This window comes from Neolamprologus multifasciatus, chromosome 14, assembly GCF_963576455.1.
Source record: "Neolamprologus multifasciatus chromosome 14, fNeoMul1.2, whole genome shotgun sequence".
NCBI classification, from domain to species: Eukaryota; Metazoa; Chordata; class Actinopteri; order Cichliformes; family Cichlidae; genus Neolamprologus; species Neolamprologus multifasciatus.
Genome location: NC_140452.1, coordinates 25306554 through 25378642, shown reverse-complemented (window position 1 = coordinate 25378642; position 72089 = coordinate 25306554). Strand labels below are relative to the sequence as shown.

Here is a 72089-nt window from a genome sequence, read left to right as displayed (position 1 = left end):
CTTCAGCAATTTGGCTTCTTAAATATTTTTGTAGCAAAAAGTTTTCCATCTCTATTTGTTAATCTGAAGCAGCTGCTATGGTTGTTGTGATGACTGGATTCATAACATGTGAAAATATTGTACTTATTACTAAAATAGGTCAAACCATTCCAGGTCTTACTTCTAGGTTGTTGTGAATATAAACAACTACATGAATAAGAGGAGGCTATTCTATTTCATTAGCTTGATGATAATAATAAGCAACATGACCTTGATGTGATACTAAAATGAGAAGCCCTTCATTTGTTTTGTTGACACATGTGAGGTAGCTTTGTGACTTTGTGCCGCTTCCACTGAATATATTTTAGGACAATTCGACGTCACCTCCTGCACGTCAGATGTGGTTCAGTAGCACGCGGCTGGTGAGGTTGTGAGGCAGCAGATGAGATTGCTGATGCTGGCAGGACATCGCGCAGCCCGTTGTTTGACTTAGCTCCAGCATAAATTAATGCAAATGTAGGTGTCCACAGAAGGGGCTGCATGGGCATCACACAGCTGGTTCAGCTTTGCTACCTGACCAGGTCCAGACAGTATTCTTTATTTTTCTAAATTGTGGGGAAAAAATACTCTGTTACTCTGTGTCATAGTCAGAAGGTTCAATAAAAAAAGGGAAAAAGAAAAGAATTTCTGGCAATTACTATAGGGTTACTATATTAGTTATAGTGTTTTTATATTGCTTAACAAACCTTAATTCTAAGCGTGTTCGTTTTTTCCACTCTGTTTCTCTGAAGTATTTGTGTTTACATCTGAACTCCTCTTTTCCAGTCAAGGCTGCAATTAGGTCAGTTAGGTCATGGCACCAAACAAACAAAAACATGAGCCTTGCAAAACAGCAAAACACTCTGGACAGCAATTTACCGCCAGCATCATAGTAATTGGGTTAGACACTCACATAGGCCTAGGCCCACAGATCACGCCTTGTTACTCCAGAGTCCCTTTTCTGATTGGATTCCTGCCCTTTTACATTTAGTGAGAGGCATCATTGAAGATAAGGAGAACATCAGTGGTTTCCCTTTACAGTCTCACTTTAGCTTTAACTCACGGGTCACACAATGGTACCCTGCTTCTTTGCGACCTATCTACACTACTATTTAGGGAAAGTGGGGACTCCAGCCTTTTAACACCCACATAAGTGTGGAAATGGCAGGATAGCTCACAGGTTAAGTGGCCTTGTGAACCACTACCATTACAGATAATCATTTATTAAATGTCCATTTGCTGTCTAACTTTTTCTGTAATCAACAAAAGGAAAAAGCAGCACAAAAGTGAACTGGTTCACACCATTAACCCTCACTTGGATGACTGACAGAGGCCAGATATAACTTTATTTTATCTCAGCACTGTGGCCCTCGAGATTTTTTCCAGCTGATCTCTTCTCACAAAGCTCCCTGTTATTCACTCTTTGCCAGTCTCATGTGTATCAAAATGCACAGACAAGGAGCTGCTAAGAGTCCTTTGTGGGAAAACAGTTCCATCATTGGATCCTCACCTCTCTCCATCTGTCCCACAGCCAGCCTCTGAGGGATGGCTGAATGAGTGTTTGAGACAATGTGTCCACGATCTTCAGGATTTAGTCAGGATGGGGATTTGGGACACACAGAATGTAGACTTGTCAACAAAGGTGCCACCCATCATCGTTTTACACGAAATATAATATGATAGGTGCACGGCCTCATATTGGGTGGTTTTCCCTTAGTGGGTGCTCTTTGGGGTGAGTGTCCAGACGGTTACTAACTCTTGTCTGCCACCAGCTCTACCAAGGGGTATGCTTTGTGAGATAGTCCATCAAGAAAACAAAAAAGAAGAAGAGCAAGTTTAAAAAAGGCTATAGGTGAAAGTCTGCAGATGCTCGTTGTTACAGCAATAAGCATGTTGCATTTTCATATCATTAAAGACGACATGAAACACTACACATATAAAGGCAAATTTACAGCAAACTAACATACATGTAACTGCATTTAAGAAATAAGTGCTTAAAAATGACGGCCCTGGTCGTGCTAGGATGAAACTTAGATAACTACACGACACCACAAACATAACTATGTAATAAACTGTTTGGATGTGCTTGGGCAAAGGATATATTTTATTGCATAAAATAGCACTGCTCACATCAGCTGGTTGTGTTGCTGGGTACAGCCGCCACGGAAGAAAGGGGAATTTCTGACTCCAGCTTGTCGGTTCAGATAAACAACCTGTCACCTGACTCAACCAGGCTCTCCTCCACATTGTCCTCAAGTGCTTTACAAACCCGAACATTACAGTTAACAGGTGGATTTTTCTGTTTGAGTTCAGCTAGCCAAACACCGTAGAGCTGGTTACTGCTAAAGAGTTAAAATACATATCCTTGCTTTCTCAACATAAATCTCATTGTTGCAGCTAGGGGCAGCACAAAAGTGATTTTTAGTTCTAGTGTCCTTATTTTCCTCTGAGTTATCGATTCTATCACTAATTAGCTAGCATAAACTAATGCAAGTCGATTATCCGCAACCAACCAACCAACCACATGACGTCACGGTCCGTACTGACAGAAGATGGTCCTAAACATGTTTTTAAAACTTTGAGAACTTATTTCTTAAATCCAGCTTCACAGACAGTGTTACATATTTGTCAGGTTTTGAGGGCAGGGCTCCATGATGTAAATTAGGCTTTATATTGTATGTGTAGCATTTCATCTCCTCTTTAAGTCTAATCTAACTCTAGTAACTGACAACCTGTCTCTTTTGGATTGTCCGACCATGAATTATTTAATGGACACAGGAGTTCCCTTGAGCCTTGGCGCAGGCATATCCTGTTTTTTTAAACATCTAGTTCTTGGAGTCATACATAATCAAATGGCAGTGGTGACAAAAATCTGTGGAATTTCACGAGTGAGGTATGAACAGAAAGACAGTATCATTTGTTTTTTTTATGCCCCCTGACTTCCTATGCTCTGTGTCTGTGTGTATGTATTTATGTGTCTGGCCCATTAAACGGGCACTTACAGAACCAGTGGTGTCCATAAGGCCTGTGAATGAGCTCTCTATCTTGAATGTTGATTTGCTGGAACTGGATAGCATGCAGTTGTCACTTATTACACAGAAATCCACCCAGTAGAGCATGTCTGGCTGGCTCCAGAAGATCAACTTGTCATTTCTCTCAAAATGGAGAATGTGAAGATAAGACGGGAAAAGGGGTTTGGAGGAATAAGTGGAAGAGGAAGAAAATAGAATATTCCATGCCTTATTCAGCTGTACAGTAGCTGGACTATATCCCTCCAAACAAAAGGAGTAATGTGTCCAATGCTAAGCCAGAGGTATGAAAATAAACTCAGAAGTATTGCATGAGAGTAGAGACTTTGTAAAAAGAAGAGGACCGTATTTCCTGGACTACAAGGCACACCTGAATATTAGCAGCACAAGCTAAAATTAAGGAAAAATCCAGTTTTGTTCATACATTAGCCGCACTTGACTAAAAGCTGCAGGTGTTTTAATGTTTAATTACCATATGTAGGAGAATATGCACAAAGGGGATTGTCAGGAAAGAGATGGCTGTTTGGGAACACATCCCTTTTATTGGTATTTTGAAAAACAATTTACCGGTACATATTTGCTTAACTTTTTACGTATATGTACAAGTACTGGTAATTACAAGTACGAAACATGTACTGTGCAGTTTAATTGAGTAACAAATGTACTGTATAACAATAACCTACAGCACACCAGAAAAATAGATTCGGCCAACCTTTTGGGCTAAGGTGCAGTAACACGGCTTTAACAAGAACAAAAGTCAGTCATTTATCGCCATCTTTGTCTTCTTCCTGTACACTAAAACCACCAAAGTCCTCTTCTTCATGTTGCCCAAAACAAGCAATGCTTTTTTTGGCGAAATAATCCTCCAGGTGGCTTCTCATAGCACTCTTGCAGCCACTCCTTCATTACGCTTTCCATCATCCACCCTTTCTTGTTGACTTTAACAGAGATGCTGCTCGGGATCTCTTCTCTTGGCATAGTCATCCGCTTAAAAATCACCATTGGCTGAAGTTTTAACCCAGATGCTGTGCAGCCCGGAACACAAGTGAAATTTGTTCCCTCATGGCCAGTGGTTCTCACCGTGATGGATGATTCACCTTGCTTGTTAACAATCCTAGTGAGGGGCAGGTCAAACGTCAAAGGCACTACATCCATATTTATGATCTCGTCCGGTCCGATGGAATATTCGTTTATCTTTCTTAGCCTAAATTTGCGGAAGTTTGTTAATTTTTCCGTGTAGTCAGGAGGGAGTTGCTGACACACAGTCGTCCGCGCCCCGATGGGCAGTCTTTTTCGTTTCATAAATCTGAAAGCCACTGAAAGTCGGATCTGCACAGTTGAAACACCTCGCCCGTTTGCTCTCTGTGTGTTCACCCAGTCTTCAATAAAATCTTCAAGTTTGGGTCATCTGCTTTTATTTCCTCTGAAAGCTTTTTTCGTCTTTCTGGACTGAGCCAGTTCTTCACGGTGGCGTCTCCAACGTATCACCATTGATTCTTTTATACCAGGGGTACATACAGCAGCTCTATTTCCCTCGCTGAGAGCCAAATCGACTGCCTTTAATTTAAAAGCTGCATCATATGCATTTCTTTTGTTTGCCATAATGAGGGTTTGTGAATGAAAGCTTCCTTTGCTTCTGTAATACTCGTCTTGCTCTTGCTAATCTAGTTTCTTTTTCGTGCTAATTCGTACGGCACTACTTTGCCTGGCGGACGGACATGTGACCAACATACCACTCTTTTTCCCCGTTACTGTGTGTCCGATCACATGCCCTTCTGCCAGGTAAAGTAGTGCCGTACAACAGCAGAACAAACCAAAACAAATCCTCTTACGATATCACAAAAATCATGAAAAATCCATAGAAAAGCTGCACCTGACTAAAAGCCGCAGGGTTCAAAGCTTGTGCAAAAAGTAGGGGCTTATAGTCCGAAAATGACAGTAAATGACAACAAAGACTGAATGCAGCATATGATCTAACCTATAGCAGGTCCAACCTCAGATGAACAAAACCACATCATATTACACAGTTTCATTACCGATTTTGTAAAAACTAGGCCAAAATGTAGAAGCCGTGAGTGAAAAACCATGTAAACCCCATGATTCAATAACCTTTAGCAGAAGTAACTTGAAGTAATTGTTTTCTCTATGACTTTTTTAAGGTTCTCAAATAGTTGTGGAAGCCCATTGTTCTCTACAACATTGCTTCAGTTCATTGAGTTCAGCTCTTTCAAAGTCCCCCTGTAGTATTTCAGGTAGAGGTCTGGACTTTGACTGTGCCATTGTTTCCTTTTACATTCTGTTGTAGATTTGCTGATGTGCAGATCTGTTGCATGATCCAAAATTGGACCAAGCTTTATCTGTGAGACACATAGGCTCACATACTCACAGACTCCAGAATACTCTGGTAAATAGACATGGTTGGCTTAAGAACTTCAAGGTGCCCAGCTCCTGTGGCTGTAAAACAAGCCCAAATCATTATCCGTCTACCACCATACTTGACAGTGGGTAAGAGGTGTATGTGCTGATATGCTGAGTTAGGTTTTTGCTAAATGTAGCACTGTGCTTCATGGCTAAACATCTGCACTTTGGTCTTGTGTCTTATGGTTTATTCAGCTAACATGTTCTTTTTAGAGAGGTTTTCTCCCAGAAACACTTACTTGCACAGTCTTTTTCTCATTTTACTATCATGAACTTTAACATTTCACAACTTTAACTAAGGGCTGCAGAGTCTGAGATTTAGCTATTGGGTGTTTTGCAGTTTCTCAGAGCACTGCAGCATCATGGCTCAGTGTATCATGTCATGTTTTATAGGTCATCGAAAGTTGTATTTAAACAACCTGCTAAGGATGAGAGTGTTTTTAATGTCTTAATACATAAAATCTTAGAATTAAAAGAGGGTATACTTTCTTTTTACAATGACTGTGCATATCTGTTTTAATCAGAAGGGACAACAATGGATATTATTGCTGATAGTTCTGTTAGGGCTTAGAAACAGATATGTGGATAAAAAGAACACCAAAACCGAGTCATATGTCATAGTCATCATCTGCAGACCTTGCCCTAAGGTGGAAGCTTAGGAAATAACAATGCTGAATAATGTTCTGACTCAGCACTGAAACCTAACGTAAAGGGCAAATGCCATATTACAACTGTGAATTACTTGTTACTCAGTTGATCAGGCTACGAACTAATGGTATTACAAGGGGATTATTAAGAGACAGATTCATTTTTTATACTGCAATAACCCAAGGCATAATTACATCATTTTAAGGTCACCAATGAAAATCAGTTTTTTTTCTACCTTGCTAACATTTCCATATTTTGTTCCATGTTGTATGCTGGAAGGCATATCAGGAGTGAAACAAGCAGCCGTTGCGGCTGAGCAGTTTTTTGGAACTCTAGTGGACCACCGTTTCAAAAAGAGTCAGTGTTTTATAAAAGAACTGAATCAAATAACAAAGCATTATGAAAATTAATTTCCATTATCTTTATCGTCCATAATTTATGGTCATTATTTGATTCTAAAATCTGAAAAAAAAAATTCTAAATACTTTTAAGATTTGACATCACGTACATGTTCATATTATTGTCAGCTTCAGTTTATCTGGCATCAAGTCATTTAAGATAGTACACTGAAAGAGGATTATGTCGAATTTCAGCTAGTACACTCCCTCACACCCAGAGAATAAAGATAGTCAATACACACAATTAGTATTGTACTGCATGTTGACAAAATAAATCTACTATTGTAGCTAAAAGATAATGTCACCATACCAAATCCAATGAATCCAGTCTAACTAATTTTACCTTCTTCCTTTTCTCTGACTTTTCATGGGTGCAGTACAGGTATGTACAGTGAATGTAAATTTGCTTTTCAGCAAGGTAAGTTCAGGGCTTACCCTGACATATGCACATGGCTCACTTCATACTTGGGTACATCACAAGGGTAACTCATGCTGCATAGGTATTGCTAAAGTTAAGAGATCATCATGTGCAAAGTCACATCAGTCCAAATGCATTAAGTATAAGTAAGATGCTTCATAGTTTTAAAGATTGTCTCAAGAAAGGCTACTCCTTTACCCCCACTGGCTGTCAGCAGTTTGAGAGCAGTATTATTGTTTGTTAAGGCCTTAAAATTTCAATACAATCCTATAACAAAGCACTAAAACTGTGTTGACGATATATAAAATTTGCAAGCAAGCCTCCGTACTGCTTTTAATTATTTTTGTTTTTAAGTTTGTGCTTTACTTGCTGTCAGATCATTTCATACAACCAGAGTTGCTGCTTAAAAATTAAAGATTAAAATAGCCTCATATGCTACTGGACTATCTGCAACAATGAACACAATGCAACAGTTAGAATTATAGTTAATTATAAATCTGAACCTTAGCAATATGCTAGCAATACTGGCTATCAACCTACACTGTCCACATTTTTCCCAGCTTTACTTCCTGGCTTTAAAACACTTCATTAGTGTGGTGTTTTTACATTCAAAGCACTTAAAAACCACAAGCATTGTTGTAATTACTCTTTACATTCTTAGTTTACACTTTGCTGTGTTGTGTGCAGAAGCTGAATTACTTTTAGTTAGCCTGCAATTATAGCACCTGGACTTACTATTATTAACTTTAAGCAGCTTTCTTTAACATGAAAAGCAAAAAATGTCTCTTTTGTAAACAACTGCTGTTTGAATGGTCATGTTGCATTAAATCCGTCTTTTGCATCACTGACACAAGACAGATGCCAATTATCAGTGCCGGAGTAGACAAACGAGAAAGCGTGGCGGCGGAAACTGGAGACAGAGCGAGTCAATGGACAGAAACTGAGGTTTTGGACTTGATTAGCATATGGGGAGACAATTCTATTCAAGCTAAACGGCTCCGTGTCCATATATACCTCTGCACGGAGGTAGCAGCCACTGCTCCAAACAAGGCTACTGTTAAAGCATGGGCTCTCTTTTTTTCTCAGTGTCCTTCTTTCTCGAATTCATTTGTCAAAATTCTGTCGGTTACAACTGTGCAGAAATTAATAGACCGCTGCAAAAACGTCTACTATCTCTGTAGCCGCCATTTTTACTTCCGTAAACAGAGCGCCTTGTGTGTGACGTCTTCTTTTGCGCATGCGGGCCACTTTGAGGGACTTGAACGGTTCACACTAGAGCACGTTTACTGTCACATTTTATTTGTAGTGTGAACAACCAGACAAAAAATATCAGATTTGATCAAAAAATCTGAATTGAGCATTGAGACCTGCAGTGTGAACGTAGCCAAAGTGTGGTTTAATTCTAGATTGTTCACAATTCCTCCAACACTCCTGGTTTGAGCAAATGCTATACACAATGATCAAAATGATCCGTTTGCAAACGGATTGATTTATCCGTGGAGGTGCTGTCCTCCCTCTGCAGCATCACCATTTTCCCCACTTGCATCAATCATGCTTATGTCCCATAATGCAATCAAAAGCTTAATGGCAAACACAGCCCAGTGGCACAATGCTGATGCAAGACATTTTTCTTGCTGGCATAAGTGGACACATAAATAAACGAGTTAGGGTAATCAGGGAATAGAGATGGTTGTAGCTCGGGGAACATGTGTGCTTGTGTGCGCGTCAGTGCATCTGTCTGCAACATCAGGCAATTATTGATCGCATACACAGTTGCAAGATCGTGTCAGGCAACCTGCTGGCCAGTTTGACAGGCGTCCTTGTCGGCCTAATTCCTCTTGTGCTGCTTGTTTTTCCTTCTTTTCTTTTCCCTCACAAGGGTGCAGTACCCTAGAGAGATGTTCGTGTGACAGGTGTCCCAGCTGATAGGGAAAGCGCAAAGACAAAGCTAAAATGGGAAGTCACCTGCTTCTGTGACTCCTTCTGTAATATGCTGCCAGTGAGCAATGTAATAAAGTCTTAAGCAAATAAACAAACATTATACTTGTTCATTCATTAAGTGACTAAACTGTGGTCAACAGCTGTTTGTGAGGAATCCTAAAAATAGCTAGATGAGCAGCAATTTGCCACAGTGAAGGTGAAGTAATCACTATTCAGAACGCAAAGGCTCTTTATTATAGGGATACACTGGAATGATGCAAGGCAGCCTTGCGTGAAATTGAAGAACTGACAGAATGTTTTCATCTCCTTTTTTATTTGTCAGCTTTGCACAGTTCGATAAAAACTTGAGGCAGTCACTCGCTCAAGTCGAGTGACACTGTGTTGTTGTTTTCCTTTTTCTCTCATGCTCAACTCATTCCTTATCATCACACTGAATGGGGCAGCTGATTGAAGAATACTTTAGCGACACCTAAAAACTCTTGTGTCTGCTTTTGGATGGTTGAATCCCTGTGACTGAGTGAGAGAGACCTTCCTTTGACATGCTACAATAATATGTCCACAAGAATGGGTGATAAGGGGGTTTTGGGAAGGGACTGTCAGCAAAAATGAATATCAGCAGGACACAACACTGGCAACGGTTCAGTGGTTCACAACATTCTGGCAGTTATTCGCAGTGACAACTTTTCAAACACTGCTTTGCCTGATTTTCTCTGTAAAATAATGCATTTGTCTAGAAAGAAAGAAAGAAATAAAACATCTACCTGGGTTATGAAGACTGAGTGCATCCCAGTCTTGTATCAAAAGTATTGTTCTGGTTGTTAGATTCATTTGATTGTCAGTGTCCCAAATCATAGTGTCTACACATATAAAATACATATTGAGATACCATTTACGAAATGCTTTAATATTTGTATTAATCTGTGAAAAGTGCTTCAACCTCTGATACTGTTACTTCGGGGTGGCTGTAGCTCAGAAGGTAGAGCAGGTCATTTGTTAATAGGAAGGTTGGAGTGATTAGTTTCTCCATGCAGTCTGCATGCCAGAGTAGTCTTTACGGTGGCCCCGAGAGGCCAAACGGACAGCAATAAGAAAAACACTGCAAATGCACACAAAACACAACAGAAATAGGAAAAACGATAACGGAAATAGGAAAAAAGAAAGCAGAAATAGGAAAAAATAGATTTCCAAAAGCTCAAGGGAAGTGTTTCTGGGGAGACAATAACCCGACGGACCAGTTGCAGGAACCAAAATATGCTAAGAATTGCGCTGGGAGACTCTTAAAAGAAGTTGAGGATCTATTGGTTTTGTGAAAAAAGAAAAGATGAGAGGTAAGTGTGTTAGCCTAACTATTAGCCTAAAAATCCGTCATCAGTTTTATATGAATCATAATAAAACACACCTACCATGTTTTGGGTTCCTGCAACTGGTTTGTCGGGTTATCGTCTCCCCAGAAACACTTCCCTTGTGTTTTTTCCTATTTCTGTTGTCGTTTTTCCCACTTCTTTGTGTGCTTTAGCAGCATTTTTTTATTGCTGGTGTTTTCTTAAGTTGCAGTCCGTTTGGCCTCTCAGGGCCACCGTAATTCTTTGGCAAGATGCTGAATGCCAAGTTGCTCTCCAATGTGTTTATTGTTAGTGTGAACATTAGATAGAAAGCATTTAGATATAGAAAAAATTGCTTGTATATATCAGGCATGTTGTATAAACCTATGATACAAAGCTTCTAGCGCCTAAACATTCTGATTGGATACCCTTTTAAGAAAAATGACTCTCTGATGATCACTAAAGTTTTGTTTAGTGTTCACTTTCAAGAATCAAGTGCAAGTCTCTATTCTGTTGGGTATGTGTGAAGTTCAGTGACTTAATTATTAAGGTTTGGCTACTTTGTTCACAAACTTGCAGGAAAGTTCCTTTCCCAGTCTGCAACAGGCCTTTAATGTCATCAAGAGAGTGGTTTTGGCAGTGATGCACAGGAGGTGTTATTGATTTGACAGACTCCAGCCTGTAGCATGTGTTTGAAGTCCTTTCTAGTGACCTGCAGTGTTTACTCTCTGTACTGTAAGGGCATTTTACTGACAAAATAAATTCTTTATTTGGCAAAAAAAAAAGAACACCTGTCTTTTAGGGATTCAGGCATTCTCCTTGGATTCAGAGTTTTGCTAAACAACTCCAAAAGTAAAAATAACGTGTTAAAGAATTACTTAGGAATAACTAAAAGAGTAACTTTAGTTTTAGTGATTTATAGTTTTGTAACTATTTCAAGCTGATTTGTCTGTGTTCATGTTATGATCTGCTGACCTGTGCTATTACTCAAATTTTTAGTGCTCTTTGTGGAATTATCCAGTTTATTCAACAAAAAGCAGATGTTATGATAGCTATTATGGCTGAGTTTTAATCCCTAGACCAGGAGTGGGGAACTCCAGGCCTCAGGCCTGTGTCCTGAAACTTTTCCATGTGTCCCTGTTGCAACACACCTGAATAAAATTAGTAGGTTAGCAAGAGTATAGAATTTGACTGCATTCTGAACTGGCAACCCCTAACCCTACTCAAGTAAATTTAAGTAAATGTAAGTGTTTGGAAGAATTTACTTCTAAAAGTACTTTCATTGCACCATGTTCATTCACTCATGAGCTGCTGTAACATGAATCAAATGGCTGAATTGCCAGTTCAGCATGCAGGCAAGTTCTATAGAGTCTTGCTAATGACCTACTAATTGTATTCAGGTGTGTTGCAAAAGGGGCACATGAAAACATTTCAGGACACCAGCCCTCGAGGACTAGAGTTTGAGACCCCTGGTCTAGGTGCTCAAGGTTTTCTCTCCCTCTTTTGCTCCCTGTCTCATCTCTTTCCTTACCTTTGCACTGAGGTGGAGGTGGGCAATTCCCTCCTTGGGCTCTGCCTGCTGGTGGACATTTTCTGCTGTACAGCTGACACACCTATTCCTCATCAGGCATTTCAGATTAAGTCAGAAGTCGGAGTTTCATCTGGATTCTTCCAACTTGGAAAGTCCCAGCAGCCCCATCAACCCCGAGTTAAGATAGCAGCAGTGAATGTAACAAGTAGTAAAACTATAAAACTTTTCATCTGTCCTCATACTTCTGTGTATTTTTGAATTGCTAAATAGGCCACAAACAGAACACTGATCAGGCTCTATCCATAAATGTGCTGCATCAGTGTTCTTGGGTGCAAAACTCAAGTGTAATGCTAGTGACATCTGAATGGCTCCACCTTGCTAAAAAGCAAAACAAATCCTGTTCTACCTCACTCAGGAGTGATGTCAATCCCAAGTTGTGACCTCTGACTTCCGATGCAACTGGAACATGGCTTTAAAAACCAGTTCAGCCTTTGAGAGTTAGGACTCTCCTGTTGTTGTGGTGGTTTTGATATTCAGCCTCTCTAATACCAGCTGAAGTTCCTCACAAGAAACCTTTGATGATGCCACTTCTCTGTGCTTCTTATTAACCTTGCTTGTAAGCTGAAGGGCCTTCTCCCTGTGGAAATTGTTTAGCTGCAATCCTGAGCTGGTCCATTCCAGCAAAGGAGAAAGTTGTGTTTTCATTTATCTGCAAAGGCACCTGCTTGCTCACCCAACACCATCTTCTTATCTCCTGGGAAACTCTGGCCAGCTGCTTTCTCAGCTGCCAGTTTCACCTGGAAGTCCAAGTAAGAATCCAATTCAATCCAAATTTCTAAGTCTTCAGTATTTCACTGGCAACGAGGATTAACCTACTTCTCCTCTCTTACAGAAGTCTCCTCCTGCTCTGTGAACTGAACCTCTCCTGTGGCTCTCTGTTGCAAATTCTGGTTGTTTAATCCCAAACTCCTGAAAAATAAATCTTTTAAAATGACACACTGTGTATGTTGGGTCATGCTTGCACTTGAGTCATGAGTCCACAGCTTTAATTATCTTCATTGATTATGCCAGAAGTTCAGTGAGTGAATCAAATTAGCAGCATCACAGTAAATTTAAATTGTCTACTACACTTCATGTGATCTAACATTGGCCGTGAACACCACAGCTTGCTCTGCACCGGTCGAGTGCGTCACTGTAAACTTCATCACAGTACCGCAAAGTAACCAGTTCAACCTGCATTAAACTGTACAAACAACCATAGCACAGAATTTTCATGCAAATTAAAATTTCTGCTTTATAAAATTTGACTTGCTAAACACTCCTTACCTTTGAAAGTACTCTATTATCTTCCTTTCCTTTCTTTTTTCCCCCCAATCTCTGAAAGATTGCGCTAATTTATGACACATTAGTGCAGATTTTTTCCTCTTCCTGGGACATACAGCAACTGTATATTAGACACAAATTGTGCAGAAACAGTCTGTGTGTTTGGTGGTGTTTGTTGAGCTCTTTTAACATTCAATCAGGTCCCACACCTCCAGACACACAAACAGCTTCTTCCCCTGGGCCATTTGGACTATCAACAAACACTATCCCCCCCATACCCCACCCCTGCCCACACACATCACCAATCTGAGCCACAGTCTGAATAACCCTCATCACTTAGGCCACTTGCATACGGACTATATTGACTTAGGCCTTTGCACTATTTCTAAGCACTTTGTTCTCCATTGTTTTCCTTTCCTTTCCGCCAAACAATACAAAACAAATGAATATTGACACATTCAAACTATACCAACACAGCAGGTCATCATCTTAATACTGAGCTAGTGGTAGAAACACAGCCCACCAAAAATTAACACATTTGACATAACAGGCTTTAAATTGACCATCAGGTTTAAATACTTATTTAATGGTGCGAGAACACAATTCAAAATGGTAGCCCCAGCTAAAACAATCAAAACAGACCATGAACCAGCTGCATAATGGGCCATCGTATTCAGACTTCTCCCTAAACCTGGTTCTGGGAAACTAAGCTAAAAGTAACCAAAACCGAAAACAGTACTGCTGGTAACTCACACTTGGCCTGTACTTAATAAACAAAGCTATAGCAGCAATAATGGAATAAGGCCTTTGCTGATGGAGATGAGGTAGGAGGCGAGAACAACGAAGAGGCCAGTTGCGGGCTCATGTGCCACCTCCTCTGGATTTATATTCCTGCAGTGATTCTTTTTCAACCCTTCAGCACTTGGAATGAATCAGAGGAGAGAGACAAAAAGGCAGAGAGAGCAGGTTAATAAGGATGGCAACAAAGCACCACAAAACTATGAGTGCACTAATGTCCTGAGGTAACGCATACCAGACTGGTTTCCCTTTTTGTTGGTTCTGTGGGATCAATGAGAGCAAAATGATTTCTTAAACTTTTTCAAATAAAAGCAACAAAACAGGAAATATTTTAAGCCAAAAAACAAACAATCAGTGCTGAACTTCATTAGATTTGTAGAAAAAGTCAATGTTTTTTGTCTAAGATGAGTAGAACTATACATATTTTAGTTGTTCTACCATTTGTGATTTGTACATGGGGGTATCATTAAGTCCTGTTTTTGAATGCTTAATTTCTCCCTCAAAGTTCATGGTGTCATACAGGATTAACAGTGCGCATAGGCGAGTTTAGACTCTTTTTGGGGGGTCTCAGGCACCCCTAAATTTAATCACAGCACCACTAAAAAAATTATAAAAACAGTAGTAGTGATAATGTATTTTAGTATAATTTTCAGACATTGTGTTCTATTGTTATACTTTGCCAACTCCTCTACTGGAGACAGGAGAGAATGAAAACTGTCCAGTGTTATTGATGTAATGATGTTACAGTGTGCTGACACAGAGACGTTGCTGCTTCAGCAGCGTGGTTTGTCATTAAACGACTAAATAAGTTGCTGTGGTAAAAAGAAGATGAAGAGATAATTTCACAACACAAATCAGTGATACAGATTGAAAGCACACTTTAACTGGAATATAGAAAAAGTTATCACCGTGCTGATAATGCAGGACAATGTTGTTACTTATAAAGTGTCCGCTTATTTTTATTTGTTCTCTAAATAACGTCAGAAGCGTTAGCTAATGTAGCCTAAATCACTAGAGATTAGTGATGTGTCGGTAGCCAACGAAATGGCTCTTAGAGCCGGGTCTTTGACGTGAACGACACGAGCCGGCTCCTTATCACGAGCCTTGGGTTTTTTTCTTTCTTTCTCTCACCCTCTCTCTCTCTCTCTCTCTCACTTTTTTTCGCTTCACTCAGCATGTGAGCCTTGTGCTTTACGCTGGGATGACGGGGGAGGGGCGGTAGTTACACTCAGACTCACAAGAACAGAGCAGGAGGGAGAGACAGAGAAAGAGAGCCAGGGACAACGATGTCACATTAGAAAGGTATAGTAATCATCCACAACTATTTTCAGTTGCAGATGATAAAGGATTCAGAAAGTTTATTCATGCAGGTCCATATGACAGAGAATATGCATCTTCTTTTTGTTTTCATATTTTAGTTTATATTTAATTGTGTTGTGGTTTGCAGTGTTTTGTGTTGTTTCATTTTAAATTTGTAAAAGGAAAAAGCTGAAAATTTAAATAGTTAAAAGTTGAAATGTGAATAATTGGTTTTTGTATTATATGATTTATTTATTACATTTTATGTGAAGTGAATAAATACATGTCTATTTATGGTGGCCCCTAGAGACCAAGCACGTACAAACCCCGAAGCACGTAAAAGCTCCAAAACACGTACAAAAGACAACAGAAGTGCTCCAGAATGCTAGGGGCAGTGTTGAGCTTTTGTTACCTAGTGGCTACACAAGCCAGCAAGTACCAAGTATTCCTGTTCTCCGGGTACTCCGGCTTCCTCCCACAGTCAAAACACATGCAGTGGGGTTAGGTCAAATGGTGATACCCCAATAAGGGTAAGCAGAAGAGCATGGATGGATGGATAATTTTAGATCCATTTCATGAAATCTTTGTATGCTTTCCAGTAGCACACCTAAAAATGTCAGTGAACGTTCTAAAGAACATACTTATTGATATGAATAGTAGCATTTGACAGGATTCATATCACTCTAAACATTATAGTATGTACTGAACTGAAATAAGGTTTGCAAATGTGAAAAGAGTTGACAACAAGTAGCATATTCGAGTAATATTAATTGCAACTTACTGTACGGATGAATTTATGACTGGGAGCTGAGCCTCCTTAAAACCTAGATTAACCCCTACAGTGTGCCTATACCTCAGATCCCTATAGTTACAACTGACCTGTCGTAAAATATTCTTGAGTTAGCTGTTACTGAGGCATGTCATTTGGAATACGTCCATATTTACTATCATTTGGTGAATTTTCTTTTCATTTATTTATAATTTATGCTGTAATTTTCCCATATGCATCATGCATTGTATGGCCTTTTTTTTTGAAAACATAACCTCTTAAAAAACCTTCTGAACTTTTTCATATAATTAACTATTTTGCATGCACTATTTTATCAGTCCTACCATAATGGTCCACGCATTACCTTCATAATATGAATATAATGCCTGTTATATTCACAGTAGACATTTTGAAGGGTAAATCGCTCATGATTAGGATAATGTAGAGTCATTAAGTACTTCAGTATAAAAATAGGAGCAGATTTCTTATTTCATTCTCTGCCTTAACTTCTTCTTTTAGCCTTTTTTTTTTCTTTCAAACTTTCCCCATCTCTCTCCTTCCACTTTGACATATCCCACCAGGCCTCCTGTCCCTACAACGCACTTTCCACAATGCATTTGACCAGCTTTCAAAAAGCATGTTCTTTCCCCCAGCAGTCTTTTCTCCTGTATCTTGCCCTATATTCCACCTTCCATTAAAACACAGATCCCCAAGGCGTATCATTAGATATTTTAGACGTTCTCTCACTTTTATATATATAAATAAACTAGTTTATGACTAACAAGAACAAAACAGGGCATTTTGTTTTCAGCGGGACATGGAAACTAATAATGTAAATAGCAGTGATGCAGAAGAGTAATGGATTAGTCCAATATAATATTTTCTTTATGTTATTAGCCTATATGTCCCTCGAGTCAGGTTTGGCATTGAGGGATCAGAACTCCTGAGCCTCTGTCTTTGGCTGCTAGCCAAACCACAATGTCCTGGATCCTTGTGTTCTTACTGCAGTTGGCTGGCTGGGCTCACTCTTAGAGATACAACGAGAAGTTAAGTCATTTAGAAGAGGCTCAGAGTCGAGGTGCTGCTCCTCTGAATCAAAAACAACCAGTTGGGAAAGTACTACTATCTGTTTAGGATTTCTCCCAGGAATTTGGGATGCTTAGTTGTGGTGCTACTTTGCAACCTGGAACTGGGTAAGCTGTTGAGTTGGATGGATGGTTTATAAGACAGGATAGAATATTCACGTTTATTTTGCAGGCCCATTAAAACAGCAAAACATTTATTCTCCCAGCAGGGTGGTGATGCGCTGTCGATAAGTGCATTCTTACAGTTATGTGAAACTTATATCGCATTCAACAGAAATTGATCCTATCTGTATGTGGGCCTGGATTTTGAGCTGTCTGCTTTCATCAACACAAACAAAGGTGGCAGCTGGGTAGACAGTTGTTATTTTTGGCTGTCATCGTTTTTTTGGGAGCAAGCATGAAGCATGAAAATGGGTGGGGGAGTCAAAATTCTACCATTTTTTTTTTTTTTTTTTGTTGAATCTTTAAAGCAGTGAAGGGGTCCACAGAAAAGACGCCAAAATATATATTCATGTCACAAATGTAACAAACCCACATTAGAATATACACTTGAAAAAAAATGTTACCAAAAAAAAGGTGTTGTTTGGTAATATTTTAGTAGAGTAGCACAAATAGGCAAGGCACTGTTCAATGTATTACCACTCTCACAGCTGCTAAAAAAAATATACGTTTTTTTTTATGGCCTAATTTGCTTCTTTAACATCTGTATAAAAAGATGCAGTCAATGCTCATAAATTTCTGCATAATATGTAAAAGTGAAACTCTTGACATTTGTGTGTATGTGTGTTTTGGGGCTTTTTAGTTTAAATGAAAGAGAAACGATTCATTCATAATTCTCTGTAATTATTTTTAAAGCAGCAGCACCACCACTACCAGCACTAAAGTAAAGTCTAAATGAAAAACTGTTTGTGATGTTGCAATATAGAGTTTAAGCCCATCATTCCCGGTGAAAAAAAGCAAACCTCCCAGACATTTTACAGACAAATTAAAAGACGAGGAAAAAAAGGACGCAGCAGGGATGAGCAAAATACTTGCCACCCAACCACAGCTGTGGTGTTGGGTGCACGGGCAGTCTCTGATGGTGTAATAGTAGAGAAAGACTGTGGGTAACACTGCATTTCGATATAGTCAGAGGTGGAAAATGGGTGTATGGAATATGAAAAGCCCTAACACTGTTATCGTTGACTGTCTGTGTGTGTGAGATGCGATGTGACAGCTGAGCAGGGCTGTGAGGGCAGAGATGAATTCACAAATGGTAGCCCCAGGGACCCGTGGGTTTCGGGGGAAGGTGGTTGGAAGGGGCGAGTGGGTAACGGTGCATGCTGGGGAGAGTAAGAGGGAGGGCTGGGAGGTTATCAAGGGCTGCTGAGGGTAAACTGCAGTGTGGCCAGGATTGTCCCTTTACCACTGTGCTCCAAATGTAATGCAACAACAATTCAGTATTTAGGATCTATCCTCTTCACATGAGACAAACATGAGCAAAGCATTGTGCATACTGAGTTGTTGTGATGCCCTCATGGCAGGAGGTTACTTTCAAGGTCAGCAGCAAGGTCAGTATCTGCGATGTGCACAGTTTGGAAAGTGTGTTGTGTGCATCAAATATGAAGTTACATCTACCCAACTGCTGGTTAGAGTAACTTAGTAAAAAGACTGGGAAAAGGTGTGGGAGAGCTACCATGCTCATCCTTTTAATCCAAAGTCTGCAGTGGGTGCCTGAAACACCATCGTAACCACAATATACTCCATTAAGTCAGGATCCAGTCATGCAGGAAATACTCATGTGCATAACCTTATGAATCAGTGAGCTCTAGAATTGATGACAGACAGATTTTTGGACAGAGCCAAGATAGCTGTTTCTCCAGTACAGTCTATGCTTGCTAATTGGCTGACCTCCATATTTAACAGACAGCCACAATATGAGAGCAACATCGAGCTTGTCATCTTGATGATGGTGGTGAAGAGTGCTGTTGAGCTGGGTTGTGAGTGCAGAGGCGAAAGTATATGATTCACATCATTTTCATACTCATTAAACCATTCAGGGATCCCTCTTGCCCTGTAGAAGAGGGCATTAGCATCCCAAGGCTATTGAGAATCTGCCTGTTTTAAGTCTATTTTAAGTCACATGCTAACACACACACACACTTATTTGAAGATATCTTCATGTACTAATAGAAAGTCATTACTTATCCCCTTTTGTCATCCCCATGATTCATAAAGTCTTGCAGTTTATCCAGAGGGAATCCCTCAGAACGTGTGTGTCAAATAATGTCCTCCATGAGCCAGTTTGCACTTTGTACTGTTCAGACATATAATGACCTTTCAATAATTCAGGTCCTTGTCTTTCATGGTTATGAGCTCTCTAGTACAGTCACACAGTCAAGCTCATTTGTGACACATGTCGAGCAGAAAGTGTTTTCCATTTATTAAAAAAATAAATCATATTCTTTCACATTTAAACTGTCACCAGCTCACATTTTTAACCCTCCATCTGTCACTTCTGTGTCCTTTCCTTCCTCCAGGACAACAGATGGTAACTGTGGATGCTAATTTCTGTCATGTTTCGGCCTCCAATATTCCCTGAACAATACCGCTGCATGCACTTAATGCACATATGTATGTAGTAAATTGTTGAATTCTCAGAATGTTCAATAAATGCTCAATTTAAAAAAAATTGATTATGTTAAAAAAACGTTTGAATTTTCTGGCAATTATTTCATGGTGCAGGTCTTAAAAGGTTAATAGCACATTGCAGCTAACATTAGGCATCAATCTATCAAGCTGCCAATGCTTTGGACTGCCTTACATTCTCATCAGCAGTGGAAAAGCTAATAGCAGATGCCACCATGAGACTGACAGCAGAGAGAGGGACATAGTGAATAGGTGTATGTGTTTGCTGATCCTGTTGCACGAAAAAGAGAAAAACAAACAAAAACAACCCAATTTGGCATTTTAAATAGCTGCGCTGTCTCTTGCGCAGCCGATCGAGGCCATTAATTAAAAGGACATGCCCTGTTGAAGCTCAAATTAAATCTCACCTTTATTCACCGGAGGAGATGTCTGTAAAGAATGATCTCTTTCCTGCCCCATCCTAAAACTACGTAATCTAGTCTACAGACTTTATCATAATTGGATGAAGGTGATTTATACCTGGTAGGGAGAAATGATGAGAGGGACACCAAATCTACTTTACCACACACAACACACACAACCAGACTCAAAGCCTTTCTCTTGCATATGCCATATGATGCTACAGTTTTAAATCAAGTGAGTTCTATGTTATCATGACTGATGTTTTTATTTGCAAATGATTATGTCAAGTCATTGCAAAGCTCAAAAGCCATTTGTTATGACATTGTTCCACAACTAAAGCCTGTTGCTTTTCTAGTTTTGCCTAATATCTGCTATCTGCATGTATATCCTAAAGTCTAAAGCTCTACATTCTGGATTTCTGTTCTTATCAGTGCAAAAGTATTATGTACCTAGATTTAACATTCATAACATGCCGAGCAGATAGTCCCTATTTCCTTGGTTCCTTGTCCAGAATTTTCTTTTGTTCTTCCAAAAGAAATAAACACAATAAATAATTAAACACATCAATAAATGTCATAAGAAAAAACGCCTGGAATGCAGGGAGCCTCGATCAAGTCTGAATCTGAACTCTCTTTTTGTTCAAGTATGACTCAACTTTGATTAACTAACTCATATGCTCATCTTCTGCTCTGCTCCATATAATTCCTCATATCTCTGAATTTTGACTCAACTTAGAGTGCTGATCTATGCGCATATGTTTACACTTCCATTTGCATTCTTGATTTTTTTTTTCTTTAGTTAGTAGTATTTTACACACTTCTGCCTGCAGTGAGATTCTGCTTGTGGCAAAATGCAGCCTACTCATATTTCAGGTAGATGCACTTTTCACCTCAGAGGAAGGTCCTAGGAGAGGTCTTGTTTGAGCAAAAATTCTCATCATGTCTAACTGTAAAGAGTGAAGGAGTGCTTGCTGCACTGGTGTACTTCCATGCATAAGGAAGAGATGGCAGCATTAGGGAAGCTTTAAAAATATATCCACAAAAGGCTTTTGATTTATTCAGCTCTGCAGGCAACTAAACTAGGAAGGTCTTTGAATACATTAATGAAGCAAGTGCTGTGACTTGCTACAATGATAAAATGCTGAGCTTGAGCTAAACAAATTATTATTATTTTTTTTGCATTTTTGCACAGAATTGTGGTGTAACTCAAGAAATGCAGTCCTGGTATAAATGACTTCATTTTTATTGGAAAAGTAGAATTGTTAACAAGGTGGGAGTTTGAGACTAATGTGCAGTTTTAATCGCTTTGTTTCCAGCAAAACAATTTTCCTTAAATTAAAATAAATGAATAAAAAACACAAGACAAATGACAATGGGACAATTTGTGCCGGAGAGCAGAGAATCACTCAAAGATCAACGGGAAGAGTGCAACTGAAGTTTCTTATTTATTTATCATCAACCCAGCGGAACACTGCTACTCATGAAGGTAACTAAAAGTTAACCTGTATCACTCCCTCCAGTGGATTTATTCTTCCATCACACTTCTCCAAACCACCATAAAATCCACCGTCAAACTGTGACTACATAAATGTACAGAATGACCACACATAAATGTTACAAATAACCATTTAAAAAGTTAGCAAATGCGCGATAAACAAAATACAGTTAACATACCTCGCTGGCTGCACATAACCGTGAGGGAATGAACCGCTTCAGAAACAAAAACTTAAAAAATAATTCGCAACTTCTTCTTCTTTACAGCTTCCTTTTACTTTGAAACAGCTTATTTAATCCTTATTGTGACTTAGTTAACTTATAGCTTAGCTTCTTTGCACATGCTTTCTTGACTACCCTTTGCGTCACTTAAAGGGCCTGTGTGCAACACAGAAGGTAACTTTTTTCCTACCCCAAAAGGAACAACAATAAATAAGGGAAATAAATAACATACATAAACACAATAAATTAAACAAATTGACATAGTTAACATTTATGGCAGTTAAAACCCGAACAAGAGAATAAGCATAACAGAAAAACACAGGACAACTCAGTGGGACAGAACATCAACGAGGCACTTTTTGGTAAGTTACCTGAGAAGACAAGGATCACCTAAATACACATACTATCCGGTCGTTAAGTCTGACGTCACTAGCCATGTCTGGGCCTAAACTCCGCTGCAGCTCCATATATCAAACGATCACTGTGGCATTACTGAGAGTTGAAAAACTGTCTAAAGTCTTTCATCTTTAATAAAATGATCAGCGTTCTGCTCTACCAGGTGTAACAATTGAGTTTAACATCCAGGCATCCATGAAAACGGAATTTATGACATTTAACGGAGTTAGAAGTTAGCAGGAAGTTAGCTCGCTAGCTTCTATCTAAATACAATATAGCATGTCCTGACTGCGGGGTTTTGGAAACAAATTAAAACGTACAGCTCTGTTATCACTTCCAACATAAATGAAGACAGAAAACTAAACAGCAGTGACGTTTGTAGGGTTACTGAAGTTTGGCTAGCTGGTATATAATGATGTGCTACGTGACCGCTAGCGACACAGCTATGTTAGCATAATATAAACAAGCTAACTTTTTTTCCACTCAATAAAAGTTAACGTGAGTGTTCTCACAGGAACAAATGTAATCGCATGGCAGGATGCTGTAAAAGGACCAAACTTCAGCCAGGAGAACAACTGAGGTAATCCATCCACAATACGAGGTTAGTCATTATTATACTGCTGCATGGGCTGGGCTGTAGTTACATCCTAAGGTTTTAAAAACTGAGCTTAAATAAATAAAAGGTAATAAAAGCCGAGGGAGGTCAACAGTGATCACTGACTGTTTTAGGAGCTTTTTGAGATTAAATAGAAGAAAATACAAAACATTAAACATGTCAACAACACAAAAGCCATATTAAACGCAGACTACTTTAGGCCCGGAAGTAGGATTCGTCACGTCATCACTTAATGACCGGATAGCATTTACAGTGGGATATCCCACTCTGAGGCCCATACCACTAAACAAACCCCCTTACCTCTTTAAGCCTCTAAAATTTGCTGTGTTCTTTATTCACCTCTTGTTATTTCACATGTAACAAAAGAAAAGAGGAGGGGAGGGGAGACGGTAATAATGTTTTCACCACCATATATTGGGAGCCGATGCGCACCTAATGAAATGGATGACACGGAGGACGTGTTGCTGATATAGTGGTAATTACCAACTGCTGCCACTGCAATACCTACACTGCCTCAGCCACATGTTCATAGCCCTGAGCATTACTTAGGCAGTGCTCAGGGCAACTCTTCAATCAACACTCTTCTCCCTGTCTGTTACTGCTCTCGTCAATGTCTGCCATGGGTTGTGGTTGTTTATCATTCTTCGCACAAGCTTCCAAGGGATTCTCATTCACTCTTTACCTGTGCCAAGTAGCACTGCTACTAACAAGTGTATTTTAATTATGATATTCATGGTATTTTTGGTATTTTGCTTTTAAGTGAACAGTTTTGCATTTTGTATATTTTTATACTTTTTTCTTTGTTCTTTTCAAAAGTATTTTCAGAAGTTTGTGGTGCAGTAAAACTCACATATACTTTAATTACACAAATGTTATGTAGGAGTAGGTAATGAACAATAGATGTTGATATGAAAATATGAACTGCGGTATATTTGTAACTGCGGTATATTTGTAACTAACCAGACATCTCATTCTCTTTCTCTTAGCAAAACTTTCTGTGAAGATAAAACACATTTTTGGGTCAACTTGAACGAAACGCAGCTGTGAAATGTAAAAGTGAGGTCAGGGGTCAAATGTGACCTGATGTTTGGATGTAGACTATAATGTGATGTTTAGAATCCCCATATGCCAGTGTAATTTCCTAAATGCAAACAAACGGAGCATTAAGATAAAAGACATTTGACCTTAAAGAAGAGCCCAGAGATCCAAAGTAACGTGATACTTCATTCCCTTTATGCCTATATGTTGTCAATACAAACAATGGCAGCAAGAAATATATTTTTTCTTGGTACTATTACTTGGTACTACTAAATATTGTATAATTTAACAATTATCCATATTTAAGACACAGAGTAACCTTTTTCACCCTCAGTGTATGCAACCCATTCATTCAGTGTCAAAATGTTTAATATTTTAACACCTTGGCTCATCCATATACTGCTTCAGAAGTGTGATCTAATTTTCTAAGACTGATTTATATATATATATATATATATATATATATATATATATATTAGGGGTGCAACGATACACAAAATTCACGGTTCGGTCCGGTTTGATACTTTGGTGTCACGGTTCGATATTTTTTTGATACAAAAAAAATGTTCATGCCTTTTTAATTTGTCATTTATTAAATTTTCACAGCACATTCTGCACCACATCTCTGTGCGTTCATCATTTGTTTGAAGCCAGCTCACCTCCTGCAACCACTTTTCCGAGAATACGCGCTTCTTTTGTGGTTCGGACTCCTCCTGACATTTCTTTGGAGGTGGAGGAACATCACAGTAATTGCTTAAAGGAGCTTCTTCGACATCTTTAAGAGTTCTAAACAAATGTCTGTCCTCCTCCTGAAAATCTTATGTACGCAAACACGTGTTGCAACTTCTTATCTTGTCCACGTTTTTTATTTTGACAGCGAATGCGCACCTGCGGACCACTTATGTGCAGCCCTGGTTATTTAGCTTGTCATATTGCAGCCACAGAAATTATTTTGTCCATGAAATCATAAAGCTGCACTTTTTTGCCTTATAGTCTGATTTGTCATAACTTTTCCGTTTTGTGGTAAGCTTTTCTTTGGCTGTCACTTCTTCACCCTGACCTGTCTTATTTGGCTCAGCAGAACTAAAATATATATCCTGCTGCTTTTACACATGCACTCACATAACGCTCAGCGATTCTCTGCGCGATCAACCTCTCACATGTTTAAGCTTGCTGCGGGAGATTTCACTTGTCATGTTTGCATAGTAAGCTAACAATTGATAAGACGATGTCAGAGGAATTGGTGCGCAAATTATCATCACTCACCAATCAGTGCTGTCGCTCTCTATACACAGTTCGCACGATTGCAAAGTGAAAGCAAAAAACAAGCGCAAATTCAAACGCGATTTCAATATGTCACATATTGACAGTGGCTCACCGATGCCAATGACATAATTACCCAGCTACATTTCCGAAAGAATGCAAAAGCATTGACATATATTTTTCCTTCCTACGATAGGCCGACGGGCAGGGCAGAGATAGATTTTGGTAGCCCGACTGGAAAAATCGCTAGCCCCGGGACGTCGGGCTAGCGATTTTGCGAGCCCTGTATCTGATTGAGGAATCACTCATCTTTGGAAAAGAGAGTTTATTACAGAGAAATGGCTCTTTCCAAAATGAAAGCTATACTATACGCTTCTTCTGGGCTATATTCTCAGCAGCATATTAAACATATCAGGTCCCCATAAGGAGAATCATGTGCTAACGGCTGTCTAAATGACTCAAGTAAAGTTTGTAGCATGCGTGCTTGTTGTTTTTGTCTGCTTCCACTTGTCTTTGCACTAAGATGATGTCGCGTAAATGTGCAGTCATATTCGTTGTGTTCCCACTAGTGCTGTCAGCGGTTAACGCCACAACACGGCAAATCTCCGTTAACGAGCTACCGCGGATAGCCCCGTGCGTGGGGCTGGACGGCCAACACGTTAACGAGCTAACTGTGCTAACACACTAGTTCCCACCCATGTAATTGAGCATTGCGTGGCACATCCAACATACTGTTTTACTTTAGTCCATGACGTGAAGTATGACCCTTCAGGGTCATACTTCACATGAAAACCAAAATAGTTCCAAACGCCAGATCTGATTGAGGGTAGGGGAGGTTCAATTTGCCAAGTTGCAAGGAGAGCTTAACTTCTGTCTTGCTAGCTTGCCCTGCGCTCAGTGAATCTGCGTTTGACTACTCCGCCTAGGCTGCACTGTCGAGCGCAGATCCACTGAGCACCGTCAACACAGACAGCACCGTCAGAAGGAAAGTTGATAAAATAAATTAAAAATTTTGTATTGTTCGATACATATGCGTACCGAACCGAAAGCACTGTATCGAACGGTTCAATATCGATACGAGTATCGTTGCACCCCTAATATATATATATATATATATATATATATATATATATATATATATATATATATATATATATATATAGATATATATACTATCCTTTCTGGTCTTTTTCTGCAACATGCATAGGTGTTACCACATGTCTCTACATAGTAATTGAAGTATGATAAAACCATTGAACAGAATAAAATATACAATGTCTTCTGTTTTAGAACGTGTCTTGTTTTTCCCAAAGTGCTCTTTGCTATTTCTGTGTAGTTAACTGTATGCCGTAGCAGCATCCATAGAATAAATCAGGTTTGTGGATACTGCATTCTTAAGCCTGCGCATTAAAAGTCAGGAGTTTACACAACTCAGATGTGTCTTTGTGGTTTTGTATTTGCTGAAGCTGGCTACAGGTGAAATTCTTTGGACAGATAATGCCACAAGAAAGAAGGAAAGATGAAATCCATGACTTGCTGTATTCACCAAAGACATAATAGGGAAATTACAAGGTTTAAAATCCCTGATTGCAGTGAGTAGACATGGGATGCCATGCTTGGTCAACACAAGAGCCTGAACTTACAGAATAGTCGGTCGGTCACTCCCATTCAGTCTTTCAAACCTAACAGACGGCTCATTAACAGAAGAAACATGTTTTAACAACAAACGATTATACACAGAACCTAGCACTGTGAGTGGAATTGCAACACCTGCAGAGACCCTTAAAGCTAATTTGGGAGAAATCCTTTGAGTGAGACATTAACTCTGCACAAATGCTATGAAAAAAACTCAATTAACATTTAACCAAGTGATGAAATACAACAATACAAACAAGTGCGCCTCCAGGCACAATGAAAATAAGCCCTCATTAGCCAGATGGAAATTATTAAAATAAGATAATAAGAAGACCTCCCTCAGTGCACGGCTGTGCGGGGGTGAAAAAGTTAAATATGTTGCTTTTATTTACCACAGACGAACATTAACAATGAATATTCATAAGAAGGAAAAAACTGTTTATCTCACAAGCACACAATTCCAATTTGAGAACGTAAACAACCTACAAACTTATTATATTCGACTTACTTTCTTTCTGTGCTTCAACGCTGTTTAATTTTTTTATTTCAGCTTGAAAAAAATTACTCTTGCCTGCTAAATAATGCTGATGTCCTTTTAAAATGACTAAATCACAGCTTTGGGCAGCTTTGTGGATGGCTGCATTGATTTCAGAGTTGCTGGTCTTTAACTTCGACAGCTTGCTTATCTTGTCTCTGTATCATAATGGAATTAAAGCATTAGAAGCAGAAGCGCTGCTACAAGAGCGGAAATTATCCCAACTTTTTTTTCCCCAATATCCACTATTAATAAAGTCTCATATCATTCTAAGGACTGCTTATTCTCTCATTCTTGCATTTCACTGTAGTTGCCTCAAACCATCTTCCTGACACACATTCCTGACCCCACTGATGAATAAAGGATTGCTTTGGGATCTGTCCTCTGTCATTCAATTCTCCTCACTCTACTCACCATCTCCCTGAATCTGTTGAATTTGAATTTCAGTCTGTACCAGTCCGTTATCTATTTTTCAACCCCCACAACCTCACTCTTTATGACTTCCTCCAGACTCTGTAAAGGATGATAAAGAAAACAATAAACCGAGTATTTATGTAATCTCCTGCAATATGATGTTCTCGCAGTGCCGTGGCTGTGAGGCAGGACTGCAGCAACACGACAGCCACATGCATGCAAAGCTTGGCTGTACAGATTTGATTTATGGAACACCATCAGCCACTACTATTATTGTACTCAACTGCATTTTTTCCCTACACTTGCTGCATGGATTGATTGCACAATTTATTTACTTTGTGACAGATTTTAAATAGGAAGCATCAAACCACTGAGTAACCTTGATGTTTCATCCAAGTGCGGCTACAAGGCTGCAGCTCTGAAGAAAGCAAAGTGTGGAAATGTACATTTCTGTTCTTTTCAATTGTCCATGCAAGGGTCACAGTTTGCATTAATCTAACATCAGTGTAAGTTGTTTAAACTGTGCGAGATACATGCTCACACCTAAATTGCATGACTCATGAAGACATGTTCATTGAATTAGAGAATACAGGGAAGTAAAGATATCTAGCCTTTTGAGGGATTTTAGCTAAAGTAATACAATAAGTGTGCTGGTAGGGATTCAGTGTCTTTATCAAGAACCTTTCAGCAGTGTGAATGCACATTTGCTTTTGTGGGGATTGAATGTATGACTGTATAATTCAGTTTCTCAAATAACTAGGTCACCCCTTTGCCCGTATTACAATGTGACGTTCTTGTAATTAGTCCCTGTGCTAGACTGTGTGCATATATGGAATATGAGCAGTGCCATCAGTCCATTGTCTATTGTTAGCTATTTCATCAACTTTATCTACTAGTTAATGTATGAACCTTTGCTTTTTGTTGCCAGAGGCCCAGAGCAGAGAATCTAAAATTAATATTTCATAGTGCTCCAAACCTGTCAGACAAATTTATGTGGACGTTCCGTCAATAAATGCTTGAAAGATTGATGGAATATGATGTCCCCGGGTGGAGCATGAAGCAGCTGGCGGGAGAGTTGATACTGTTTTACTGTTAGTTATTTCTTCTAATCTATGGGGCAGCCAGCTAATGCAGTGTTGCATGCGTCAGTGCGGTGAAAGCAAAAGAGCGTAATGTCCCATTTTGTTGTGTATCAGTGTGTGTATCACCACAGCTAACATGCACATGACTGTGTTTAATCAGCACAAGTATTTACAGTGGGGCAAAAAAGTATTTAGTCAGCCACCGATTGTGCAAGTTCCCCCACTTAAAATGATGACAGAGGTCAGTAATTTGCACCAGAGGTACACTTCAACTGTGAGAGACAGAATGTGAAAAACAAATCCATGAATTCACATGGTAGGATTTGTAAAGAATTTATTCGTAAATCAGGGTGGAAAATAAGTATTTGGTCAATAACAAAAATACAACTCAATACTTTGTAACATAACCTTTGTTGGCAATAACAGAGGTCAAACGTTTACTATAGGTCTTTACCAGGTTTGCACACACAGTAGCTGGTATTTTGGCCCATTCCTCCATGCAGATCTTCTCAAGAGCAGTGATGTTTTGGGGCTGTCGCCGAGCAACACGGACTTTCAACTCCCGCCACAGATTTTCTATGGGGCTGAGGTCTGGAGACTGGCTAGGCCACTCCAGGACTTTCAAATGCTTCTTACGGAGCCACTCCTTTGTTGCCCGGGCGGTGTGTTTTGGATCATTGTCATGTTGGAAGACCCAGCCTCGTTTCATCTTCAAAGTTCTCACTGATGGAAGGAGGTTTTGGCTCAAAATCTCACGATACTTGGCCCCATTCATTCTGTCCTTAACACGGATCAGTCGTCCTGTCCCCTTGGCAGAAAAACAGCCCCATAGCATGATGTTTCCACCCCCATGCTTCACAGTAGGTATGGTGTTCTTGGGATGCAACTCAGTATTCTTCTTCCTCCAAACACGACAAGTTGAGTTTATACCAAAAAGTTCTACTTTGGTTTCATCTGACCACATGACATTCTCCCAATCCTCTGCTGTATCATCCATGTGCTCTCTGGCAAACTTCAGACGGGCCTGGACATGCACTGGCTTCAGCAGCGGAACACATCTGGCACTGCGGGATTTGATTCCCTGCCGTTGTAGTGTGTTACTGATGGTGACCTTTGTTACTTTGGTCCCAGCTCTCTGCAGGTCATTCACCAGGTCCCCCCGTGTGGTTCTGGGATCTTTGCTCACCGTTCTCATGATCATTTTGACCCCACGGGATGAGATCTTGCGTGGAGCCCCAGATCGAGGGAGATTATCAGTGGTCTTGTATGTCTTCCATTTTCTGATGATTGCTCCCACAGTTGATTTTTTCACACCAAGCTGCTTGCCTATTGTAGATTCACTCTTCCCAGTCTGGTGCAGGTCTACAATTCTTTTCCTGGTGTCCTTCGAAAGCTCTTTGGTCTTGGCCATGGCGGAGTTTGGAGTCTGACTGGTTGAGGCTGTGGACAGGTGTCTTTTATACAGATGATGAGGTCAAACAGGTGCCATTCATACAGGTAACGAGTGGGGGACAGAAAAGCTTCTTACAGAAGACGTTACAGGTCTGTGAGAGCCAGGGATTTTCCTTGTTTGAGGTGACCAAATACTTATTTTCCACCCTGATTTACGAATAAATTCTTTACAAATCCTACCATGTGAATTCATGGATTTTTTTCACATTCTGTCTCTCACAGTTGAAGTGTACCTCTGGTGCAAATTACTGACCTCTGTCATCATTTTAAGTGGGGGAACTTGCACAATCGGTGGCTGACTAAATACTTTTTTGCCCCACTGTATCTAAACCTATCATACAGCATCAAAATTATATGTGGAAGAGAACCGACTGCAAATTAGTTGAGAAGTGCAGTGATTCTCTTTCAGCTACTAGTTAGATTATGAAGATTTTGCTGTATCAATTCAATATGTTTCAGATTGGGTTCCATTACAGGACTGATCATTTAATATTGTAAAGAGATTATCAGTATTATTAGTTATTTACATTCCTGTGCCTGACAGGTGAATGCAACCAATTCCTAACTAAACTGTGTGTAGCCTAATTTGGAATATAACAGAATTTCACACCCAAATTTTAAAAAAGATTTCAGCCAAGCTCCAGCTGGTTTTTACTCAATTCTGTAATTAAGATGTACAAAGACCATGTTTTTAAAGATTAATGAGCAGAAATGACCATGAGCTCTCTGTGCCTCTGTGACATTTGTCTTCTACCTGCAGGTCCTGGGGCATGTGCCCAGAGGGTTGCCTGGAGGCCCACAACCATCCATGGAATCCAGAATGGACACACAAAATGGACAATTACAGAAAAGGCAAAGATCTAAAAGCTGACCAGGAAAATGTGTTTTTAATTAGTGTTTTTTAAAAGGAGAAGACTAAAGCAAATGTAAATTAGTTTTGCACTTGGAGAACACACTTACTAAAATCAGTTGACTATACTTACAAATGAAATATGGTATTTTCTGGCCATTTTTAATCACAAAAATCCCGTTTCCTTTCTGTCACAAGTTACAGAGACAGAAAAGTTTCATGCATATTTACACATAGGCAGCCACAGAATACCTGCCCGTCATTTTGTTTTTCTCAGTTCGTAGTTTCATAGCTAAAATTCTCTGTCATCGTTATCAATTAGCTGAATGCCAGTGCAAATGCTGCATGTTTTTGCACAGAGAAAACCCACAAGCCAAGGACAGAAGGACTGCATAATATTAGTTGTGACAATGACAGATCCAAACCCCTGGAACGGCCTTCAATAGATTTGACATGGTCCCTTCTTGCCAGATCTGTCAAACTCCTCTTGAACTTTTCTTTCTATTATTTTGTGGTGAGGAACACAGTACCGCCTAGAGCAGCTCCTGCATGGGTTTGAAGTAATGTGCTTTACCCTGACAGTGACGATAAAGGGCCTGGGCTTGGTGGGGGTTGGGGGGTGGATAAACAACGCGCAGGTCTCCAGAGAGCTTTCTGTGAATATGAAGGTTAGCGCCACAGTTTTATGCCAATGTAAGGCTGGCATTTGCTTCAAGTGGTCCACAAAGCCACAGCAAGCAATTAATGAACACCCTGAGCATTGCACTGAAAAAGAATTGACCTTCCTTTGCTCTCTGTAACCACTCGCAAAGCTTATCCATGAAATGACAAGGCTAAATTAAATTTATTTCATTTGCATCATTGGCTTCATGGAGGGTGGCAATTTTAGCCCAAGCCTTGGCTAGTTAAACAGCCTCTTAACTGTGTGACAGCCATGCGTGGTTTATACAGTCTACTTACTGCAGTGTTTTTAAACCCATAGTAAATATACAAGAACGATGCCAGCGTCGTTACGGCGGAGTTATGGGATCTCGAGTGCCGTTTGATAGAGCAGAAGTCCTGTTTCAGAACAGCTGTGTTATCTTGTCTAAGTGGAGGAATTTCCTTATGAATTCAAATCAGTATAATTTCTTAAATATACGGACATTACAGATGGTGGTCTGACTGACTGCTGGGTTCTTTATCCAGTGAGTGTAATTCCCTCAGCAAAATTACATCAGTGACAAGAGCCAGATTGTTTGCCTAAAACTCAAGTGCGAATTAGAGAAAGGGTTTTAATCCGGCAGTTTTGCATGTAAAACAAATATTTGCATCACAAGGAGTTGGCGTAGCATCCTCTGATCAGCTGATTACCATAGTGATGAGACTCTTCAAAGGGAAAACTTTTTTCTTCGGGGGGTTGAACTCAGAGTTACAGGTTATAAGCTGCAATATTGACTGTCTCTGAGGGCATGTTCTGCTCAGCAGCAGGAATATGGAACACTCCACTGTTGATTATAATGAAGTTGCGGGGGAAAAAAAGGCAAAAGCTTACTTTGGGAAGAGGGGGAAAAAAAGAAGCAGTCTCTTTCTGACAGAGCTCATTATCCTCTCTGAAGGTGTTCGAAGCTTTAAAAAGCAGCAGCCGAGAGAGGAGAAGAAGGGGAGGAGTTGGCGATGGGATATATAGAAAGGTTGGATATTTGTGAAGAACTTAACAGTAGTGATCCATTTCTTAATTATTCCACCAGGATCATATTTTCCTCAGTTCCCTAGCTAATAAACGCCCTACATATGGTACCTTTAGCAAAGAGAATTATTCTGCTCCCCAACAGACAGGCTTCAGGGTGACCCTTGCTATCTGAAATGTGCTGACACCTCACTTCCTGGAACAGTTAAAGGAAATAGTGGTAATGATGGGATTGGGGTTGAATGATTGGTGGATCCAAATGAAATGTCCTGCTTTTTTCCCCTTTAATAAAACAGAGGGTTGTCTCTGCACTTAATAATATACTGTAAGTTAATATTAGTCATCATAATGCGGGAAACTGAAGAATAAGAGGGGCTTTTTGAATGAAGCAGTGGAAATGGAAAAAGAATTTTGGATGTCCTTCCACAGCACTTTGTGTGTGTGTGTGTGTGGGGGGGGGGGGGGTTGCTAGACATTTCCTTTTTTCTGATACTGTTTCTCAGCACTGCAGCAAAGGGATGGATCTCCCTTAATGTGTGCCTATTTGAGAGAGAGAGAGAGAGAGGGAGACCATGAGTAGGGAATCACAGAAATGAAAATGATGTCGCAGCATGTCAGGGCGGCAGCAACATGCAGCTCTGATATTGCGATAACAAGCATGTTGCAGAGACAAAGAAAGCTGTGAAGTAACAAAGTGGCTTGGACACCCCATCCAAAGCTTTTTGAATCCATTTGTTTTAGAAGGCTGCTGAAACGGGGTGGCATGCTGCCAGTTTTCAGATCTTCTCTGCGTGTGTGTAACAGAGAGACTCAGATGCATGTCTCAAGGTAAGGACAGGATACCCGAAGACTTGCACCTCATACTTGAAACAATCCTGCAGAAATGAATAGACTGACTAATGCTTAACTTGTTTGGCTGACTATACGCACTGCAGCTTTTCTGCCGCTCTAATGTGCCGTAATCCATCAATCTTTGAGTCACCTCCATGCAGGATCATACACACATAGCACATTTGCATTCTACGTGGACTCCACAAAGTACAGCACCACTACTGTTGTTCTGCACTCCTGAATAATAAATGGAATCTAGCACAAAACCGGCTCTCCTTGCTCTGTGGATTTAAGTGTAATTGATCCATACATTGTTACTGGCAGTACAGGAGTCACATAAACACCATCTCTGTCCATTGATTCTGCTAAATCTCGGATCAGGAGGTGTAAAATAAGATTACATATAGGTGGGAGCTACTGCTGGATAAGCTCTGAGTTGCACTTTAAAAGGTAGAGGCCATTAAGCTGTGTGTGTGTGTGTGTGTGTGTGTGTGTGTGTGTGTGTGTGTGTGTGTGTGTGTGTGTGTGTGCTGAATCCATTGACTGGGAAGCCGCTCTGTGACATCACGCTGCCGAAGAGGGATGGCTCAGCTAAACTTTCATCCCACAAATATTCATGCCTATTTAATTATCCAGAATCACTTTATTCCACATGAATTATGAATATTAATGAACAGGGGGAAGGGCAGCGAAAGAGTGTGCTGTGTATATGCTGTGCCTAAAGGAAAGATTGGTGTTACACAAGGATGTGCGCAGTCACCAGTCAATCGCTTCACAGTCACAACAAACGCTCCAGGGCAGAGGTCAGATGCAGAATTAGCCTTGTGTGGCTAAATGGCCTTAAGATTTCACCCATATATGACCAGACCATGGGTGGCTGCTGATGGCCTATTTCTGGGATCCTGCTGTGACTTTCCCCCCTTGGCAACTGCACATTTGGATTTTGTCTTGCCCTTGAGCATTGTTCCCATTTTGTCATGTTTTTCTTCTTCCCCTATTAATTAAACCAATGCAGCCAAGTCTAACATAAAGGCATAAACCTAGTCATATAAAAAGAAATGAATGCATTAACCTTAATGTTGGTAAAGGTATGAGGTGATGGATTTAAGTTAAATATCATGTTTTCAAATTGGGACCTTGCTTTCCTGATTTTAAATTTTCGTTTTGCTGACCATCATGCCATATGTACAGACTGGCAAACACGATAGTGAACCTTTCTTATACTTAAATCAACAATAGAAAAAGTCTTCTGGTATCCACATAATGCAACGTTCCTGAAAATGTAGAAAAATGCTTCTGTGATGGAAATATCAGCCCATTTACAAACCTTTAAAGTTAGAAGAAACCTGAAAGTGGGCTGCAGGCTAAAGGAGAAACATAAAAGAGAGTATTCCTATGACAATAGATTTAAAGTCCTCCACTTAAAAAAGAAAAAGAAACTCTCTTGGCATTGTTTTTTCCCCTTCCTTTTTTTCCTTCCTTTCTATGAAGCACAGGAACCCTCTCACATGCCTGCAGATAAAAAGCAGCTCTGTCAACCCACTATCACTGGATCAATGCTGCCATCTACTGCTACACTTTCACACTTGTCAGGATGCAGCTCATTAAAGTATTTAGTGCTGTCTAATTACTGAAATGGTTGTTTTCAGGCAATGTTAATTATTTAAATCCTATCTAATTCGGTTTAGAAAGCATGCATTTTTTTCCACTGGGTTTCTAATGAGCTTTTTTTTTTTTTTACAGATTTAGCGGGTGTGCCTGTTTCATCTTACTCTTCATTTATCCATTTCCCTCATCACTGCACACTTTGTCCTGTGTTTTATTCTTGCAGTGGTTTCTTGAATTCCTTCCAATAGCTCTGAAAGTGTTGGGTAGGGGTGGGATAGCATCAGGGAGATGTATGGGGTAATGGCAATGTTGGATCCAAAAATAGATTCAAGGGCTTTAGTCATCAAATAGCATACTGCACAGGTGTAGTTTTATGGTCTAGGCTCTTTTTTATTGCTTCCATTGCAACCTTGCAGTACTATAAATCATAAGCATTTTGTTGGAGTGTACCGAACACATCAAGCATTTACAGCTATGCAACACAGCACTGATCCCCCGAGACCCGATGACAGCCAAGATTTGGTGTTAAATTGCAGTGTTTATTGCCAAATGAGTAACAGAAGTGATGGAAACACCACCTTACATACAATGTCTCACAGATACATGAATGGAGGTATGGATTTTTTTTTTTTTTTTTTTTTTTTAGTGTGCAGTCCACAAATTTCCTATGTACAGAATCAAAAGGTAGGTGGCTGCTTTTCCAAATGCGAATGATAAGCCATCCCTGCTTCTGCCACTCAAGCTTAATCATACCAGAAATTGTGAAAAGCTTCCCGGGGCATGAAGGAGAAAGTCATTATATTTTAAACTGGTCTAATTAATATGGAGGACTGGCATTGACTGTAAAATTATCTGATTAAGATGAGAGTAAAGCCTGTCATGCCGCTTGCCTGACCTCCACTATAACAAGATCACCACCATCAGATGCACTTATTTCGAGAGCATGTAGCCTACCACTGACCTACAGATTTTTTAATAAAAAAAAATAGTTAGAAAGACTTAAAACGATTTGGTAAACTGAACAGGTGAAAATGATGTCTGCAAATATGGTAGTCATTTGTGGGAGCTAATCATTTCAGTCTGCAGGCCAGCTGTATTCTTAGTATTCAGTATTCTGTCTATTTTACTGAAGAAAATTGAATATGTCATAGTATGTGAATAACTCAATAATGAATGTCAGTGTTGTTCCTACTGTGACAAAGGCATATTAATAGCAATTAATTAAATATTTAGCTAATTAAATAACTAATTTTAATGTCACACTTTCAAGGTCATTTTTCATGCTGGTTCTCTATTAACAGTGTCAACACTGTCAGTGATAGCTGTGTTTCTCCTACCGTGATAAGTCCCAAAGTCGGCTCAGGAAAAAAGGGCTGAACAGCACAGCACCATATTTGTTTTTTAATAAAGGTTTTTCAATTTTAGGAGGTCCTGTAACTACAGATTAGAATTTAAACAGCTTAGTTGTTTTTTTTTATCTCAAGATTTAAAGTAAATACTACTACTAATAATATTAATAATAACTGGTTTAAAACTGACAACATATTCTGTCTCACAGAAGCATGAATAAAATTAGATAATAGTTATCTACTATTAATGTTGCGTGGTCAAGTATAGCTATTAAGTAACCACTATGTGAGCAGTAAAATTCATGAGTTTTGATGATTATGTTTCTGCATTTTATTAACATAATGTATCGGATTTAGCTTGTGATACCAATGTGAACCCTAGCCTCCTATTACAGTTCTAAGATAAGTAAAACAATAATTGTAACTGAACATGCAAAGATAAAAAAAAAAAAACATTTTCAAATAAATTTAGGCTTCTGCGACATGTAGTGTTTCTTGTCCTCTTTAAATCCCCAACCAACCTAGTGACGTGGTCAGTGACGTGCGACAATATTGCATTACTACAAATTTGGCTGTCAAACAAAATCGATTATAATTTAACGTGCAGCGATTTCCAAGCCAGTTATTCGAAAGATCAATTATATCACTCTTAATTTTGTATAAAATCTGCATTAATTCAGCAGCTCTCCTGGTGTGTGTTTTTGTTGAGAAGTGCCATATAATACGTTACATTTAAAATTTTATTATGTATATTAATTTAGAATGTTTTAAAATATACGTTGTGAAGGCCCGAAATTAAAAGTATGTGGATGTCGTGAAAGCGCCGTTGAAAGGATAACGCGTTTTACTTTACGGCAAGATTGGCCTTCCGCTTTTTGTGTGTCGCAGTGGAATTTGGCTGGACTTTAGCGTTTGTGTTGCTAACAGGGGTTTGGGATTTGCTTAAATACAATGGGAATAGAGGAGGAAACGGACCGCACCGTCTTCATAAGAAACCTAGATACTAAAGTGACGGAGGAGCTTTTGTTCGAGTTGTTTTTACAGGTGCTGCTTTCGCCATTTATGCACAAAACTAGAAACTGTTGTTAGCATAATAGCTAGCTAGTGGCACAGAAACCACGTACAAATAAAGTGACCGGAATGTACTAACACGTGGAGCTGTAAGCTGTATTGTGCGGTAACAAATGTGTCTCGTTTACGTCTTTTGGTGTTTTACACATGCGTTGTGTGTAGTGGTTTTTCACCCTCGAATGACAGTAGCTAGCTAGTTAGCTGTCGTTAGCTTTAGCTGTTGATCACAGGCTTTTGTTTACGAAATTCGTTGATCCTTTCTGCAGGCAGGACCTCTTGTCAAAACCAAAATTCCAAAGGACTCGGATGGGAGACAGAAGACATTTGGTTTTGCCGTATACAAACATGACGTGTCCGTGCCCTACGCCGTGCAACTACTAAACGGAACCATGCTGTTTGGGAGAAATATCCATGTGCAGTTCAGATCAGGTGAGCTGGCATTTTTGTTGCTTTGAATTATGACGTAAATATTTTAACGTGTTTTGTGCATATTTATGTGGTTTCAACACTGAACGTTTCAGTTAATGTTTGACTATCCAGAAATAAGTAACTAAACAGCTATCACAGACAAAGCTGCGACCATCATATTTCACGTAAAGAAGTAGGCGTCAGTACTTGAGTAAACTACTGTTAGTGTTACTGAAAAGTAATGTCCCATGTACAGTAACCACCACACCCTACACCCGATAGGGATTCTTTGGTTTCGGTGTTGTGCACAGTTGTCGGTGTGCATAGTAGGTTAGAAGGAATAGAAGTGAGACAAAACCTTGAGCGACTTAATAGTTGAATTAAATCACTCAAGTCTACAGAAAACCAGAGGGTTTCAGCCTTAGAATGGAATGTGCATTGACTTTTTAACATATAAAGATATGTCTTTTCAGACAAGATACTAGGACGAGGCAGTATAGTTAAAAGTTGTATCACTTCTTTTTCACTGCATTGTCTGACTTATATAATTCTACCTCACTCCGAAATGCAGCCTGCCTTGTTTGAAAATTTTCCTCCAGAAAGTTATTTTTAGTATATATTTATATTTAACCATGTAAATCAGCACTTGGGTATGCAACTATTTTACTAGATAGTGTAGCTGTAGCGTTTTGGGTCGTTAACGCCTCTAAACATAGTTGGCAATAAACATGGTAGCCAACATCACTTGTGATTGTTTCATTACAATTAATTGAAGGAATACAAATGCACAAGACTAAACTCGGGTAAACTATTTTACTATTTCTTTATTTTTTAAAATTTTAAGTTAAAAAAATGAGCAAAGGTAGTTAGTTCCTGTCTAAAACTGCTCACACACTGTGCTTTCCACATGTGGTATTTTGCATGTAAAGCACCACAATTTCACGTGGTGTTTACTTTGATTGTGCTCATAAGAAGCCATACATTTTTATGCAGATGTCTGCAAAACTAGGCAACAAGAACCAATATTATTTAGATGCATAACTGCCTCTAAAGCCCAGAGCAAAGACAAACCTGTCCCTTTAAAATATTACTTCACATGGAAAAAATGTATTTCCTCTTGGCACATCAGATGTTTATTGGCAGTGTTAGTGAAGAAAACCCCCCCCATAACCCATCCCAATTTTCCAAAACCTTTGCGACTTAACCAAATGCCCGACAGCCAAGGACCAGTAAAAAAACATGTTAGCTGTCAAGCCAGTAGCCCGTTTGGGCGTGTTCAAATATAACTTCAATTTCACATGTAAAGCAAACAGGCTTTGGATTACTTAATATATTATCATGCTTTTTACAACTACATGAATGTACTATTGCTGTGTGATTTATTACTATTACTGAAGGTTGCTCGCCATACCAATACCAACTAGATGTAAATCTTAATATAAAATAAATAACAGTAGGGTGGACATTAGGTAAGGCTGCACTTTTAGTAGCAATCTCATATGGAAAACTATTCCGCATGTATATAAAACAGGTCTGCGGCTCCGAACCATAGTAAAGGGACCTCTGGCTAATACGTCGGGTTGTGTGTCGGGCTCGTAGCCGAAAACTAGCTTTACTTTGTTGTCTGGGTCAACTTTTGCTAGCGAGAGACAGAGAGAGGCGTTGAAAGGCTGCTCCAACTGAACTTATTGTTTCGGAGGAAAACGTGAACACAGTGTACAGTTGAGTCTTAATAGCTTACTTACAACTGGGCTCGTCAGGCACTCTTTTTGGCTTCAGTGGTTATTATTATATTTACATGCTTCCATCTCACGTTTCTGCTCGGTGACAACTCGTACTTTTCGACTCTCCTTTTTTCCCCTCCCTCGCTCACAGACACATAACGTCTACTAGTCGACTAGTCACCGATTATTTTTGCAATTAGTCGACTAATCAGATCATGCATCCATTGGACGTAAAACATACGGCTTATTGCACCAGCATGCATCTGCTCTTATATAACTATCATTATCTTACAGCTTTAAGTGTTTAAGGTATGTGCTAACTAAAAATAAAGACAAGTTGATGGTTTATTAAATTTTAATAAAATTTGCAGATTGTTTCGGTGAAGTTTAATAAACTCCTTGCTATTTAAAATATAACGGGACACCGGAGTATATTCTCGAGCATCTCACACTTCTGATAATCAGTTGTCTGCTTGACGTTTATTCAGCTGTGTAAAAACTATAACTTTAATCTCAGCCAAACTGATTTACTCAGGAGCAAATAAAATACTAAAAAAAAGCCAAACAATAACATTTTTAAGTTATCTAAGTGAATTATATATCATGTTTAACCTGAGTAGCGAAAGACGGCGGTGGGTTTGAAAACGATTTGCCGGGAGTCTGGTGTTCTCACAGGCTCTAGTGAGCCTTGTCCCCGGCTAGCTATCGAGCTAGTGGGTAACAGACGTCTCCGAAAACTTCGGAGCGCTTTTGAAAATATGTGGTGTCTTGATAAACTGAGCAGATATTTGAGGTTTACACAGTTACAGTCTCGCCTGAAAATATGTTAAACGTTTATTTTGTGACCCATAAAGAATAATAAGAGTAATATTAAAGCTAACTAGCTGCCACCATTGTTGGAAACTGAGCTGGGCTGCGCTATGAATTCTGGGACAAAGCTACTTCTTCTTCTTCGGGGTTTAACAGCAGCTGGCATCCTTGTACATGCAGTGCTGCCATCTTCTGTTTCAGTCCGTTATTACACTCTTAAATCCTACTACTTATTCCTGCGTCTTTTGGGATCTTACAAAGCTTCAAACGACGCGTCGACTATTAAATTAGTCGTTGACGTAATCGTGAGTAGTCGACTAATCGTGGCAGCCCTATTGTGCGGGCAGCAAGTAGAGGTGACATGGGCCGTGGGATTGAGACACAGACATTAGAGCCTCTTAATGCATGTTTTGTTTGGGTTTTCGCCGGTGTGGAATTAGCAAAACTAGAGAGGGCATAGCCTAACATATGAAACAGGAAAAGACCGCTGTGTAATCCATTCAACAAAGTAAATGTATTCTGAATACCACCGTTTTAAACGGTAACTGTAACGCAATACAGTTACACATATTTTGTATTTTAAATACATAATGCCTGTACGTGTATTCCGTTACTCCCCAACACTGATGATAACAAACACTCGTTAAAGGGCTGATGACAAAAAAGAAAATGTTAGTGGCATTTACACCACAAAGATTTATTTTAAAGCTTTGGTTAAGTACTTTGGAGAGTTAGGTGTTTTCACATAATTTAATTGTAAATCTAGTAATACAATATGCTATATCATTAAAAGCTACAGGGTAGTGTGTGTATAAAGTATACTTAGTTTTTTATGCTTGTCAGTGTTTAGGGTCATTTAAAATGATTTTTATATAATTGCATGAATTTGTGTCAACTAGTGTCCGGTGCTTTGCTCATGTATGAAAACACAGACATATGTTAACTTTATATTTTTATATTGATAAATATTATTAATTCTATGTGAATTATATCCTATATATTTATTGCTCTTTTGCTTCGTGAGTCATTGTATAAGACAAAGTAGTCAATTGCAGACTCTATAGGTGTCACATTTTGATCAACAGTTATTTACATATATGCGTAAGAACACGTTCCAGTGACCTCAAAAATGTCACTGCACTTAAAATTGATTTACAAACAAAAACATGCACGTAACATAGCCACAATTTAGCCATTCATTTTAGGTCAGCTACTATATGTAATATATATGATTTGTAAGGATTTAAGTATTTTAAAAATAATTCCCAACAGCTATATAGATGTTTATAGTCTTGGTATCCTTGGTAGTTTTTCTTATCATTTTCATCTAGATTAATTAACACTTGTAGGAGGAGCTAGGGGAAAGAGTTTAATTCAATTCATTTTAAGTTTAATTTTTTTTATATTGTAACAAAACAACAATAGTAACCTAATGGCATACATGCATTTGCTATATTACTAATATATTAAGATTACTGAAATGATATTTGTTTTTCTTAAAGAGTGTGTTTGTCATTTCATTTGGTATGGATCAAGTATATGTGTGCTTTCTTCTTTTTAATATAAATTTTGTTTTGCTCGTTCATAGGCAGCAGTCATTGCAGCAATCCAGGGAACTCACAGAATTCAAGTCCTGCAAGTACCCCAAATCCCCATGGCCAGAGGTAAGAGAGTGTCTCACAGCATCAAAGGTATCATCTTATTGTACCAATTAAGATGCTCACATGCTGTCAATAAGAGGAAAGACTAACAAGGTTTACTGTCAAGTATTAAAATATTCATAAAAAAATAAAGTCCATTGAGACTGTGGTAACATGTCACCAACCCCCCCCCCCCCCCCCCCCCCCCCAAAAAAAAACAAAAACAAAAAACAAAACAAATCAGTACTTTGGAGTCACACTTAACTACAGTTGTGATGTAGTAGAATTAAGTCAGGTGCTTCAAGTCACCATTACTATAGCACCTGAGCTTTGAATGATAAAGTTAATGAATAAATGAATAAAAATTGTGTAGGCTGTTCAAAACAGGCTGACTGTTGAACCAAAGAATTCAAAAACATTATTCAATCATAAGTGTATATAAGATTTACGACCCTTTTGCTTTTTGTATGGCTGTAAAATGGAATGAATAATAGTCATTAAAATGTCTTCCTATGCTGATTAGCAAGTTAAAGCATCCTAGTTTGGTGAAAGCAGCATCTTTCAGTTATAAAGTGAAGCGAAAATGGAGTTAAGCTCATGTTTGTGATGCCTAGTTCTTTTGGATATCACAGTCATCAGATAATTTCTAATCTGTCACAAATATATCCTTCCACAGTAGTAGAGGCGAAAATTTCCTCAAGATAATAGTATATTTAAACTCTAAATGTATGCCACGTGGTCCATGTGACAGGAATATAGTCATCAGCACAGGTCTGTCAAAGTGCAGATGTAAACACATGGAAACCATGAACTGGTCATTGTTGCCTTATTCCATTACATCACTTCAGGAAAACACGTTTGTGAGTAGATAATGGAAACGAGAAAATGACCCTAATATTCTAAGAATTGTCCCAGCCAGTCACATACCTTTATAATTTTTATTACACTTGGAGAAGACGAAAACAGGAGTGCACACGACTAAGTTAGTAGACATTTACATGTTGCTGTTGGTGCCAGAAACATATATGTTCTTATTTAATCAACGTACTGTGTCATTTGCTTTCATTCCCATTAGACATCAGCCTCTCTCTCTCCCCATCTGTCTCTCTATGAGATGTTGTTAATAAGCAAGGTGCAAAGTATACAGATGACAGCCGCGCAAACTGGTGTACGTCTGGATTACGTAGAAAATGAGTGAAAATGTTTGTATGCATGCTGCATCTGAGTAAGCAGGCATAGCCACTAAACTGGAGTGATGTTTAATGATATTCTGCACAGGTGTGTCAGTGCTAGCGTGCAATGGGAGGGGCTGGTGCTGGCACTGCCAACATTACCCACACTTGGCAAATGAATCTGATATTGTGGGCGTGTATTGCGGCACAAAGTGTCACACACTTCGGCAGCATTTGAAGTATGATGTAATCATTAAAGAAGGAAGCTAGCTGTTTCAAATAGCTGTTGCATACTTTTGCACTACTTTTAAAACCAGTTTTTAACCTCATGCATCAGATTTTGGTCAATTTGAAATGTTTTGTTAATTTCAATTTTCAATTTAAATATTTTGTTAATTTAAAATTAGTCAACTAGTGAAATTTTCTTTCCGCAATCTTTTTCTAAAAGAAAAGCAAATTATAAATTGCGAAATGTTTTGTAGTGCTTTTTGTTATTTTCTTGTTAGAGGTAGATTCATTTTTATATGAATGTGTCAGTGAAGTACTCCCAATAGAATTTTTTGGCTCATCCTGCAAAACTAGTTATAATAAATTATAATAATATAATATAATTTTGTTAAAAATAACTTATGTGGTCATGGGTGCTGTCCTATAGCCTTGCAGTAACTAACAGCTTTGGTAGAACCTTCTAGTAGTTCTAAGTTTACGTAGTCACTGAAGTTCTCCTCAGTCACTGATCCCTTCAACTACAATAGTTACTGTAAGTTGTTGGGGCAGCTGTGGATTAGGAGATAGAGCGGGTCATCTGGAAATCCAAAGGTCGACGGTTCAATCACCAGCTACTCAAGTCTTCATGTTGAAGTGTCCTTGGGCAAAACACTAAGCACTGAGCTTCCCCCAATGCATCCAGAGTGTGTGTTGCTTAGTTAGGACCAAAGCACTCATGAATTTGTGTATGAATAGGTGAATGAGGCTTGTAGTAAAAAGGGCTTTAAGTGCTCAAAGTAGAAAAGCAAAATAGAAAAAGTTCTAATAAAAACTTAATGTTGATCTTATTTGAAGACCCTTATAAATTGCTATTTCCACACTCTTACAGAACCCCAGCCCAATTCAGCTCTCCACCGTATACTCCTCCACACCAAATGCAGAGATCCTTTTCTTCTCCCGATAATCTGCAGAAGCATGCCATGGTAAGTTTCTATTTCAAAAAAACAATACTGTATTGTCACACCGTTGCATTGCCATAATGGACAGAATTCATATGCGTTATTCAAGGATTGCACTTGGCTTCTTTTATGTTCAACTAGCTCTGTTATTGTGTAACAAATAAGTCGATATGTAAGCCGTGTGTAAAACAGGACTTTTTATTTGCCCTCCATTTGTAGATGAACAACATGATGTGGCAGACTCACATGAAGCAAATGGACCAGTTAAACGGCTCCTTAAAACCTCCGCAGCGGCAGACGTTTGGAGGTGGAAAGTCCGCCAGTGGTGACTCACGGCATCATGACAATACTCCCTATCGGCATCACGCATCCCAGAATAACAGCACTGGCAGAAGCCAGCGCTATGCGGAGGAGCCGGGCTCTGGCCGTCATCAGCAACACGGCCACGGCCGAGAGAGCCACCACCACCATCATCAACACCAGAGCAACAGGAGTGGCAACCGTCACTATGACAACAGAGGCGGCAATAGACCATATGAAGATAGGGGTAGCAACCGTGGCTACCAAGACAATAGATGGCAACGATACTGAGATGTAAAAAAAAAAAAAAAAAAAATTCTGTACAGACTTAAGTTCTTCAGATTTGAGGACACTTTTCTAAAGATGATGACCTATGTAGAAAAAAATTATTGTGTATACTCAGGTTGTTTGTAATGATCCTATCAGTTTTAAGATTTAATAACTCATGCCTTAGACACATTTTTTATTATTTTTATTTTACTTTTAAGGCATTTTTAAATTTGTACTCTTCTTTCGTGTGAGCTTTTCATCACAGACGTTGCAGATATTTTGTAGGGTGTCATTTTGTCATGAGAGCAAGGACAAAAGCTATAATTAGTAGCGATTTTTAGAATATGAGGGGGGAAAGTATTAAAAAAAGAAATTGGGCAGTTTTTTATGTTATGCAAATAATATTTAAATGGTGCTGCCATAGTTAAAAACAAAAATCTTCAGGTACTTTGCAAAAAAAGAACAATAACTTTCAGATTCCACCAGCACCACTTACTACAACAGGGCACTGACTTTTTCTGATTGTAACATCGTCTAACCTTGCTCTTTTCCAGAATTTTTTTTTTACTCTTATGTGTAAGACTGTTTTAAAATGAACATTTGCATTATTATTATAAAGCCCTTTTCATTTGACTGCTGCCTTGTCTTTCATCAGGCTACAACTCAAATACTTTAGGCTCTTGGCTCTACATCGTGAACCTATTTACAGCTCTTTGTGTATGTGGCTAAGTTGCGTAAGTAGGCTATTGTATGTTGATGCTACATGCTGTAATGCATGCACACAAGGCCTTATCTGCACCTATAAATGGACCTCGTGTAACTAATATGCTTGTGCAGTGGGTTATGAAGTAATCTACAGGTGGCGCCACACACATCCTTTTATTGAATCAATTAAGGTGGTAAATATAACTGAGCCACATGATCAGCTCTTATTTGACCTTTCAGTTCATGATGCTTTCAAGTCTATACATAGGTTTGACACTCATTCTGTACTCTTGACTACATTCAGTTATGTTTAGGTTTACTGCTTATTCGCTAGAGTCCCACGAAACCGGTTCTTGTTCTTGTTCACCCTTAGCGAGTGGCACAGGTTTGGGCGACTTCGCAGAAACGAAAGGTAGTTTCTTGTTCCAACTTAAAATTAGTAGGACTTTGATCCCTACCATCTGACGGTGCGATCAGGCTTTGTGTCCCGGTCTGTTTCTCGTGCAGTGGTCGTCAAATTTAATGTCTGTATACTTAATGTCTGTATAGAGGTCATAATTACCCTTCCGAAAGCGCTTACGACACTAACAGCGGCTCCCGCGCAATATCGACAACTAGATCCCTCAGTAAATCTCCCAGAGTCCAAAAGTAGAGCTGTATTTGCACCCTCTGAACTAAGCTCTGACTTGCTTGTAATCTACCTATCGTCCGATTGCATCCTGATGCTCCCAAATCGCTCTAATAGAGAGTATCCTCTGTTCGGTGTCAGTACTAGGAAGGCCTTTATTACGCTTCGGGCTGCGGCATAACTCTTCTAATTGGTTGATCTGCCTGGCGTCTCCAGCTCTGGAGCGGGCGGATTAGAGAGGCCGCTCGGTAGCCGCTGCTGTGTGGACTTATATAGAAGCGTGCTTCCTGAAATGATCCGCTTCCAAACACCAAGGGACCCTGCCTCCCCTGTAGCCGTGCCCCGCAATGCAAACCCCATCTGACAAGATGCCTGCAGCCGTGACTGCAGGAGCTTGGCACCACCTCAGGTTGCTGGGTTCACCGGGGACTAAATCTACCTCCACTCCCTTCATTGTATTGAATCCCATTTGACTTTAATATTACTGTTGTTATTTGCAATCGCAAGTAAAGTTAAATACATTTAAATATTCAGAAATTATGTCACCAGAGAAGACTTTTCTTCTTTCTTTCGTGCATCAACGACTTAAAAAGTAAAACGTGTTCTTCGGACACCTCAGCAGTTGTTTCCATCTCCTCTTTGATCAAGAAAATCAATCCTCTGAAAAAGAAAGCTGAGCTTCCCGTGCAGAGGTCCCACATTTCTCCCCTCCACACAGACACGGCGGCTGTGGAGGTGCGAGTTGCCACCGGGTTCAGTTTATTTCCTGTTGTGATAATTGTTTCCCCCGGACACCGACTTTTCGAAGTTTTTCGGACAGTTTGAAACTCTATCTGTACTAGCCTTTCTCGCCAGAAGACTGTTGTTCACTCTATTGCATTCATAACGTACACAAAAAAAATAAATAAATAAAAACCAAATCAAATTATGCAGCAAGCACTCTTAAACTTATTTCTTTTAAACAGTTATTCGTTAGTGGACTTAAAAACAAAAGAGTAGCCAAAAATTAGATTTTGTCTTTTCTTTTCTGTGTTATAACAATTCTTAAATGAAGATTACAGGGAAATAAAACACTCTGAGAATATATGCAGAGATTAGTTTGTGCGAGTTGGACGTGCCTGTAGCCTTCCACGCATTAATGCCAGAGCTGTCAGCTCGTGGCTGACACTCATCCTACCTTTAGTCGAGCTTAATGACAGATACTTCTCTTAAAATAGATTTCACCGTTGAACCAAACGAATTCTGTGCCAAGCAGGAACAAGGATGGGGAATAAACATACAGGTGTTTTTATTCTGTGGAAGCCAATTTTATTGAAAAGTGACTGTTAATAAGACTTTTTGTGTATGATCCTGCCATGCATGCTGATTTGTGATAAATTACACCTGCCGCAGCTTGTTTGCGATATGAATAACGACTATAAGTTAACTGACATGGCCTGTAACCACAAAAGGTTTGGGGTCCGTTATAGCATAAATTCTTGTGTTTACCGTTTTAACGTAAAATATATTTTATGTGCCATTATTATTATTATTATTGTTATTATTATTATTGTTATTATTATTATTATTATTATTATTACGGTTGTTGTTGCTGTTGTTTTGTTAAAAATGAAAATGATTTTGCGGTGTATATAAATAATTAAATAGTTTTAAAGAACTAACAAACCACATAACTGTATGTTGTATAAAACGTATAATGTAGACAGAAAGAAAGAAAGTTATCCCAACATTCCCACATAAATGAGCTTATGGTTCTCCGAGGTTATAGCCTGTGAAAGAGTGAATAAAACAAACTATTGAATAGACTACACCGCATGCTGTTTCTCGGACAGATCCTTACACACTAGTCTACAGCTAAAGACAATTACAAATGATTTCATGTGAATCATGAAGCGGCACCAGTTTTGTGTTAATAAATAATCTTAGCCTGAAAACCGAGGTCTATTACTTGACCTGAAACACTGCTAATAATATTAAATGTATGAGTTTGATAGGTATATTAATATCATTTTAATAGTATAGCTCTAATGATGATATTAGTTTCTGTTTTGGAAACTGTGGTTTTACTCTTGCGCTCTAAGTTGTGGGCTAGTCCGCAAAATAAAGCTGAGAGAGAAACAAGTTTTTATGCGGGCATGAGGTATTGTATGTACAGTACGTGTGTGTTTGTGTGTGTGTGTGTGTGTGAGAGAGAGAGAGAGAGAGAGAGCAGCAGAGTTGTGTTAAGGGATGGTTTATATAGCAGTGGGTGTGAGCACAGATTGTAGTGAGTTCATTACCGCTGTACAGCTCTGCGCAGCTCAAGTTAAAGGCTAGCGATCCTCACCGGGACACTTCAGGGAAAGCTAAACTTCATTTTTAAAGATAAGCAATGAGTTGTTTTAACGCATGAACTCCAACAGTCGGCTTTAAAGACGGTTGAAGCTTCATATGCTTAGAAATTACTGAAGACTTTGTGCAGCGACGATTGCGCACGACGCACAGGGACAGATCATGCACTGTCAAGCCGAGTTGAGGCTCTCCTCCCCTGGGCAGCTGAAAGCTGCCAGGCGGCGCTACAAGACTTTCATGATTGACGAGATCCTCTCGAAGGAGACATGTGATTATTTTGAGAAACTCTCTCTCTACTCGGTGTGTCCTTCACTCATTGTTCGACCAAAGCCTCTTCATTCGTGTTCGGGTAAGACGTTTCTTCCGTCTGCTTGAGAAAGAAATAAAGTAAACAGATATTTTTAAAATATATGTGAGGCGCACTCATTAGTAGGTTGCAGATAATTTTACGCATAAAATGGAAACACTTACATAGTATTTCGGTACTGTAATCGATTTTTAAAATTTAAATAATAATCAGAATAATATGATATATTTAAATGTCGCGTGATTGGTGAATTGTTATTTCCTGTACACAGGTTGAGGTATATTAGGCAGGTACAACTCGACATACACTCAATGGTGATGAGGATTATGCGTCTGTGTTGACAGAACAATATGGTAATGTATAGCTCCACATTGTGTTCAGTTACTCTATTATTATTTTAATGATCATAGATAGATAGATAATTGATTTGATACAATAGTACAAATAAAAAATATATATATACATATATGATTGCATTGCCAGATTTCATATCTCTTTGAAGGCTTGCATATTTGTTTTCTAGTGTCGTTTAATCACATTTAGTCTGGACTTTCTATTATTGCTACAACAGTGACTTCATCTTTATCATTCTAAACTTTACATGATAAATCGTTTCATATCAGCTAAGTGTTTGGTGTTGAAACTCAAGTGCATTCGTCAGTGAATTTCAATGATGCTTAAGAACTTTTTTTTTATCGAGCGGATAAATGATTGAACTGATAAGTCAACGAAGAGTACAGCTGATAAAGTAAACGATAAAGAAAAATCTAACGCTAGAAACCCGTCATAACTAAGCGCCAACCTTCAGTCTATTTTATCCCATTTGTTTTGATGAATATGAGTTTTCTGGCTTGCCAAATGCTGCCCTTAATGTCCCTTACACGGTGGGTATTTACAGATTAAATGATGATAAATGATTATGTGTTGCTAGAAATCTAGATGTAATAACATGGAAAAAGTTGTAGGAAACAAGACACTAATGATAATAATAATAATAATAATAATAATAATTATTATTATTATTATTAATAATAATAATGATGCTTCTAATAATAATAATACAGTGTACTGATGTATTTTGACCAATACTGAAGGAAATATAGAGCTAAATTATATGACTTAAACAAATAACCGTGGCTCTTTTTGAGGTTATTTTAGTGTGTTTTAGTATTTCATGCTCATGCTGCTGAAATGAGATAGATAGATAGATAGAGATTTGAAGACCATTGATTTGAAGTTAGTTTGAAAATAGCCCCTTAAATGTGTCTTGTAGTCGCTGAACCAAACTACAGTTTGACAGATCTCAGAAGGTACGTCATGTTACATTTCACAAACACACAACTTTTTTGTTGACTCTTAAGTTGTATTTTCCACTGAATCACAACAACTCAAAGGCTACTGCACGCTCTGGTAACCATTAAGATAATTGCTCTAGAGTCTGAAATAATAGCCACTGCAATTTGATGATGACAGCGATGGGGGGGATAAAAATAGGGGGAACGATTCCCTCATCCCTCTGATATGGTTGGTGTATGCTAGAGGGCACTATGACTGGGCTTTGGCACCCCTCTGTTCCGATGGATAGTGTAACCCGCCCTGCATATCAGAACACTGTGCCCACTACTTATTTGTAGCTGTGGGGGTGTTAGACACAGTATATTCTCCAACATCAATGGCTTTTAGAGCTTGATATGGAAGCTGGCAGGCTTAGAGGTCCTGGGCCAAAGAGAGGTGGCTGGCCGCTGAATGGCCCCCCTAACAGTGAAAGTTGACTTCTTCATTCTGTGAAGGAAAAGATGTTATAGCCTCCTGCTGCCAGTTGAGGCCGCTGAAAGACAGTGATGCCATCAATGTTGACTGCAGGATGACAAATGAGATGTTAGTTTACTGTTTTTTTTGTTTTTCTAATTGCTCCAGTGTTAGTCAAACATACCACCTTAATGTTCGCAGTGCATTTATTCTGAGAGTTGTTGTTTTTTTATCTTCACCCCCCTTCCCCCTCTCCCCCCTCCCAATGTTAAATAAACTGAGCTTTTAATGGTGTACAGTATTCATAGAATTTGTTCCATGTGAGTTACAGAGGGATCTGAGATAATGAGCCTTGACCTTGTGCTGAGCAGTGAGCAGCAGAATGGCAGCTTACAATATTACATTTGGCTTTCCATCTCTCAGCAGGACCTAGGGTAGGGCTTTTAGTGGTGTTTTCTGGAAGAGGTGAGAGAGATTAAGATCAACTGTGGTGTAATCTCACCTGACAACATAATGAAAAAAAAAGAAAAAAAGTAGCAGTGTGTGAAGCCCAAGGGCTGCTGCATACTGGTTTAGCACTGGCTGAGGGCTTATAGGAGAAATCCAAGTGAGCAAAAGGGTTTTTATCCCATCTTAAAACTTAATCTGCTGCAGACAATAAAGTCTCCCATTAAGCATAAAGTCAGGTTAAGCAGTATGATTACACCCATGTCGGCACACACAGGCGAGTATGCATACACACAAAGAGAAAATGCACACACGTCTTCAATCTTCCGTTAAGGATAATGTTTGACAGCTTGTCATCTCCTTGTCATTCCTGCATAGCCATGAGATTTTTCTGTTTCTAAAAAGGATAAGTAATAAGTTGTCTCTAAAAGTAGTTGATGCTACGGGCTAATTTCTGCTGCCACCTCTGTAGATCGGGTTTCAGGCTAAATGCTTAGCACATTTAACGCAATGCTTTTTGATAGATGGGCTGACTCTCTTAGAGCAAAAAAACACTTTTACACAGTTACGCTCAATAAGATACAAGACATTTTTTCTCTGTCACATTCCGAGAAGGACCATTAAATTCCTATGATCAGTCATCAATGGAAATTAAATATTTGTGGCTGAAGGAAAACAGAGAAACTACATCACGTTGCCCCAGCAGTGTTTGATTTGTTTTCAAGGAGCGAGGACAAAAGCAAACAAGCAAAAAAGAAAGACAATTAATTGAGCAACATCCTAGATGTCATCAGATAGTTTATATGCAGAACATGTCAAATGCTCACGTACACTTGTCATAGCAAAGCAATGACTCACCCATACTTCCTCACCATTGAGGAAAGAAAACAAGTGACAGAAGGAGTGTAGATGTTATGATAGGCATCAGGCAGTTCCAGGTTGTGGCATTAAAATTGTGGCATTAAAACTATTTTCCGTGTAGTTCTAAAAATAACACGCTTCCTCTTCACTCAATGAAAATGAGTGCAAAATAAAGTTTTTTTTTTCAGTAAGTGTTATGTCATAATAACCGTGTTATCAATAGAGAAAACAGCTGGTATCAAAAGGAGTGCTTAACAAACTGCTCTTCTTGATCTATTCTTAGCAAGTATGTCTTCTGTAATGGTTACTACAAGCATTTGTACCAGTGCCTGCATTCCAACTGTGATTATCAAGAGTATCAGTGTGCTTTTGCATGGAGCTGAACTGCGCTCTTGCAACTACTCAAACAGTTTATTTGTAGACTATTGACAGGACACTGGCACTTGTCAACAACATGTCAGAGGGATGGCTTTACTGTCAGTGGAAAGTCACCATGAGGGCTAGCATTCTTTGCTCCATTCTTTGTTTGTCGTCCCACCTCTGGGGGACTCTCGGTAGACACTGTTTAGTTTTGTTGACACAAAATTTTCTTTAGTTGTGAAGACAAACAAAAGTGTGTTCTTTCGTCGGACAGCCCTGACTGACACGGTCCACTTTTCCTGTAAATTATAGTTCAGTAAATATGTATGATGTATTTATTATCTCTGATGAGTCACTCAAACAAACATAGATATGATACAGAGCGAAAGACAGAAACCATGTAAAAGAAACATGAATATATGGCAAGCTCATACAAGGACAGAAGAGAGGTCTTCTTGTCTAGACTTGTTGCAATACCACCAATCTAACATTGGAGGATTAGCGATGACCTCAGTGTCTTACCATGATGTCATGATGAGCCTGAGGCAGAGTGTCATGTGTGTATGTACCTTTCTTCGTTTGGAAGGCAACAGTGCCTGTGCGTATATGCATTTAAATGTGGCATGCTTGCTGTTAATTAATAATTAAACAGTGAGGTTTAACTGAATTGATGCATATTTTATAGCTTAAGTCTCTGTATGTATGACTCATTTAACCATAAGATTCAGAAAGTGTGCTTCATTTTCTTGTTGTTCTCACTTACCTTGAAAAAACATACAGAAAAAGTTCAGACAGTATGCTTTCTGTCAGCTCTGACATGTGTATTTCACTGTGTTGAGGTTGTCTATCGGTTAACAAGAAGCTAAAGAAGATGAATCTGCCACAGGCACCCAGAAACACACATGCTGGGCGTTTCCGTGTGTGACAACTGGCTAGTTTCTCCTTGCCACTGGAGCATTTTATCCCTCTCCGTATCTTCCTCATCTACTCCCATAATACCACTTGTGTCCTTTCCACTGTTCCTTATCAGCCCGTGCATTACAGCCTGCACCATGCTCAGATTGAGTGTGATTTCTGGTTAAGGGAATGGTTTTACTTTTTAAAGCTGTGTAGATTTTTTTTTTCTCTGGCGGATATTATATTTGCTTTGCGTGACCCACTGCATCCTCCGTGCTAACCTCCAGGTCTCCATCTCTCCCCCATAGGCTCCAGACAAGTGCTGCTTTTATTGATTCTGGCGTCTGCTGATTCTGTCTTCTCTGATAGAGAGCAAAAGTGTGTGTGTGTGTGTGTAGTTTGCAAGAGTGGGAGAGAACATGAGAGAGGGGAAAAGTTTATTATTTGAGTGGTGTCTGATTTAGTTTTTAGATTTTATTACAGCTTATTGTGCCCGCACTCGTCTCCGTGTGTGGGTGTGCATGTGGTTGTTTTGTGTTGGGAAGCAGTTAGCGCTTAACAACCTCTGAAAAATAATCAGTCATTTGAGCGGTTCAGAGGATCAGTGTAAAACACAGCCTGCGTCATTGGGATCACAGCCCTCTACATGAGGAAGGTCACAACCAAAACACTTTTCACGGCAAACGCTGGCCAATTAAAAATGAACCTGTCTAAGCAATTACAGGCGGTCGATAATGGTATAACCGAGGTGACTGAGCAGTTCAAAATAGCTCTCTTTGAAAGCTGCGGTGATTCAGAAGGATGTGTATTCTAACTACTGGACTTTAATGCATTTCTCTATGTTTGTGTCCAGGCTCCTCGTCACTACGTGCCTACCCGCTCCTCTCAGTGATCACGAGGCAGCCGCCCAACCTGCCTGCTCACGTCCCGCAGCCGTCCTCTCCGGGCGCTGCCCATCCACATCTGCCACTGCTTTCCCCACAGCATCCCAGAGGCTCCGAGCCGTCACCCAGCCAGACGCCCCTCAGCATCAGCAGCGAGTCGGAGACTGAGCGCAGCACACCCCGCCTAAAGAAGCCACGTCGCAGCCGTACTATTTTTACTGAGCTGCAACTGATGGGCCTGGAGAAGAAGTTCCAGAAGCAGAAGTACTTGTCCACTCCTGATAGGTCAGTGCGGTGCAGACACTAAAATCTGACTGAAACGACACTCAACATAAAAGCCGATAAATGAAACAAAGTCACGATTTCACCTCATCCGTACCAACATTTTGCATAAAAGAAATCAAACCTCTGAAGCGTCAGAGGTAACCACTACATGCAGTTGATGAGAATGCACCAGCAGCAAGTGTGATATAAGTGCAACTCAGCCATAGTATTTTGAAAACCTGCATATCTTACACGAAGCAAAATTTGAAAGTGCATAACGTGCGCACCCTCGAGCACATCCACAAAGCCACAGATGCAATTATCAAGTGGCGGTTAACCCAGCATCATAAGTTTTGATTTATCCTGTGGGGCATGTCTCATGTAATGTGAATTCGTCAAAGCCAAAGCATTACCTCAGCGTTCTAGTTGAGACACGAGTAACGTTTTAACCCTGAGCTCTAGAACAGCAAAAGGCCCCAGCAACCAAACACTGCCTTATTCAGGGAAACAGGGACAGTGGCCAACACAAGCAAACAGAAATGTATTACACTGATTTACTGCCAATCATTTCACACATCTGCAGGTGTACATAAAGTGCATTAAGCTCTCTACAATAAGATGAAGTAATCTATATGGTAATATCTGTGTCTTAAGTTCCATTCTACGGGTCATTTTTGGGACCGTATTTTTTCCAGTTAAAACTGTAGAGCTCGACTTTATATTTGGCCTGCAGGCTGCTTTTCCATTATAAGCCAGAAGAGCATTTAGCCATAAATGTTGTTTAAAGCGCTCCAAGAAGCTTCACATGTGCAGCAGGAATTTTAAGCTGCTTGTGAACCTTCACGTAGAGATTTCGTGCACCTCTGTACCCCCTTATTCATTTTTTAATATGCATAGAGAGTGGTGATAAAAACGTAAATAACTGCTGCAACATGTTCACCTGTTTACTCACTGACATAGCTCCTCTTTGCAGGAACATGTTGCAAACACATCGTCCTCGTTGCACTCTGCTTTGTAACTGTGTGCTACGTGCGATCTAAAAATAAATTAGCATTTTTGGATTAAACCAGATTTATTTGTCATTCCATTTACATCCTCTCCATGGGGAAAACTCCCACGATGCATTATTTAATGTATCACATCTTTGCCTGCCTGGAGCTGCTGGAAAGGTGCCATGCCTCATCTTAAGCAGAAGCCCCGAGGCAGAGTACAACTGAGTGATCAAAAACCAACTACCCGTATGAAATACTGTGCCAAAATACTGTGTCCTGTCAAAATATCCGATTCTGACACTGTGTTGAAAATTAATTAAACACCCAGCTAGTGGAAAAACATCAACAGAGAAAATCCCCTTTTAAAACCCCACATCAAAGGTGTGGCATGCGCCTCACTTGGGTTTGTTATGATCCAAAGACAACTTAGCTTCCCTCTTCCCTTTTCTTGGCCAAGAACCTCTGTGGTCTCGAACTGAGAGTATGCGTGGGGGCGGACAGAAGCAAAACCAAAAATATTCCTGAAAAAAAAAAGACTTTAAAGTATTTATATCGCGGAGCGGTAATGATTTTGTAACACTTCAGAGTATTATTACAAGTGTTTTAATGATCGTCATCTTTATCATCATCACCCTTGTTAAGAGGTATTCAGTTTCACCCAGGAGTCCCGTGAAAAGTGTGAGAACAGAACAAAATGGCGGCCTAGCAGTGGCCTGGAGGGAGTGACTCAGATACTGTTTGTACTGCTGCGTGCGTGTGGTTTTTCCCCATTGAGAACTAATGACTATAAATAATTTGGGTGTTTTGCTTTTTTTGCAATTACTGTTTCTAGCCTCCAGTTTTTACTCTACATCTATAGAAATCTGATGGACAGCTCAATTGCCCTTATGTCTTGTCTTTTTAGACGCACTGGCACGCACGCACACACATGCTTCTTGTCTAGTATAAGGTAATGCAGATAGATCCATGAATCTCAGGGATTTGTTTTTCTGTAGCTCTGTTTTTTAGATTTTGTTCTCTCTTTTTTGCTGTCTTGGTTTTCACTATCACCATCAAATGAAAGTCAGCTCCTGTCCCTGGGGGGTGCTGGTTGTGAAAAATCCTTCATCTGGCTGTTAAAGACCTCGAGTAAGATCAGGGAAGAGGAAATCTCATTTAAGAAAAAAAAAGAACGTTTTTTTTTCTACTAATGGATGCCTTGTCCACTTTATCTGGCCCTTCCTGAGGTTTTATATTACACACCAACAAATAGCCCTATTAGTCATGGATCACCACATGTGGTGGATGCATTCAGAATTTTCTCCGACGGTCTCAATTATCCAGCTACGAGCGCTATGATGGGATTACCGATGTCGGCATAGATGGCTGCAGGTGTACAGTGTCAGACTGGAGTTCCTGGCATATAATCGCTGGCGTGAGATGCTTAAACAGAGTGTGGCCTAATGCTCTTTTTAAGTTTTCAGTGTTGCGAACCTTTAGGCATGAAATTGCATTATATAGTTGAAATCATAGCCTATAATTCACAGAGCACAATTAGTGTCAAGATTTCTTCATTTTTGTGTTCGTGAGAAGAGAAACTGATGTTTAAAGCATGCCAACAGTAATGATATATGTCCTGGATAGGTTCCAGGACTGTACTGGAACAAGCACACTAAAATATACACATAAGTAAACTTTATCTTGTTTTTTTTTTGTGCTTCTGCAGGTTAGACCTGGCACAGTCGCTTGGTCTCACACAGCTTCAGGTAAAGACATGGTACCAAAACAGACGTATGAAGTGGAAGAAAATGGTAAGTTCTGAAGTAAAGCTTGATGTGTTTTTAGTTGTACAAGTCAGATTCAACAAATACTCTTAACTGGACAGGCCGTCGGTAGTGGAATTGGAAAAATCACAACATTTTATACTAACACTGCAACTGGCAATAATGTGTATGATCTTCTTTGCCAAAATGAGCCAATAAAGTAATAATACTGAAGCCAAAGGCAATGTTAGTTTTGGGTAAATCAAATCTAAATTCAGATTATTTGGACAAAAGCATTTTGATTAAATGTTGTTTGATTCTTTTATGAGAAAAAGGATTATCTGTAATTAAGTACAAAAACTGAATGTGTTGTTAGGAATGCTTTTTGCATGCAGGCCAATAATATTTCATTTTGGATTATTTTGTTTTCATTGTACACCACCGTTTTTAGAAATGTTTGCTGCTACTATTTTATGCTACAATATTAAGTAAATATAGCAACATGGAAGGAAGTGGAGGGTGCGGAGAGGCAGAGTGTAGTGTGACTGATGATGACGGCAGTGAGAGCAAACACTTTTTGTAGAAGGGTCAACAACTGAGAGAACAAAAAAGACCTGAAATCGTTAAAGATAAATGAGTGCACAAGGCGGAGCCAGTAGCGATATGTCTTCACTTAATTACTATAATAGCAAGCGTTGCCTTTGACTTCTGCTGCCATTTATCACCAGAGGAGTCCACTAAGACCGCCTGTGTGTTATTCTAGGTGCTCAAAGGAGGTCACGAGGCTCCGACTAAGCCCAAGGGAAGACCCAAGAAGAACTCCATTCCCACCACGGAGGAAATAGAGGCTGAAGAGCGGCGACTGAAAATTGAAGAAGAGGAGAGGATGAGGCGATTAGCTGAGAAAGCAGCGGTGGTGCAGAGTGGAGGAGAAGCACCCCAACTGGAACCTCAAGATCTCAGTTCGGAAAGTTACAATCCAGCCGGAGCAGTGGAGGGATCCGAGCGAGAGCTGCCACTCCTTATGTCAGAAACTCACACAGCCAGCTAAGCAAGAACAAACCAAAGACTAATGCCAACCTGAAAACAAATAGTGCCTCAGGATCACTGTAAAAAAAGCCTGTGTGGTGTTAAGAGCCAGTTGCTTTAGCTATATCGTCGGCTTCACGTTAGTGGCCTAGAGCTTTTACCCAGTGTAGCATTGAGTTTTTCGTTCACTGGAAATTGTGCCATACTGAGAGCAAATCTCCATAAATACTGATTGCACTGGTAAACCTTTTGCCTTCAGCCTGCAGCGTAAGGAGTAGTAATCAAAAAAAAAAAAAAAAAAAGGTCAGTCCGGCCTTAACGTGTATCTCAGCAGTCATCGTTGGTGCCAAAATATCAACCAATGCCTTATTAAAAGGTGTCTATGAATCTTTGTATTATACATTACTTCACTGCCAAAACTCTGTAATATGAAACAGTTACAGTGCCTTCTTGGTCTCAGAGGAAAGCTTTTTAAATAAAATAATATCAAATGCAGTATATTTTTTATAATCATTTCTAACTGTAAGTGCCATATTTCGAGACGGATTTGTAAAGTTTAGACAAGAACACCTCTATTTTTAGTTTGGAGTCAGATTGTAGAGCTGTGGTTATTATTTGCTCATATAAGCTTGCATCTTTATTTTGTTTTTTCAAAGATCAAAGGAAATGTTTCTGCCAAGCCATACACTGTATCATACAATAGAAACATGTAGAAAACATATGGTCTTTCAAATATATACATGTATGAACACGTATATAAACTGCTGTTTTTGAATTGGATTGGATAAAAATAGTGTATATATATATATATATATCAATGAAAGTACATATGATTTTCAACCACAAGGACACCACAACTCTAAAGCAGTTTAGACTCACACGTCAAACATATAAAATCTCCAGTATGTTTTCAGCCTGCAGGCTCTGCATGATTACCCCAATTGGTACATTAGACCTGAATTAAAATAACAGTTTTAAACTGCCTGTTAGAGACTTCTCCATGTACATCAAACTTTGCTACTCTGCTCTGTCCTGTTACAGATCTCAAATGTTTAAGAGTTTCGACTGTTGAGTTTTGCAGATTTACGTTTATTTGTCATTGTTTAAGATGAAACGTGCAGTATTTTTCCGATGTATATAATGCTTGTTTGGTAAACTTGTTTGTTGTTTGTTTTTGTTTTTTTTTTAGGTTTGTGTAAAATTATTTTTACTATATACAAGTGTGTGTTTATGTACGTAAATGCACTTAATAAAATAGCTATCGTTCAAGCTTTGTGTGGTCTTACTGAGGTACAGGTTTTTTGACATTTTTATAATTATGGATGGTGAGAGCTCAGTAGGTAGAGAGGTTGCCCCATGACAGGAAGGGCAGGGGTTTGAATCCACCGAACAGCTACCCTGAGGTGCCCTTGAGCAAGGTGCCATCTCTACACACTGCTCCCCGGGTGCTGGTTTGGCAGCTGCCCACTGCTTCACTGAGTGAATGGATCAAATGCAGAGGGCTACAAAAATTTCCCACGTGTGGGGCTATAAGGGGTTTAAAATAAAATTTTTATCTTTTGATTAAACCTTCAATTCCAAAGTCCAAAACAGCACAATGTAATGCACTTTTAAAGTTTTTATTCTATTTACATATTTGCAACCACAAATGAGTTCTGCTGTTTGTTTTGGTGCATCTCTTATAAAGTTAAATCAAACAAATGAAAATCACCCAGAGGATCCGGTTTCTAAACGTACCGTCACGTCATGTTAAGCACGTCTAAATCAAGCAGTTACAGTAGCTTTGTCAGACTAAAGTTCAGGCAGATCCATTACTGTTGGAGCTTTTGAAGATATATTAAAAGCAGTCAAAGTTCATCATAAATCACAGTCAAGCGAACAAAGCATTTAAATGCTGTGTTGTGACATTTATCATCTTTTATCTGTACAGAGAACACGATGGCCCATAGTGCACCTAAGGGCTCCTCTCTGTCGCTGAGCGAGTGAGGAACAGTCTTAAGTGTATTTTTAGTGACTGATACCGGACATGGATGATTTCTTAAGCAAACAGCACAGGTTAACATTGAGTAATGTACACTGGGTTTTTACGCCTTGTGTAAACACTCTTAAGCATGCTTCATATAGTACTTATTAATCTATAGAAGGCAAGTATGGAAGAAGGAAGTATTGTTGAATTTTTTTGTAACTTTTGCAGTATTTGCATAAATCAGAGACAAGATTAAAAAAAAAAAGCAATGGTTATAGAAACTTCCTGTTTCTGTTTGGTTCATCATTCATGTTTTTCCTGCTGTTTATCAGTTAAGCACAAAACACACAGCACAAGTTCTTTTCATTCCTGTAAATGTTTTCTTTCATTTCCTTGGAAATGACTCATACTTACACATTATTTTTTGTCTTTTCAGAAATTATTATTGATCATATATTTATTCATTTTTTGGCCTAATAAGCAGAATGACAAGGCAATCTGATTAAACAACATGTAAGAGAATTAGGATCAATTAAAACATCTGTCAGGTATAATAGTCTTTCTACGAGTACTACAAACTTTATTAGAGATCAGTACTGCTAAAAGTAGTTTGGATGTGTTAACATGCTAATCAGTATTTCTACCACTATTAATGAGCTCTGTTACTGAAACAAAAAGCTTCCTGAATGTCTAAAATAATAGAAGAAAACAGTGGGCATAGATTTCCCTAAAAAAATCCATTGCTATTTTGTATTTTTGTTTTTTAGTCTTATTTGTTATTAGCCTTTAATCGCCATCATTGCTTATTTTTAACTGAACAAGTCAAGCTGCATGGTTGAGGTAACCCGTCTTGCGTTAAGTCTGTCAGAATTAATTAACTGAAAACAACTGCTGGTGCACACAGTGGTTACTTGTTCAGAATGAACTCAGCGCTGATCCATTCAGAATTTGTCATACCAGTTTCTAGGCCTATGTGGAATGGGCTGTGACTCAGCTTCTCCACCTGGTTAAATTACGACTAAAACAACAAAAACTTTTGGAACAGGTACTGCGTTAATTGCAGTGTATGAGTATGAAACATTTTCCTGTTGAATATCTTTGTGAAAGCAGAGGCCCCGGCGGGTAGGCAGGCAGGGATGCAGGTCTCCACAGGCTGGGGAGCTCCTCGGTCCTAATTGTTGTGTGGCGAGGTTAGAAAGACTTCCAGAAAAAAAAATGCCTGAGGCGAGACACTTTGGGCCTAATTGGAAAACCTGTTATTTTCTCACAGGTCCAAGTTCAGCTGTAGGTCACCGGAGTGGTGTCAACCTCAACCAGCCCATTTCCCCCCTCCCACTAAGACATCCATCGCACACCTTCACCTGTCAGCTTAGGGTATGCTCAGGTAATTAGCACGAGCTGATGTGAGACGTGGAGTGGGCATAGCGTTTGTGTTTTGACAGAGGAAGTTATCTCTGAACGCTGAGTGCTAGCAGCAACAGCGAGGCTTACCTAAGTCAATAAAGGCGGATGCTTTCTATGACATGCACAATGCTCCCCATTGTCTTCCATAACAGTTGAAGAGAACCAGTCATCCTCTGCAGCGATGAAGGACACCTCCCTCTCTAAGGTGCACACGGGAGACAGCTGTAGCTGCTGCTATGATTCATATTAACAGTGCATAAGAAGCTATTGCATTTGTGTCACAAATTACTTCTCATAGAAAACAAAAGGAAACAAATGCTTCAGTACGTAATTGTTTTTACAGTGTAATTCTCAAAGTTATACTTGTATCTGGATTTTAATAACAGTAACAGAAAGAGGAAGAATCACCAGCAACATAAAAACACGTTGACTGGAAATGCCGATGAGTAAAAAAGGGGTTAGCAATTTTCCAAAGACATGCTTTGCTTAGAAATGAGTAAATTAATTGTGTTTTTGAAACTCTGTAATGTTTCCATGTGAAAGTATTAATGATTACATGCTCTCATACACATCTCTTACAAAGCAGACCAACCCAGTATAAAGACAACATTCAGTACACCGTTTTTAATTGATACATCTATGAACCTAAAGGCTGATCAAACATAAAAAACACTTCTCAGTTGATTGTTCTAACCTTAAAGTTGTCAGCGATTTTTCTTTTGGCCACAAAAGTTGCAAATTAAAAAGAACAAATATGGGCGGTAGGAGCACGACTGTGTGCCAGGACTTAGGTGACTGACAGCTGCCCCGCCTTACTGCAGATGCTACTTTGCGTTGGGGCAAAGTTTGACTTAAATTTGTTTTGTTTTTTTGCAACACACACCTCTCAGAAATACAATACGCAGCAAGGACATGGACTGAGTGAGCATTGTGCTCTTTGCTTGTTTGTTTTTTCCATTTCACTTGTCATTCCTTTGACGTGACTCTGATTATACGTCTAAAGATGCCCTTGAGAGTTTTGCTATGTTAGATCTGTGGAGTTGTGTCAGTCAGTAAGAGACTCAACGTGCGTGCACTTCAAGAGAGCCTGTTTCATTGTTTGTGCACACAAATGTGCATTAAGAGAACTGGTGATATGAATCCTTTTTAAATCATAAATGATGATTTCAACAAAGCTCTAAATCTGTTGTGATAGAGAAGCATCCTCAAAGCATCCGCATTCAAAACTGGGAAACGACCCAAAGAAGCTTTCAAATGTTGCCAGGACCTCGTGAGTCAGAATTCTTCTTTAAATCACTTCCGTCGTTTGTACAATCAGCCGTAACAAAGATTCTAGAAGAATAAGTGCCCGAAATCATTTCTCAATGCATCCCCTGTTGATGTACTGTGGGATCTTTCAGCCTAATGTATTTAGTGACTTAATTACAGTGCTGCCCGCCTCCCTGTCTTTTCAATAGCTCATGCTCTGGTCAACATGTCTGGGGTAACGACACACTGCCTCCCACCTCCAGGCTCTCAAGCTCATAAATCAGCCTTTGAGCATGTGCGTATATGTGTTTTGCTGCAAGGATATTGAGGGGCCTGTTATAGAAGTCATAATCACTGGCTCAGTGTTGTATATCCGCCTACTGAGGAAATAGATGGTAATAGAACTGTCAGGTTTGGCCAGGAGCTGTTGAGTGCTGCCATATCCAACTGACTGCAAACTAGCCCAAAAGCCCCGGAGAAGATCCTCGTCAATAACGAGCACCGAAAACAGTCTAGAAATGTGTGGATTTGGGGGACTTTGCACTGTGGAATAGTTAAACTCAAGAAAACTTGAGTTAACCTGTAACGACTGGCTTTGTGCTGATAAATTTTCAAATGCATGTCTACATTTTATTTATTTTTTTAGCTTTTTAAACTAAAGACAGTTTATCTGAAGTGTTCACCTACTAATGATTCAGAGCTTTCAAACCAACCTTTTTTCCCAAGAAGTTGTGTTGAAATGTTGTGCACATCTTGGTTTACGTCCAGTAATACATGCCCGTGCAGGAAGTGTGCTCTCTGTGCAACAAAAATAAAGGTTGTGGTAAGCACAAGCTGGTGAATGGTCCAGCAGCAAAATAATTACGTTTTTTGTATCTAAGCCGAGCTAAAGCCACATCTTAGCCATACAGCTGATGCAAGGTGCACACACCATAGAGAGAAAGATTTATAGAATCCTTTGGATTACATACTGTCACTGTATGTTATTTATTATCTTGCACAATCGTCCAATCCCACTTGATCAGAGCCATTTTATGCATGCACTTCTGCCCTGAAACCTTTGTAAATTACCCAACTCGGGTACATCAGAATGGAATTGCGCAACATACACGTTAACGGTCTTCACTGTGTGTCCAATTGTGCCTAATAGAACAGGTAACAGTCAGATGAACTCACAGTGACCGAGTGGATGTTTTTCTCGCCTCCAGCACTAACATCTATACAGGACTCTGTGTGCACCCTCAAGAAACAGCAGTGGGCCAGCTCCTAAGAGAAAAGGCAACTTTGGATAATGTCTCTAACTAATCCCCTATGTGCTCTTTAAAAAAATGGCTAAAGTCACATAACGTACATGGGAATTTATAGATTTTGTTTCTTCAGATTCACGTAATAATCATAATCAATCATAATCAGAATAAAGATTTAGATAGCAGTGTATCAAACTGTCACAGATATTTGTCATCATCCAACCACATCTTGTAAATGCTCTGTTGTTTGCTGCTTTCCAGATATATATCAACAATAAACTTGGTGCCCGAGGTTTTTCCAGTTGCAATATTTTCCCCTTACTTACAGCATGTCTCTCTATATTTTATTCATGACAAGATATAAGCAAACATCAAAAGCCGAATAAAAAAACAAAACAAAGTGAGGGCCACCATGTGGGTGGTGGGTACTGTCAGAGTTTCTCACTGTGATCATAACTCATTCTCAGGCACAGCTGAGAACATGGGAGTCATCCATACAAAATCCAGCAAAGCCTGCTGTTCTGTTTTTTTTCTCTCTCTCTCTTTTTCCCCCCACTGTGACCTGGTCTGGCCTTTGAGAGATATACTCTCATTTGCCATTTAGACAGGGGATTTTATGGTGCTGTTCCTTGCTTTGCTTTACAGTAACAAATCAGACCTTTCAGATAAAAAAAAAAATGGCTTAGAGGAGAGATTGTTTACAGCTGGGAGTGACTCTGATGCTGAATATGAGTTTTTTTGTTCCGTACCTCCCAGATTTAACGGTCACTTGAAAGCTGAAACTATCCGAAATAAAATTCAATAGCGATGTGGAAGATTTGAACCTGTCCAGTATTTAGTTTGTTGCACAACCAATGAAGTAATAGTAAGTAATAGTGAAGTATTTTGCAGACCTCTTTGCGAAATACTTCACTATTACAATATTCTTTGTACATATTGTATATGTAAGGACCTCTTGATCAAAAAGATCCTTTCCTACCTATTCCGACCTTTCTTTTACATTTCTCTCCTTTCTCCCCTCTCGTCCTGCACCCTCGATGTGTCCCCTGTTCATAAAAAGCAGCTTTTAATGCACTTTAATCTCGGCTACATGACAAACTGAGCTCAGTATGCTTGTAATCCACATTTTACACCAAGACTGGAGTTTATGAAGGAAGGCGCTCTGAAAGCCAAGGAAATGTCAACGAGAGTTGGGGGGGAAAAAGTGCAACAGCGGTCGCTGTGTAATGTGGGATCAGCCGAGTGGCAGAATGACTGAGCAATTACGTATTTGCTGAAAGCTCATTTCATAGGCCTGTGCCTGACCAAAGTAAAATGAAGTCAACCAAGGAAATCTGTGTGTGTGTGAGAGTGTGTGTGTCTGCAGTTGGTTCCATTCTTTTTTTTGGGACACTGTTTATCTGGCTCATGTTTGTCTTTTTCTGCTTTGACAGAGCAGCAAGGAAAACTTCCTCCCTGTTCAAATTTCTTTAAACAGGACTCAAGAAAACTAGAAAACACACACCAGGATGCTTTCCTGTGCTGACAGAGTCAGATTTTCTTTTCTATCTAAATGCTCATATTTAGGTCCTTTTAATACATAGAAAAGTGTGTGTGTGTGTGTGTGTGTGTGTGTGTGTGTGTGTGTGTGTGTGTGTGTGTGTGTGTGTGTTTGTGTGTGTTTGTGTTTGTAAAAGGACTTAGTGTCACTTTATCTGAGCAATGTTGGACAGCAGGCAGGCAGGCGATGAGCTCAGGTGAGGGATCTGTTCTCTCGTCAAATATTTCCACTTGGGGAAAAAATAAATAAAGCAAGAGATGATGGTATTGGTGATTGGCATGCTGTGAGGAGCTGCTATTTTCTCAATATGTTTAGCTTCTCCTCTGTCAGTCGCTCTGACAGCAAAGCATGCCAGTGATGCTGAGAAGTGGCTCTCTGCTTTTCTGCCTTGGCTGATGTCAGGGAGCAGCTAGGGGTCAGCTGTCAACTCTAGGAGTGGAGCCCCCTCATTTACTCTGTTAAAGTGGCATCTTTTTGCTAAGTGCTACTGAATCACACACGTGGCTTTATGAATGAAATAGAAAAAACAAAACAAAACAAAATAATTTCATGAAATCTACTTGTTAATTATCAGTTATATTCAGTGGAGGTAATTGCGGAGCTGTGGCAAGACGTTCCAAAACATCTGCGCTTATGGCAAGGCGCATACACGCAGCTACTTGCAAGGCAGAAGCAGGCATGACTAATCTGTGGGTTATTCAAAGAGAAATAATACCACATATTACTCATGACTGTCAGAAATGACAAGTGCAAATTACAAATCATGATTAGTTTAAGTTAAATTATTCACACTTAGATGTTTTCATAAGTTCTGTAATAAGTTTTTTAAAAAAGTCAGACATGCACCATGAGTAACAAGTGGCAAATAAGAAGGAAACGGAAGAAACAACAATGAAAATGATGTTTTAACAACAGCAACGTGCAATTTGTTTTACAAGGTGCGGTTTTGAGCATAAATACAAGCTCGCAAACACAAATTATATATAAGTGATATGGGAGTGTGCATTAAGGCAAGTTTATTGCGCACATTCAGTTCTCTCTCTCTTTCTGCTGCAGACAAAAACTTCTTTATATGTGCTACACTCAGGTGAGTCAGTTCTTCTCGACTTGCTGTCATAAGGCATCAGAAACCACAGCTCCATGAAGAGAAAGACCTGCCAGCCTGCCAAAGGTTCATCCCTCTCCACCTGTTGTGGCACTGGTTGCTATAAACATCTGAGTAATTTGAATTGAGTATGCAATACTGTAATTTCTTCGAGATGCTATCTGCCTGAATCTGGCGCTGAGCCACGGACACGGGTTTGTAAGCACAAGCTGAAACTCACGAGCACTTCATCATGCACACGCAAAAAATGTAAAATGTACATTCGCGAGTTGGAAGCGTACATAAGAAGGTGGAGGGAAGTGCAGCATGGATGAAGAGGTGGTATCTCTGTTCTTGGCTCTGACAAGGTGAGCTCTCTTTGCCCCCAGGACTGACTGAACAAACAACATTGCTAGCTGGTGAAGCAAAGGGAACAGGCTCTGAGCCATCACTGAATATAGATAATTTCATAAGCACTTAAAGGTGATGAAACATGAGGGCATGGCAGTTTGAAGAGAGACACATAGGGGTGTAACTGACATAAAGACAGACACACTTTATCATAGTGTCAACTCGTGCCAAAAGGAAAAGCAAGTGAAAGAAAAACCTTGACAATGCTCAACACATCTCCAAACAATACTACTTCTTCTTTTTATTTATATATATATGTGTTGGTCTAATCTCCCCTACTTTGTGTTTCTTTTTGTTTTTTTGCAGCCTCATATAGGCTGCTACAGTGCTGTACTGGGCTGTGATTCGATTCTCTGTTCAGCAGTCATTCATTCATAGTTTCTACTTGCTTAATCCTTTTGTTCATTCATTTTTTCCCCCTGTCAATCCCCTTAATCCACCATTAGAGATGAGGCCCATCCCAGCACTGGGCAGAAGGAACGAAAACATCCGTCAAAGGTCCGAGACTTGCACTTGACAGCCAGTGTAGAATCAGCAGTGGACCCCCAGAGGAGCCTAAAGTCGCCTCAAGCAAATTTTAGCTCATCTGTCTGTTTTGTATACTCTGGTTAATCTTGCTTTACACCAGACAAAGCCACAGCACTGCTCCCAAGAGTCACTCCTCATTTAAATACTAGTAATTGGCGCTGATTTCATTTAGTAGACATGATGATGGGCAGTTAAGACCAAGACACCAAGTATTCATTTTTTCTAATGCAAGGAAGGCAGAGAGAAGTGTTACATAATATTTCACACAGAATTTTCCAACCACAAACAAACAGATAAAACCCTGAAATAAGCATACTTTTCAATAATATTAAAAAATATTGGTAACACTTTATAAGACAGCTCATGTCTAAGGGTGTAATTACAATGTAGTTACATTTACCTGTAAGTTTTTAGCTAAGTATATGTTTACACTACAATGAGGGGGTATTGATTCAAATTTTTATAGGTGATGAAGTAAAATTCAATTTTATTTACATAGCGCCAAATCACAACAACAATTGCCTCAAGGCGACTTATATTGTGAGGTAAAGACCCTACAATGATACCAAGATAAGATATAATTAGGCTGTTAATACTTTTAAATTGTACATAAGTAATTTTAAGAGTGTACAGTGTCTGAGAGAAAACACAAATAATACTGTAAATTATTACTGTAAGTCAGGGGGGGAAGATGTAATTAATCTGTAAATAATTTTAAATAGTGTGTGAAATTGTTTCAAAGTAGGTGATAACATCTGCCCCACACAGTTGCTGTTTCAGATGGCAGAATCAACTGTTGTTGGTCAGGAATACAGAACCTTTCTTTCTTTCTGCCTCTAAAATTAATTGTCTCTATTGATTTTGTCTTTCTTCTAATGTATAGTTTAAAGAATCAATGGGGTCAGTTACAAACAGTATTTTCCGCTCAGGATACAGGAAGACAAACCTCCACGACTGTACAAGCTATACATTCAAATGAGCTTCATGTGATAAGGGATAATAAATATATTATATAATACCTTTTATTAGTTTTCTTCACATGTTTGGAAGGATATAATACAATGCAGGGATTTCCCTGTTTTTTGGGTTAAATGATGAAAGAGTTCAAAGGTCAAATCACAAGCCATCTCGTTTGAAGAAGATCAAAACATTATCATTAAACCTTCACATCTGTTATAATACATTATGGCAATCACTATAAATGCAGCCACAAAATGCATTAGGCGATGATGATGTTTTTCTTTCCTGTGGTGTGGGTGGTAATGATTCAATTTACGTGATAAATAGGGACCAAGTGCTTCCTGATTAGTGAGTAAACTGGAGGGGGTGGGGATGTGTGTGTGTGTGTGTGTGTGTGTGGGGGGGGGGGGGGTGAGAACGAGGAAGCAAAGACAGCAAAGACAGAACCAGGCTTGTTGATCCACAACCCAATCAACAAATGAAAAACTAAAAGTGCTTGAAAGGGAGAGGAAAAAAAAGTCACTGCAATATTTTTCTTCCACTAAGGGAACACGGCAACACAGCCTCAGGAGGGATTTTCTTTGGAGTTGAGGGGCTTATTTGAATTGGATCTGCTGTTGATTGAAATGCATCGGCCCAATATCACAACTCCTTATAACTCGATCCTGGGCACAGATGGACGAGTCATCTGAGAGGACACTTTCTCTAATCCTCAGTCCTCTCATGTGCTACGGCATTCTGGGATGTCGGAGAGGGAAGAAAGGGGACTGCAGACACCGATGACCCTTCAGGCCCTCCAGTGTATACACACAAAACTTTGCACACGCACACACACATGCACAACGATTCATCCAAGAGGCATTTGTGACTGTTGGCTCTGGGGCAAACTGATTTCATGCTAGATTGAAGAATGAGATCAAAAATAATAGAAAGGTGTAGAGGACAGTGTTTTCTTAGGTTTACTTCTCATCCAGCAGTTGAAGTTACGGGGTGCTCAAGTCAAAGGTCAGCTTGTCACTTGTAGTTGTCTAAATGTATCTTTGACCCCTCTTCACCTCTACTGTGCTTGTTTTTCACTGAGTCTGAAAATAAATACCCATTTTTGTTTTTGATGGATGGATTTGCAACTTTTAGGTTTATCCAAAGGGGGACAAAAGTCTCTTCTTTTCTTACATTTCTTAACCTCTGGTATTTGAATCTCTTTTCTCTCTACTTCCTGCTGTTTAGCTGTCAACACCGCAGTTTCTGTGGCTCACAGCCTCTCATCCAGATAAGCACAGTTGCTGATACATAGTAAAGATAACGAGACAAAGAACTGCAAATTTCTATGCAGACTGTTATTGCATCAGGAGCATTGAAAGATACGCAAACAAGACCTCATAACAAATTCAGTTAATGCACATACAAGAAAAGAATTGCATCTGACAATCATTGACGGTCATATTCTTCATAATCCTCATCTATTTTTCTATGCTTTGTGAAGATCGCATATAAAAGTTTTTAGTTTCAACCACAGTTTAGTTTGCGTAAGTAATTAAAAACAATCCTAAGGCTGGTCTGAAAAAAGAATTGCCTAATTCTGCAAATATGGATTTATGCTCATTGTAATATTGTAACTGTACGCTACAGGTGGCCTGGCCTGGTAGTCAGAATTACGCTTTTGGATTGATTGTCATAATTTAATGTTTATTTAATCTTATAAGACATTGAAAGAAATTTAGCATTACATCTTGTCAGTCATAATGCATAATTTTTTCTGGCTCTCATGATGACTGTGTCGTACACACAATGGAGACTATTGTTCAAAGATGCCCTTGGATACAGACTAATGGTTGCTATTTTTTATCAACAATACCTCAAAACACAACTGGTAAGTTTCTGTTAGCTTGAGTGGCCGCACACAAAGAAAGGCAGTGTTCTGTGTTCACTGACAAAATCTGTAAGACATAAATGATTTACTTAGCTTTAAATACCAGGGCAGGGCACCCCTAGTTGTGCAGTGTAACAAACCAGCAAAACAATTGTAGTGAGTAACCTTTTCATGCAGCTAAGTGAAAAATTGAAGGGAAAACTGGAACCCTGAACTACTACTATACTGCTGTCATTGTTAGGGTCAACACAGTGGTGCTCCTGCTAGCCCATCCACAGGGCCTGAGGGTTCATTGAATGGATTCATGAGTATGTCAGTACAATTAAATATCTATGGAAGATTTAGGACCATCGTGTGCTCTCCCCATGTGCAACAAGCTCTCCACCACTACTATCGTAATGCCAAAAGACTAGATATTTCGGGGGGAAATGTAGCCTCATTCCTCGGTTAGAGTTTATGAATGTAGTTTCATGCATGTCTGATGACACAGTGACAGCTTGGTGACTGGTATGTGTGGGGAGACTTACTTTTAAATATGGTGCTGTTGTATATACATGTGTAAGATTTTTCCTTATGAGGGACATTTGTTGGAGAACAGTATTTTAATTAATCATGCAAACATAGCTTTCCTATGTTTTGGACAAGAAGGAGTGCATAACCATGGGTGGATGCCTCGGCGCTTTGACTGACTACTGACCTATAGTTCTTTACTGAGTCATCATCGTTAATGTTTAGAGGACAGGCACATACATTTCTGGTCCTACTGCTATATTTATATCTCAAACCGAGGGCAGGATACTTCAGCAATTCAAGATCCATTCAAGCTATGACTGTATTACACACAAAAAGGTTGCTTTACAGTGAGCTGGGTGTTTTGCAGCATCAGCTGCATTTTTACACAGAGGTGCACCCTTAATGAAATCGCAGCGATCGCAAACACTTGTGTTTTACTTAGCAGTGAGCTCACGAAGATGTTATTTATTTAATGAGGTTTTCACTTCTCAATTACATGGCATATTGAAATGTCAGTGTCATCTATCAATATGACTGAAGCCGATATGAATCATGTCAGAATAAATGTCTGCATCCTGTGATAAACCATGTGAACAAAAGCATTGGGTAACACCTCTTAATCTTTTAATTCAGGTCTTTTCAGTCCTATTGCCACAGGTATGCACTTATGGTTTTAATTATGCTCACCTCACCTCTCCTTGATGTAGTTTGAAGCAGCCTATAAAGGTGGCCTATTAGATTATACACATTATTGTATTGTTAAAACTTTATTGCAGTGCATCTTACTTTATAAACCTCTTTTTTGGATATACAGTGTGTAAGTTCTAATTCTGAACATAAGTAACAGTGCCAAGTAACCTTAAGTTCCTCGGCACCCACATATCCGAGGACCTATGCTGGTCCACAAACACATCAGCCCTAGTAAAGAAAGCCCAGCAGCGCCTCCATTTCTTGAGGGTTCTGAGATGGAACAGGCTGCAGACTGAACTCCTAGTGTCCTTCTACCGTGCCACTATCGAGAGTGTGCTGGTGCACGCCATCCCTGTGTGGTACACTGGTTGCACAACAGCTGACAAGAAGA

The 72089-nt window shown here is 39.4% G+C and overlaps 2 protein-coding genes across 2 annotated transcripts; both read left to right on the top strand.

Annotated features, from left to right (window-relative positions):
- Nucleotides 1–37317: 37317 nt before the first annotated feature.
- On the top strand, nt 37318–47279 carry rbm7 (RNA binding motif protein 7). Its single transcript, XM_085130455.1, has 5 exons — nt 37318–37524; nt 37818–37980; nt 42082–42157; nt 44402–44495; nt 44691–47279. The coding sequence occupies exons 1-5, from the start codon at nt 37432–37434 to the stop codon at nt 45060–45062; spliced, it is 798 nt and encodes a 265-aa protein (XP_084986581.1). The 5' UTR covers nt 37318–37431; the 3' UTR covers nt 45063–47279.
- Nucleotides 47280–48549: 1270 nt separating this feature from the next.
- On the top strand, nt 48550–58511 carry barx2 (BARX homeobox 2). The gene is made up of 4 exons (XM_085130454.1): nt 48550–49054; nt 54180–54495; nt 57172–57256; nt 57972–58511. Exons 1-4 carry the CDS (start codon nt 48868–48870, stop codon nt 58257–58259), a joined length of 876 nt encoding a protein of 291 aa, XP_084986580.1. The 5' UTR covers nt 48550–48867; the 3' UTR covers nt 58260–58511.
- Nucleotides 58512–72089: the final 13578 nt, after the last annotated feature.

Excerpts from the sequence above, each read along its gene's own strand:
- barx2 (XM_085130454.1), top strand. The coding sequence starts at position 48,868 with ATGCACTGTCAAGCCGAGTTGAGGCTCTCCTCCCCTGGGCAGCTGAAA. Across the intron at positions 49,055-54,179 it reads GCCTCTTCATTCGTGTTCGG|GCTCCTCGTCACTACGTGCC; the intron begins GTAAGACGTTTC and ends GTTTGTGTCCAG. Across the intron at positions 54,496-57,171 it reads TACTTGTCCACTCCTGATAG|GTTAGACCTGGCACAGTCGC; the intron begins GTCAGTGCGGTG and ends GTGCTTCTGCAG.
- rbm7 (XM_085130455.1), top strand. The coding sequence starts at position 37,432 with ATGGGAATAGAGGAGGAAACGGACCGCACCGTCTTCATAAGAAACCTA. Across the intron at positions 37,525-37,817 it reads TGTTCGAGTTGTTTTTACAG|GCAGGACCTCTTGTCAAAAC; the intron begins GTGCTGCTTTCG and ends TCCTTTCTGCAG. Across the intron at positions 42,158-44,401 it reads CCAAATCCCCATGGCCAGAG|AACCCCAGCCCAATTCAGCT; the intron begins GTAAGAGAGTGT and ends ACACTCTTACAG.